Here is a 72089-nt window from a genome sequence, read left to right on the forward strand (position 1 = left end):
GTTGTTCCTGGTTGAGTGCCATGTTACCTGGTTGGCTAGGTTTAGCCTTTTTGGGAATTTTTTCTGCTGTATTTTTTCCCACCCCTCATGTTCGACACTGCTTTGGGAATTCCGAATGGTCAAGAAGATTCTGGAGCTGTGTCCGTCAATGAACGAAAGGGAAAATTGGATTTTTGTCTTACCGTAAAATCATTTTCTCTGATGTTCAATGACGGACACAGCACCCACCCCTCTATTGAAAGATAGGATTGAATGCGCAGTCAGGTAGCAGTTATCTGAGCGCATATAAATGTAATTAAGTGCCACATCCCAAATGAATAAGAAAAAAAATTGGTTGGAGAAGCATGGACTTTGAAGGCACTAAATAATTAAAATAACAATTTTATTGAATCACAACTAAAATTCCATCAGAATGTGAACATTGCCCCTCAAAAAAGGCGTTTTAGTGAATGTAACCACTGTTGGACTCCACCCCCGCTGACGAAGTCCCGATTGGACGATACGCGTATGGGAGATGGAGCTACCTCTCACCCGTTGCTATCCTCAGTTTTGCTGAAGCCGGAAGCCGCAGCAAGTGTGTCTGCACCGCTCCGATGTATATCTACATGCCTGAAATCATCATTTATATGTGAGTGTTACTCTATGCATTGTGTAATAAAGATTTTAACAGTGAGCACTTAGATCCTGCCCCTGTTTTTTCATGTTTAATGGTTATTGCCAGAGTGTATATCCTATTGGGAGATCCCTTGTCAAGCTGTCTGGACTTTTGCTGCAGGAGATCTTACTGTGAGGAGTTTCCTGGATAAGGAGTGTGGGAGTCTATCTGGTATCTGGATACCTTCAACCCAGGCGCTTTTTTGATTGATATAAGGTGAGCGAGGTGGATATCACACTCCACCACAGGAGGGTTCCTGTTTGATTTCCATTCCCACGTGCACTTCTCGGATCTCTTGGGACTCTTTGGACTTTTACATTATTTTTACCATTGCGCTGCACTTTTGCATTTTATAGTTACTTTGGATAATAGTGATTTATCTGTAGTGTTCAGCCTGCAATTGTTTGTTCCTACTTCAATTTCTTGTCTGTTTGCTCTGATTGTTTTATTGCTATCGGGGTTTTAACCCTACCTTACTCTATACAAAAAAAAAAAACTATAGTTCTTCTTTAATTTACGGACTTAATGACCTGTCTTCTTTCTTTAATACAGAACATTGAACTTTCATATGCACTATAGAAGAGTCTGATGTTGCTTGTACTCCATTAAAGGGAGCATCTAGAAACATTAACCTAAAAAATGTACCTTTTAGTTTGGAATTCTTTCTGAAAAAATATGGTATGTAAATATGCTTGGGAAATGCTTTCTCTGCCTCTGCATCATAGCTGTAAATCTTCAGTGTGAGTTCTAAGGCATTGTCACTCTAGCCCCTAAGTAATTTCTCCATTTTGGTGCTCACTCTTTATCTTGCTAAATGCACGAATATGAGGAAGCAAAGCTCTGCTTCAAACAAGATGGCTGCCTCCTATAGAGACACACTGCAGAAAAAGACATAAGTCAGTAAAGGGGAAATGACCAGTCTTTTTATATTAATGGCACAAAAAAACATGGACACCCAGTCTCATTTATCAAAATGTCCAAGGGAAACACTATGGTTGATTTACTAAAACTAGAGAGTGCAAAATGTGGTGCAGCTCTGCATAGAAACCAATTAAGCTTTTGTCGAATCCTAATTGAACAAGCTAAAGTTAGAAGCGGATTGGCTGAACATGCACAGCTGAACCAGATTTTGCACTCTCCAATTTTAGTGAAGGAACCCCATTGTCTGTCTGTTGCGCTTCAAAATTACAATCCTTCATAGTTAGTACATTGGGATAATAGAGAAAAGGACTGATTGCTGCCTGTCCAAGGCTGTATTCCCAGTACTTTCCTCTGACACCGATTTAAGAACCACTGGTAGCAAGAATACACAAACAAAATTGTTTAGCTTTAAGACAATAGTTTATTGCTTTCTAATTTAATTGGTTATAAAAATACATATTTAAAGTTTAGCAAAAATGTAAATATAGGAAAATAACTATTTTTGGAAACAGCTCAGCACCTTACACTAAACACCAGCCCTACCTTCTGGAAAAGTGATTCTTGCTACAGCCACACAAAATACATTTTATTTACAATATCCACATACAGCATCCTATATGCTGCAATAATGTCACACACACACACAGTACCCTAAAGCATTTTGCCCTATCCTAAAAACCCAAACCATTATTTTGCTGAACTTATCCTCCCAGATTTCATGGAGGAGGAAGGATGACTTTTCTTATTTTCCTGCTCTTCTCACTGAGTATTTGCCTTTCTGTAGCTGAGATACATAGATCTTTGTCTTGCTGCTGTCTCCTCGCCTCAGCCAAACTTCTCCTGTGCTTACTGCAGTGATCACAGCCCTACAAAAGATCAATAAATAATTAAACAAAATAAAATGTTAATCCCTGCAGAGCCTAGGTAAAAAAATTCAATGGTTGGCACTTGGCTTGGGGACAGTCTGGCCCGAGTGGTCTATAGTGAATGTTAATGGTAACAGACTTAGGCTCGGTTCACACTGCCGCGACCTGAAAATCATGCGAAGCTTGAAGCTTGACTAAAATAGGATTTTCCATGTCACGCGAATTGGGGTCTCACAAGTCGAATCCCAAGTCGCGGCAGTGTGAACCGAGCCGAAGGATGTTTGCACATTTGCCTGCTTTTGAATTGCTTTCCTTCTTCATATTAGTCAATGTGAATGCAAAATTAGCTTAAAGCAGGCCATAAGTTATGAAATTTTCCTTCCTTCCACCACGGGTGAAAGGAAAGAAAATTGCTTGATTCCCCCATCAACATTGACTGTTGATGGGGGAACCCCTCCTGCAGCGCTACTGTGTTCTGCCGGTGGGGAGACTTCTATGCTGGCAGAACACACTGATTAGTGTTGCCAGCTATAATCGTCCAGAAGAAAAAAAAAAAAAAGATAGGCTGGTTGTACACAAGTTGATCGATAAACTGACTTGTGTACAACCAGGCTGCCCATACATAAACTGAAATTCAGCCTGTCCCAACTAAACCAGACAAATTTAGATCCATGTATGGCTGGCTTAACTCCTATGGTCTGACCAGTTTTTATAAACCCTATTCTAATAAAACAGCAAGCCTATTACCCAGATATTAGCATCTATGCTACCCCAAATATTCTCTCTATCTATTCTATCTATGCTGTCCTCCAAATATTTTCACTGCCGGCCCTTTACTGATGTAAAGGACCAGAAGTGAAAATATTTCACAAACATTTCTGTTCCCTCAAGCTAGACCAAGCTTGGTCACAAATGCTGACTGCGGGGGAAGATTGTTACTCCAAGGCTCATCTTATGAATACCCATTAACTATCGACTGGACTAAATATGCACTGGAACAGAAAAAAAACAAAACAAAGAAAAAGTGACCGAAGGTAACAATATTCTTACTGCGATGGTGGTTCATCCTTTATGTCAAGAATAATGGCTTCCCCTTTGGTAAAGCTCTCTCCTTCATAATATAGGCATCCATCTTCACAACGAGCACTAAAATGCTGCTTCTCAACCTTCACACCTAAAGGCATGAGACAAACACCAAGAAGAAAATGGTAAATATGATTTAAATACAGTAAAGCAGGGAGTAAGTATGACAGTAGGAAAGTGGCTCAACAGCATCAACAATATCATTATTGAAAGGGCCTGTGTTGACAGACTTGGGGATTGTGTCATTGGCATCAGTTTGAGAAGCTCCTGAGGTACAGTATTCAGAATTCATTGACAGATGAATATGACCTGAAGTTGACTTCCTTCTGAAGTACATTTAACCTGCTTCAAGCAGCATAGAATTGTATGGGAGTTCAAAACATGCTTGAAGCAAAGCCCATTGACCCAGGCCCTAAAATACAAGGTACAACTAATACAAGTCAAAGCAATTTTCCTACGGACTCACTGTCTGATTTCCTCTTCTGGGGAGAAACTGCTGCTTTAGCCTGTAATAATCCAAAATGATAAAAAAGCAAGATATTTCAGAATTACCATCATAAGTTTTAGTATAATGCAAGTACATGGGCAGCAAGTTTAGGAGAGCATCTTAAGACTCCCCTTTTCCGGCACACAGGTTGCTATTAATAGGCGATTGCAAAGCACAACCATGACAACGGTTAGATATGATCCCTAAAGTAGGTTCTCAGCCCTCCCAAGGACCTCACATGCAAAACACAAAAACTTTTGATTACATGGGGGTTGATTTACTAAATCTGGAGAGTGCAAAATCTGGTGCAGTTCTGCATAGAACCAATCAGCTTCCAAGATTTATTGTCAAGCTTAATTGAACAACCTGAAGTTAGAAGCTGATTGGCTATAATGCACAGCTGCACCAAATTTTGCACTCCCTAGTTTTAGTACATCAATCCCATGCAATTCTAAATCCATTTCTATGCAGAGAGTAACATTATGACAATTTAAAAAATAAATAAATAAATAAAGGACAACTTCAAAATCCTACTTAGTATCATACTGAGTGGCCAATAAAAGATGGACAATGACAACCCCATTATATTAAAAGCGGAAATATCTTGTCTGACAGTTTTACCTCATCAATTTTACTCATATTTAACATAGTTTGCCATACAAAAATAATGTAAAATTAAATCTATTTTGTGGGCATATTTTCACCAATTAGCAAAGACTTTGAATCCTTTTTCAACAAAAAATTCACATGCAATTTAAGCCATGTAAAGTTTGGCGCCATGAAAAAAAAAACTTTTTTGCCAAGCTTTACAAATATGTCCTTATACAAAACCAGCTTAAATTTTCCCTATAATCTAGTTTATTTAATAAAAAATGTTCAGTATGTTTTTCTGAAACAAAGCTGAACTCCCCTTTGTTACATTTTACATAGTTCGTTTTTTCCCTCACTAACATGTGAGATCGCTGGATGGGCTGTATAAAGGATGAGGCTGGGCTGTATAAACTGTATGTAGCTGAGGATACATATAGCACTGTGTTTCGAGTAAGAGCCAAGACCTTCCAGTCTCATATACTGAAACACAAATGAGTCTATCTGAGCAGTGCTCAGCCATTCATAGAAAGCAATGTATTCTACCAATGAATACAAAGCTTCCTCTGATTGGCTGAGTCAGAGAGACAGGCTGATGATGTCACAACCTGTGAGTGCACACCTTTGGGGGATCCGACAGAGCTGTTCACATTTTTCATAGTTTTTACAGTAGTGGATTTATCACTTTCAATCACAGAGGTTTTGTTCATTATACTGCATAATCAAACACTCACTAATTATTTATCACGTTTTTTTTGTTTATTGGTGTTTGCGTATAATTATGTCTTTGCTATCTTGATTTACAAATTTTTTGTTTAGTGCAGCATCTTATATCTTGACAAATTATAGCTATGTCTTGACTGCATAATATTTCAGAAATGTCCTGTTCTTTTACCCCTTGTCAATCAGCACCATTAATAAACAGTGACTGGTAGACAGGGATTTCAAACATACCCCCATGTTTACATTTGCAGAGCATGCGATGGGCTTTCTTTGGGAAGATATTCCACTTCCACAGCCCTCCAAAAGGTACCCCCCCTCGACAAAACTGCCCCTCCATATACTCTGGGCTCCACTGTCCCACCTGCAGACTCCGGACCGGCATGGCGGATGTCAAAGGGTGAATCGAGGAGTGGGCAGCAAACACCTATTCACCGATTTTCCCTCCGGCAAATGAACAAGGAAGCAACGTGTATTATGTCACTTATGCGTTCAGTTATCACTCTCGCTGGCTGTTGTGGCCTGGGAAGAAACTGATGGAGAACAATATGTGTCCCAGTAGCTTCAGTGGAAGGCAGGGGAGACATCAGGGGTCCAATAGACCCCTGAGGTCTCAACAAAGAGAACCTGACACAGAAAATTCTATTTGCCTGCAATAAAGTTATATGTAAAAAAAAAAGTAACATATAAAAAAATAAAACCCCTCCCCAAAAATCTGTAAGGTCCCTGCCCCCAAAGGTACACGCACATAAGAACATTAACACATGAAATGGGTGCACCTACATATGAAAACAACAATTGAGCTTACATATTGGCATTAGAGTTAGAGCAATAATTTGGCATTAGAGTTAGAGCAATAGTTCTAGTAGCGTCATTTATGGTTAACTTTAAACTGATAACCCCTAAAGGCTTTTAAAAGCAATGCCCTAAGACATTTTTTGGGTATCAGAGTCTGTTGCCATTTCGTATTTATGCGCAACTTTAAGTCCCCGTTCACATTAGGTCGCTCCAACTTAGGGGGCAACCTGTGAAGTCGCGTGCAGCGTGACTTCGGCGCGACTTGCACGGACTTCACATAATGGAAGTCACTGCAAGTCGCCTCCAGGTCGCCCCGAAGTAGTACAGGACCCTTTTTCTAAGTCGGAGTGACTTGTGTCGCTCCTATTAGAACGGCTACTGTACTACACAGTGGGAGCGACGGTGCACGACTTGTCAGGCTGACTAAGTCGCCTGACAAGTCGTACCAGTTGTTACCTCATCTTTTATATTTGACAAAAAATTGGGGTAATATAAATATTTTATGAATGACAGTTTCTAGTAAGCACTCACTTTTGTTGGTACTTTATTAAACTATTTAAACTATTCCCAACACATTTACCACTTGTCTACCAGCACCATTTTTTCAGTTTTTGCGCACGTTAACCACTTGCCGACTGCGCACAGTATATTTACTGCGGCAGTCGGCCCCGGCCAGGCAGAGTGACGTAGGTCTACGTCGCTCGCCTGTCACTCCTTCTAGAGCCAATAGCGGGCGAGCGCCTCGTTCACGGAGGAGTGCGGGAGTGTGACTGGCGGACCCGATGTCCGCCGGTCACACTACGATCGCCGGTAGAACGGGAGAAAGACAGAGCGGCTTATGTAAACAAGCCGCCTGTCAGTTCTCCCTGTGTAAAAATGAAGATCAGACGGTTCTACTATGTAGAACCGTTGATCTTTTTTTTTACACCAATAGGAATGTCCCACTACAGTTAGAAGCACGCCCCTAGGACACACTTAACCCCTCCCTGTCCAATACAGTTAACCCCTTCCCTGCCAGTGTCATTTTTGCAGTAACAGTGCATATATATAGCACTGATTACTGCAGTAATGTCACTGGTACCCCCAAAAGTGTCAAAAATGTCAGTCAAGGGTCCGATCTGTCCGCCGCAATGTCGCAGTACCGCAAAAAAAAAAAAAAAAATCGCAGATCGCCGCCATTACTCGTTAAAAAAAAAAACACCAAAAATGACAAAAATCTTTCCCTTTGTTAGTAAACGCGATAACTTTTGCGCAAACCAATCAAAATACGCTTTTTGCGATTTTTTTTACCAAACATAGGTAGCGTAAAACAAATTGGCCGAAAATGTTAAAAAATTTTGATTTTTACATTTTTTGGGGGGGGGGGGGGGAATTTCATATAAAAAAAAGTGAAAAATATTGTTATTTTTGCAAAAATTACGCTCTTTTTTTGTTTATAGCGCGTGATCAAAAAATCGCACAGGTGATCAAATACCACCAAAAGAAAGCTCTGTTTGTGGGAAAAAAAGGACGTGAAATTCGTTTAGGTACAGCGTCGTACGACCGCGCAATTGTCCGTTAAAGTCACGCAGTAAAAAAATCGCAAAAAACCCCCTGGTCTTTTAGCAGGAAAATCCTCCGGTGGTAAAGTGGTTAAAATGCACATTTTAGGCCTAAAGATTAGTTAATATCCCAAACAGTATGCACCAATGATGGCAGTTCCAGTTTCGTATGTCACGTGATATTAGTGCACATGTTTATCAAAGTAGATTTTTTGTAAAAAAAATCCATTATTGTTAATTTTAGCAAAACCCTATAAATAAATATATATATATATATTTATTTATAATTTTTTTTTTTGTTAAAAGTATAAATGTGAACTAGAATAACCCCCCCCCCCCCTTTTTTTTCTGGAGGCAAAACTTCCTCGAGAGAGAGAAAAAAAAAAGTTTTGCAGAAGAAGAAATTCAACATTTCAAATACCTTTTTGATAGCAGTCCAATCCTCTAGGATATCCAAGTCCCGTAACATATAAACAATATATGGACCTATGCGTTTTGTCAAGGAGAACTTAGAAAAGTTTATTAAAGGGTTAGTTCACTTTTACCTCTTCATGACGGAGGGTAAAATAAATCCTGAACCCAGTTTTCCATCTTTGTCATGTTAGTAAAACTAAGGATATAATTGCAACTGTTTAGTGTATTCAGGTGAATTATACCTTGTTTATTTTCATGACAACTTGAGCCTTCATTTGGTGTTAAATAATAATAGATATCTCCTAATATTTTATTATCAAAAGAAAACTTCTCAGAAATAGTAAAAAAAATATATTTTTTGATAAATATTTCTTGTAATTACCATGGCCTACCAAGAACAACCCAAAACAAATACACCAACTCCTGACAACTGCAGTGGTACCACGTATGTGTATGGTATTTGTGGTTTGTACCTGTAGTAGGGCCAAGAAACAATTGGGTGCATTTTGCTTTTTATACTACCTAAACATTCGACACGGATACCAAGTAAAAAAAAAAAAAAAAAGCTGTATCTTAATCCTAAATAAAATACACTCACTCTGACCTTTCACCCTGATTCTGACCTTTGCCCCTAACCATGACCTAGATCAAACCATAGTCTATCTATTTTACCCTAATTTTATTTATTTTTTTCCCAATTTTTTTGTTTTGTTTACAAACTTCTCCAGGGGGCAGGCTGTGCAGTTAATGGTCACAGTGATAGCCAATCACAGGCTTTTACAGCGATCACGTGATCGAGAGCTACTCCTCCCGGTCGTTAATACGAGATCTGGAGCGGTCACTGACAGCTCAGACTCTGTGCTAGCAGTGCGCTCCTGACATACATACGCACATATGCAAGATCTACTTCCATGAGGCCACATATATGTACGCTCCCTGGAAGGGGTACTGACAATTTTTTTAAAAATTTCATATGAATTACAGCTTTGAGTGTACAATAATGGCGCTTTTCCACTGCATGGAACCGAACGGTTCGGCTCGCTTTTGTGCTTTTCCACTGCTGGTACCGCATGGTACGGTGTAGGAACGGTACGGTACGGCGGCGCTTTTCCACTGCATGGAACTGAACGGTACGGCTCTCAAAAACAGTACCACCTCCATTGTGGTTCCAAGAGGTACCATACCCGGTACCATATCCCACAATCCTTTGCATGCAGTCACTACTAGCCACTGATTGGTCAGAGAATCGTTGTTATCCCACCCACTTAACTTTAGTACTACTTTAGTGGAAAAGCAAACCATACCATACCGTACCGAACCGTTCCAACACCGTACCAGCACAGGGCCGAGTAGAGCCGAGCCGGTACTTGCAGTGGAAAAGTGCCATTAGATGGTGTCTATTTTAAAGAGGAACTATACTCTCTTAGGCAACAAACTAGTTTTAATCCGTATGCTGCTAGCAATAGCAGTTAGCAAATAGATTGGAAGGTACTTCTGCTTTTTTTTAACTTTTTTTTTTTATATTCTTTCAGTCGCATCCTGGTTTCTGGCCTAGACCAAAACTATGTCATATATCCCAGGAGACTTTATTATTATTATTTTTTTTCATCTGAAGAAGGGAAGGAGGGGTTTTCTCAGCTAAGCACACCAATTTAAATACCGACTACCTGCATGCCTGAGCTAAGGGCAGACAGATTCCAGGAAGTAAATGCTACATTAATCATCTGCTATTACTCATGTTTGCCATGGCAAGAAATGTTTAAAAAATGATCCTTACTTTGGGAGGTGCTTCTACTCCCTCCTGAAGTTGGATGTGCAACCCCAAACACAAAAGCTTGGCTTGCCTGACAATGCATGTGCAGTTCACTCTCTCTCTTGCAGCAGCTGAGCTCAGTTCTGAGAGAGAGAGAGAGAGAGAGAGAGAGAGAGAGAGAGAGCGCGCTAACTGTGCATGCATAGCTCTGCAAGCCAAGTGCTTGATTGTGAGTAGCTGAAATCAAGAATCCGAAGGCAAACGGTTAAAGCTAACCTGTGGCCAGGTGATGACGTTTTTTAGAATTTTTATAATCTAAACAAGCAGTGAATAAGCTTTAAGGCCTTTTGCACATGACACTCCTGTTTAAGCATCTACTTTTTCAGACGTTTATCTTTTGTATGTATTTACGCGCATTTTCACGTATATGCATTCACACATTTTTGCTCAGATACGCAAAAACCTATGCTTGTGTTCTTGTTCTGCACAATATGTAAATGGGGTTTTGCGCACATTTGTTCACATTCGCGCATATTGGTGTGCATGGGGTGTAAATAGCTGACCAAAAAAAGCAGATGTTTCTATTTTTCTTTACTAAAGAATGCAAGGCGCTTGTTTACGCGCCTGTGTGCATAGGCACATTACAATGAATAGGCTGTATTTAAAAAAAAAAAAAAAGCTGTACTGAGCTTTTTCATGCTGCAGTGTGCCCTTAAACTGGTCATCAATAGCCCCTTCCAGCTGCAGGCACTGTGAATTTATTCATCCTCAAATTTTGCAGCAGAAGTGCTAAAGCTGATTAAGTACTTCTCTCAGGCAGCTCAACCCACCCTGTAACCATTTCTAAAGCTCTTGATTTGCATTTACATTAGATCTTAGAAGGCTGGAAGGCTTCCAAATTACTACTGGTAAGGGTGAGGGGAACTGCAAAAGGGGACAACTTGAAATGCTTCAGTACTTCTGTAAACGTTAGGCATGAACAGCTCCACTCTGCCTGCAGCCACACAGGTGAGTGTCAGAGCTTGTTTCAAAGCTAATTTTCTGCTTGTTAAGAATATGTATATACTCGAATGCCCATAGTCAGGCCACAGGTTCACTATAAGTCAGAGGATTACATCCACCTTAATCACTACAGCAAATACAGTTTGTGACATAAAATAGCAAGTTCCATCTCATACAGAAAGGAAGCTCTAAAAGCAACAATACAAGCTTGACAGAAAGGGACATGTATCCAATTAGAATCATTTTCAATGATTGTTCACCAAAGTACTTTCCACTCATTTATTCCTATACAGTCATTTTAAGAAGAACTCCATTGACTATTTGAAATTAGAAGTTGACTATGTAGCCATTCTAGAGTCTCAAAACATGCACTTCTTGTTCCATTTAGAGCCGGTTCACATAGGCGCGACCCGACTTTGCCGGGCGACCTGTGAAGTCGCGGTGCGCAGCTCACACCGCGACCTCGGAGCGGCTGGCACGGACTTCATATCATTGAAGTCAATGCAGGTCGCTCCAGGTCACCCCAAAGAAGCTCCGGACCCTTTTTCTAAGTCGGAGCGACTTGTGTCGCTCCTATTAGAACGGGTCCTGTGCTACTCTATGGTAGGCGACCCACGGCGACTTGTCAGGCGACCAGGTCGCCTTACAAGTCGCCCCAGTGTGAACGGGGTCTCAACCTCCTACTTCAACCTCAGTTTTAAAAGTTTTTATAGACTTTCTACTGATATACAAGTAATAGAAATATAGTAAAGTGATGGCAGAAAAAAGAGAGGTCTGTAGAGCCTGCCCCATTTTTTTATTTTATTTATATATGATTTTTTGGGAAAGGTTTATTTTTTTTCTTTTTTGGCTTATTAGAGATCTATGCTTGTCCCGAGCATGCCTGAATTCACTGTTGAATCTACTGTTGACTGACTCAATTCTTTCTTCCAGACTGTACTAGAAATAGAGGTAATGTGAGAAACAAAAGGGCCTAAAGTTGCTTACTTTTTCACGCATTATTTTTTCTGAATTCAAAGTATAAGGCCTCAGCCTAGGACACAGAGTTCTTCCCGGGGCAAAAAGGAACTGATCTGAAGACACGTGCAGGCACTACAAGATGCCTGCATTTTACCAGTTATTTTTTTTGGTGGATGTGACTTTAGCAAGCTACACCTAGTGGCCTTTTTACACATTATACTTTTGCTTTTAGAAGTGAAGTTGTGAAATTATTAGAAGTTTAGTAATCCTAAAGTGGAACTAAAGCTGCCAATACTTGCCTTTCCTTCAGCCATGTGATCTTCACAAGCTCTCTTGCTGTTGCCGATACCCTTGCCCATCATGCCCATTGGGGTGGGATGGCTGAACTCTCATGCATGCCACCAAGGCACGTCAAATGCACAGCGCAGTATACATTCAAAAGACATTTCCAAACAGGCAGGTAAGAATATTTTATTGCAGACAAGACATAGAGTCTTCTGCGATTAAGAAAGCCTGCCTGCTTGCAAATTCTTAGGGTGAAGGTGTAAAGTTTAGCTTTAAAGTGGAACTTCAAACAAACCACTAAATACACAGCTGAAATATGTATATGCAGATTTACCTGCTGAAGGAATTTTTAAATTCTCATTCATAAATATGTGACATATTGCAGGGCCAGGAATGGAATTTCGCTTTATTGTTTACTGGATTAGCTTTACAGCTTCCGGAGTCTAGTTCCTTTAGAGGACAGAGGTGTGGCTACTGATTTCCACTTTTCTACAGGAGATAGAGAGGTAGCCTAGAAATCTGCAATGCAGAATCAGAAACTTTACCTGTCACCTTTTTGTAATGCAGGGGGCTGGAGGAGTGTGAATCAGAGCACCGGCTGAAATGAATTACAAATCTTTTGGCAGGCAAAGGAGCACATACTGTAGATATGTATTTCAAATGTGTTTTTAGCAGTTTGCCTTCACCTTGAACTTAGCCCTTTAGAGCTTGAATTGGTAACTAGAAGCACGTTTGCACCAACAAATAACATATAGAAATAAGACATAGGGGTTGATTTACTAAAACTGGAGAATGCAAATTCTTGTGCAGCTCTGCAAAGAAACCAAATAGTTTGCAGTTTTTTTTTTTTTTTTGTCAAAGCTTATTTGAATAAGCTAAAATTAGGGTCCTTTCACACGAACGATCCGATCAGATCCGCCTGTCAGTTTTTTAGGCGGATCTGATCGGATCCTCCATGCATCCCTATGGGGGAGCGGATGTCAGCGGAGACATGTCCGCTGCCATCCGCATCCAATCCTGTCCGTGAAATCCGGACGGATGGAAACCCTTTTTTCCATCCGTCCAGGGGATTGGATCGGATGGGATCAAGTGAGAGCGGACAGGCGGTCCGCTCTCATCCGATTCCCCATAGAGAGCAGCGGGGCTTTGACACCTCCCTCTCCACACACAGAGCGGAGTGGGAGCTGTCACCTACCTGCTCAGCGGGGATCAGTGTATCAATCCCCCGCTGAGCAGCACGGAGTCCGCCAACGGAGGCGGACCATGTGAAAGGAGCCTTAGGAGTCGATTGGCTACCATGCACAGCTGCACCAGATTTTGCACTCTACAGTGTTAATAAATCAACCCCACAGAAGGAAATAACCTAATGATTAAATCAACCCTCAACAGCCTCCCTCTGAAATGATAATGAACCCTGCTCTGCTTCTTTGCATCCAAATAATTATATTTGAATGTAATATAATTAGGATTGAAACCAAGGATCAGAAAGCTTCTAATGCTATCCAGAAAATCCTACAGCTGCAATCGGCTCACCATGTAATTTTAGTGCAATATCCCAGGTAGCTCACTAAGGTGTCAATTCACTAATGTTTACCGCATGCGATAACATGGTCATATGACTCATTTGCATTAATGATCGCATGCAGTAAAAAAAAAAATCCAATTCACAAAAAAAAAAAAAAACACGATTATGCTGTATTTACTGCAAAATTAAAAATGTGCTGGTAAATATGGTCAAAAAACCATGCGGCACACCATGCGTTTTGCTTGTGGTATCACATGCGATATTTGTCAGAAACAGGCTGGTTGCTAAGGAGCGGGCTGGGAAGCCGGTTGCCGCGTCCTTAACAACGGATGACTCATCAGTTGTCACTGGGTTTCCCACTGAAAGCTGAATGTTAAAAACATGCTGGCAATTAAAAATTACACAAAAAATAAATAAATTACGAAAAAAAAAAAAACAGGATGGGGTTCCCCCAATGCATACAAGGCCCTTTCGGGAACGGCCCAAAATCCATTCTAGACTCTTTCCTGACCTGCCGGGATGCATGCTCGAGTAAAGGGGGGATGGAGGGACGAGCGACTGACCCTCCCACTCGTCCTGAACCATACCAGGCCAAATGCCCTCAACACAACCAGGGGGTTGCTTTGGGGTGGACTCTGCCCCCCACCCCAAAGCACCTTGTCCCCATGTTGATTGGGACAAGGGCCTCTTCCCCAAAACCCTGGGCTATGGTTGTGGAGGTCTGCAAGTGGGGGGGGGGGGGGGTTATGCAGGGTACCCAGATCCTGCCCCCCCCCCCCCCCCATGTGAATGAGTACATAGTACCCCTACCCATTCACTAAAAAAGGGTAAAAGTGAATAAAGATAGTACAAGAGTTTTTGACAATTCCTTTATTAATAAATAAAAGAAACATGTCCTCTGATGTAGATCCATCATCAATCACGATGCCTGCCGCACCGCCAGACCCAAAAAAGGAAAAAAGCCCTGCTTGCAACAAACACTCCAGTGTTCTGCCTGCTCAACAGGGCGTTGCCAGATGACCCCCCCCTGCTGCATGGGGACAGGGTGCTTTGGGGTGGGGCCCCTAAGCACTCCCCCTCCCCCATGTTGAGGGCATGTGGCCTTGTATGGTTCAGGAGCAAGGGGGGTGCTCGCTCATTTCCCCCCCCCCCCCTCCTTTCCAGACCTGCCGGGCTGCATGCTCAGGAAAGGGTATGGTAGGTTTTTTTTTTGGGGGGGGGGGGTTTGGCGTAGATTTTTTGTTCATAAGTTTTAATTGCTGGCATGCTTTTTTACAATCAGCTATCAGCAGGGATCTCACTGACAGCTGATGAGTCATCCGTTGTTAAGGACGCGGCGTCCGGTTTTCCGGCCCGCTCCTTAGCAACTAGCTCAATGCGATAAATTACCGCATGAAAAAATGCATTAATTACCACTCACTCAATCGAACAAACACTGCACTTGTTATTTAACGCCAAAAAATCTTAGTGAATTGCACTTTCAAAACGAATTTAAAGCAAAGAGCTATTTTACCGTATTTTATTTGCCGTTATTTAACTCTTACTGAACTGACCCCTAAGAGTGTTCTTCCTAAAGCATGTGTTGTAAGGCCACCTCACACTCCACTTACGGTATCACCAATAAAAAACTTCCAAGGCATGACTGAACCAGGTGAAAGGTTGAAAAACAATTCTTACATCAATCTTTTTATGCAAATTACAGCAGTAAAGTGGTGTTTGAGACTCTCTCTCTCAAAAATCACAAGCAGGGGTATTTTGATCACCAGACTGCTGATAAAAGGCCCAGAGGTAGACTGGTGCACAACAGCAATGTCTGGATGAAACTTTGTAGTAGTGAGCAGTCGGGGATGCATTCCCCATATGCCTGTCAAAGTTTACTTTTCAGCCCCCGTTCACATGCAGGCGACGCTACTTCGCACCGCGACCTTGGACTTCATAACATTGAAGTCTATGGCGGTCGCCTCCTGGTCGCCCCAAAGAAGCTCCGGACCCTTTTTCTAGGTCGGAGCGACTTGTGTCGCTCCTATTAGAACGGGTCCACAGCTTCCCTATGGGAGGCGACCTGTGAGGCGACCAGGTCGCCTCACAGGTCGCCCTAGTGTGAACCGAGCCTTCGTGTTAACTGCAGTGCACCTGTAAACCTGAAACTGCAAGTGTACTTCCTGATACATATTTTCTTGTTTGCAGGAGGAATGTAGCTATGGTAAATTTTCTACATGCCTTTAGCGCCCATTCAGACTGGCGCGACACGACTTGCAGGGGCGACCTGTGAAGTTGCGGTGCACAGTGTGCACCGCAACCTCGGCGCGACTTGCAGGGACTTCATATAATTGAAGTCAATGCAAGTCGCCTCCAGGTCCCCCCAAAGTAGTACAGGACCCTTTTTCTAAGTCGGAGTGACTTGTGTCGCTCCTATTAGAACGGCTCCTGTACTATTCAATGGCGAGCGACCGACCGCGACTTGTCAGGTGACCAAATCGCCTGACAAGTCGCGCTAGTGTGAATGGACCCTTACAGGCAGCAGACTGCTATTATCAACACAGTAATTGTAGTTTGGATACATTCTTTGAGCAGAAAAAAAAAGTGGAAAATTAGACAGTTTTTATAGAATCATAATGTATTTTCTTTTTAATGCAGATGATAATAACATTTTAGTTCTCGGGCCGAAAATCACATGGTAAGACAGTAAGATATGTTACAGTACTTTGGCACACAAAGTCTGTCTTTAACAAAAGGATACCAGAAACCAATGGAACTCTCCGCTTCTTCTCTGAACGAAATGGATCCCATTTTTTTCGACTCCGTTTAGATCTCAATTCTTCATCCCACCATTCTGATGAAAGAAAAAGAAAGAATAAGGAAGCTAGCCAAGAGAAAGAAAGAAAGGAGAAAACGAAAAAGGTACCAGCAGGTGCCCAATGGTCTTGCTAAGAAGGGTTAGTTTAAAGCTACATACATTCACACATCTACTTTTCAATCTGGTGCATTTCCATAAAAAAACACATTGTTTTATTGCAATAAGTGGTGATGAATGTAAAACACGAGCAAACGTCCATCGTAAACCGGTACTTTATATTCAGTGCTAAGTAAGTGATTTACATTCTTGGCGTCTGTCTGTAAAAAATGTTATAATGGCCTGCTAACATTGGGGCAATAAAGTATCTGTAAACCTCTAACCCTTTAAAACAACCAATTCAGTTTAAAATATAAATGCAAGGCAAAACGTGTGGTGTGTGTAACTTTTTCTTTTTTTAATTAAGTGATCTCATAATCTCTGTTTTTAGCTGCTAAAAGAGGTGGGGTGGTGACTACAGGGGTGTGTGTCAGCAAGAGGCAGAAACACAGAAATACAGTAAAACCTTGGATTGAGAGCATTTTGCAAGACAAGCAAACATTTTTTATTAACTTTGACTTGATAAACGATGTCTTGATATACAAGTAGCCTCACGTCACAACAGAGTATAAAAGAGAAGAGGGCGCCTCTAAGTGTAGCAATATGGATACATTTAATAAAGGTACAACATTTACCAACTCACATGGCTGATGATTAAAACAGGCCAATCTAACTATGCAGGCATCTGGGGTAAAGAGGTCCACATAGACCATCCTCCACACTGCCATCAACCTCATCCCTTCCATGCTGCACTCCACAAGCGATTCAAGCCTCGCTTTCAGATCGCTCTACTGCAGGTTAGTGTTCCCAGTCATGACTGCAGACTGATGGCGATGCAGAGGATAGTCTATGTGGACAGCTTTACCCCAGATGCCAGCATACTTAGATGAGCCTATTTTAATCATCAACCATGTGAGTTGCTAAATGTTGAACCTTCATTAAATGTAACCATATTGCTACACTTCGAGGCGTCTCTCTTCTCTTTTATACTCTATAGCTCAGGCTGTATTTTGCTTCTAATCACCTTGTGGAGGTTGCCATTTGTGGATGAACATTTTATGGTTACACAACCTATCGCACTGCTATAATCTTTTTATATGGCCTATAAACTGAAGGATTTATGAAAAAATGGTTGTGGAACGCATCTTTTGAGTTTCCATTATTTCTTATGGGGAAATTTGCTTTGATTTAAGAGTGCTTTGGATTGGATTACAAGCATGTTTCCGGAACGATTTAAGCTCGCAATTCCAGGTTTTACTGTACACTGATCCTCCCAGTGAAGAGCTCTGCAGGGGTGGGGGGTATCAGCCCATATTGGCCGATAGAGGACATACTGGCTGTGTTCCCAGCACAGCTAGAAAACTGACCACACTGGGAAGGAATTACTTCTATGCCTAACGTTGTCATTTTGAAAGAGCAAAGCAGAAGGAAGCAATACAAGAACAGGACACTTTTCACTGCAAGTACATGGTACAATAGGCACTTATCAGAAATATGTAACAAACACTTTAACATTTAAAATCCTAACTCGCCTTTCTCCAAAACTTCCATAGATATACTAAGTTCTATTGTACTAGAATGAATTTGCAGAAGGCGTTCGGGACCTGTAGGACCAGGTGTTCTGTTATTTCTGACAATGTGGAGGTCAGAATATGCCAGATGATTTGAACTGCATCCAGGTAATTTCTATTGGGTATACCTTAGATACTGCCATACTAAAAGGGTACTGGTTCCTTACTGGCTCATTCACACCAGTTTTTTTCACACCAGGATTGTGCTGGGCACCCTTGCCCAGTGCAGTCCCAGCACAAGACAAAGCAAAAAGCCTTTTTTTCTTTTGGAATAGTTAACACCACAGCATTGCAATGGCGTGCATGGAAAAAAATACTGCATGCAGTCCTTTTTTCAGTGCAGCAGTTTCCAACACAAACTACCACATTACAATGGCAATGTGTGAAAAGAATTTCATGAAATGTCACTTCATTTCAATAACGTTCGGACAAAAAAAAAAGAGGCAAACAGTCCAGTGCACTGGGATCAGTGTGGTTGATCATAAGTTGTTAGGTACCTGCAAGTTGCAGAAAAAGGTGCAGGTTCCTTAGTTTTTATGGAGAAGTAATTTCTTCACACTCATTCTTACATCTGCTCAATAATGGCTAGCCTAGGGCTACCTATAGATATGCAGATGTCCCACTTAGAATAACAGCAGAGAGAAAAATTTAAATTGACATTTGAATCAAAAGCTGAAGGTCAACCAGTTAATTATTAGGCTACGTTCACATGTAGGCGTTTTGGGGGCGTTTTTCTGCTCTAGGATCAGCTCTCAAAATGCCCAACAAGACAAATCCTATTCATTTCAATGGCCCCTGTTCACATCTGAGCGTTTTGACGCCGTGAGCAAAACGCCCAACGCTCAAAAAAGTACATGAGCTTCTTTTTGGGCAGATTACAGGCGTTTTCCATTGGTCTCTAGTCAATCTAAAAACGCCTGCAGAAAAAACGCCTGTAAAACACCTGCAAAAATGCCCATAAAAACGCCTGAAAAAACGCCTGAAATAGCAACGCCAAGATGTGAACGTAGCCTTAGGGACAAATGTTTACCGCATGTTTCCTGGATACCTGAGGAGATATCTATGCTTTGACGATCTTCCTCAAGTCGTTGGATTCGCTCCAATAGTTCACATTGCATGTTGTCAAATAAAAGAACCTTCTCACTCTGTAAACAAGAAAACCAGAGTAAAACTTTTAAGTGTATGACAAGGCAAAACATAAAAAACTGCAGTACATCTCTGCAATACATGCACATGTCCCCTTGATTTATTCCTTTAACCACTTGCCGTCTGCTCACTCGAGCTCTACTGCGGCAAAGTGGTTCGTTATCGTCTGGCGACGTAGACTTACGTCACCAGACACTTCCCTTTCTCGGCGGCACGCTCGCGCCGCCGGAGGATCGCTCCTGCTGTATTCAGTCACAGCGGGAGTCGGGCCAGGGGAGGAGCAGCGACGATCGCCGCTGCTCTTCCCCGATCGTCGGGGAATCGAGTGTGGAGATCCGCCCGCTTGTGTAAACACAAGCGAGCAGATCTCCTAAGTGACAGGCAGGGTCAAATTGCAGGGTTCAGCATAGCTGAACATGCGATCTGTCCCTGTGTCACTCAGTCACCTTCCCCCACACGTTAGTAAGCACCAGGCATACATTAACCCCTCCCTCTCCAATAAAATTAACCCCTTCCCTGCCAGTGTCATTTTTACAGTAACAGTGCATATTTATAGAACTGATTACTGTAGTAATGTCACTGGTACCAACAAAAGTGTCAAAAATGTCAGTCAAGGGTCCGATCTGTCCGCCACAATGTCGCAGTCCCGCAAAAAAAAAAAAACGCAGATCGCTGCTATTACTCATAGAGAAAAAAAAAAAAAAGACAGAAATCTTTCCCTTTAACTTTTGCGCAAACCAATCAAAATACGCTTATTGTGATTTTTTTTTTTACCAAACATAGGTAGCAGAAAACAAATTGGCCAAAAATTTTAAAAAATTTAGATTTTTACATTTTTTTGGGGGGGAATTTCATATATAAAAATGTGAAAAATATTATTATTTTTTCAAAATTTACGCTCTTTTTTTGTTTATAGCGCAAAAAGTAAAAAACACACAGGTGATCAAATGCCACCAAAAGAAAGCTCTCTTTGTGGGAAAAAAAGGACGTAAATTTCGTTTGGGTACGGCTTCCCACGACCGCGCAATTGTCAGTTAAAGTCGCACATTGCCGAATCGCAAAAAGTGGCCCAGACGTAAGACAGCAAAATCCTCCGGTGGTAAAGTGGTTAAAGACTCTGCAAATACAGAGAAAACCTTGATGTGGTAGAAATGCATGCAGCTATTAAAGAGGTTGTAAACTCGTTAAAAAAAAATTTTTTTCTTTTACAACCTGCAAGAGAAAGACATAATGAGCTAGTATGCATCGCATACTAGCTCATTATGAAATACTTACCTTAGAACGAGCCCCCGCCGTGCCGCTCTCTTACCTGTATGACGAGCGACATGTTCAGTCGCCCGTCTTCCGGGATCGCGGCATCCGGCCATCGGATTGGCCGGAGCCGCGGTGACGTCACTCCTGCGCACGCGCGCAGGAGCTGACGGTCACGGCACGGGGCTCTGAAGGAACGGCACGATCAGCCGTTCCTTCAGAGCGCATGCGCCAGTGACGTCACTGGCTGCATTAAAGGTAAATATCTCCTAAACGGTACATGTTTAGGAGATATTTACAGTACCTATAGGTAAGCCTTATCATAGGCTTACCTATAGGTACAACTTCCTGAGGAGGGTTTACTTCCTCTTTAAGTCATGTTGTGGACTGACTACACAGAATTTTATGTGGACAAAGTGTTTGTCAGCCCTGCCCAGTCTTTTGCTAAACTACTCAACCGCTCCCACTCTCTGGTCTCTACAACATATAATGCTAGGTGCACACTGTGCACCTATCATCTGGTTCAACAGGAACTGGCCAAATTTCGGTCAGTGTGTTTAGCAGTCCGTCTGACAGAGATCAGTCTAATGACCGGATTTTGTCAAAGAGACGTGCTGGAAAACCAGCCATTGATCAGTATTTGCAGCCAATGTCTGTGAGCACTGATCACTGTATTTTGGGGGGGTGGTGGCATCCCCCTGTCAGAGCACAATAGCAAGCAGGGGAGATCACAGCACCAACATCGCTTGTATTGGTATGGCGATCTGTCAGTTTTGTTTTTACAGGTTGAATCGAAAAAAAAAAAAACAACTTAGTGTGTACCGGGCTTTAGCTAATCACTCTGTAGACCAAGACAACTAGGAGGGCTAAACAGACTCTTTGAAATAATACAGATTGTATGCTGAGGACACAGGAAAACTCTGACAAAGTCAACAGGTTTTCTGCACCTATCCAACAGATATAATGAAATGCTTCCAATGGCATAGTTACAAGACCAAAAAGGCGCAAATGACAAGACTTCTTTGTTAGTGTCCATTCACACTTGTGCGACTTAAAAACTGTGCAATGTACATTGCAACTTTACCGTGCGACTTAATGCGACTTTGGATTAGTGTGACTTTGACCAATGTGATTATTTTTTTTTTGTGCTCCATGAAGTCGCTAGACATGTGCAGAATGGAAAAATGTGTTGTGACTTTGACCAATGTGATTATTTTGTTTGTGCTTTATGAAGTCGCTAGACATGTGCAAAATGGAAAAATGCATTTAGTTGGTTTCTTCATTTTCTAATGAATCCCAAATTCGAATTGGATGAAAATTGATCAACCGATCCAAATTCTGTGTTAAGAATAGCTGGTTGTTTACCACTTGCCAACCGTATAACTTCCATATATGGCAGCAAATTGGCACTGCTGCGCCAGATCACGTACCAAGTACACTCCTGCGTCTGGGGCGCGTACGCGTGACGCCGGCAGCCTGCTCCCTCAGTGATTGCACACAGCAGGAGCGGATCAGTGGGTACCATTGACTTGATGTCCGTCGCCACCTGCCAACCCTTCAGTACAGAGGGAGAATGGCAGCCTGCCTATGTAAACAAGGCAGATCGCAGTTCTGTCAGTAGGGAAGGCATGGATTCTGTGTTACTTCCTTCGCAGGGGGCTTCCAGATTCCGTTAAGCCCTGCGCCAACAGACTCCCACAACTACCGGCCAGGGTTGTGTGGAAGAAGCCGTTGTCCCCATCAACATTGGGACAAAGTGCTTTGGGGGGGTGGCAACAAGCCCCCTGCCCCACAGCACCCTCCATGTTGAGGGAAAGTGACCTGGTACAGTTGGCGGGGGGAGCTAGATACAGTGAACACCTACTGAATGCATCATGACTGACTTAAAGCTCAGGTTTTTCACACTGGAAGGCTCTTATGATCAATCTGTGAGGAAAAGGGAATACATGTCCCTTCATAGTTATTCAAACTGGTGTATATTGCACTGAATTACACACATATTTTCACATAAATTTTTTTTTCTAATTATTCAAATAAGGATTGGGGGTGACCTGGGTTTGACATTTGATATATGAAAATCGCATAGTTGGGTAGCGGTGGTTGACGGAGTACTCGGAGCTCTGATGTCTGGGTTGTGAGGAGGGAATGACGTGGACACCCTGGAGGCGGAAGTGACGCATGTTATGATGATGTCGCTCTCTTGGAACGCACGGCCGCTCCGGGAGCGGCGGCGTGCAGCTCACTCCCTGCAAGCGGAACTGACGTCACCCAGTTGGAACGCACGGTCCTTCCGTGGTCGGATGGCGTGCGTTCCACTCCTCTCCCCACAGCAAGCGAGATGTGGGACACCGGGCACCCCGAATCTCTAGCCATTATAAGGTGAATTTATTGTGACTATATATGAGCACTCTTCACTGATTAACAACCAACGATGTCCCCAATTATACATACCCATGATCCTAATAAATCAGCGGTCAACCACCCAACTCAGGTTTGTGTTATGATGACACAAGCCCTGTTAGTAATCTATGGAAGACTACACCTAAAAAATTTCTGGTTATAAGCAAATCCTTTCATTCCTCCCCCCCCCCCCCCACTTTTGAAATGCATGCTCTGTTCTAATTGCTTTGTGGTTAGGATCTGTGAATATAAATGCATGCAATGAAAATTGGTTGTGTATTACAGTTGGTAATAGTCTGTGTGAAACTTACGTATGCCTGTAGCTACCATCCATTAAGGTTTTATGTGCATATTGATTTATGTTATGAGCTATTGATTCATTGTATTGCTATTGTTTTTTGTATACTGACAACCTAGTGTGCATCAGGCTTTAGTTAAGGACATCTGTGTGGCCACACCCATAGGGGAGGAATTCCCCCCCCCCTTTAAGATCACTTTGAAACACTTTTGGTATATATACCATGGGTCCAGTTATGGCCCCTAGGCTCTGATTAAGAGGTACAGCCTTGAAACGCGTCAGGCGATTTCCTTGACTAAGACAACAGACTTCAACACAATGGACGTTGTCAGTCGGATATGATATGCTGGTTTACATCACTTGTTTGTGAGTAGACATTTTTAATAATTTAGTAATAAAAGCCTACTGAGGATAATGCGCTAGGCTGGTGCGCCCTCTTTTTTTATGTTTACTGAATTCGCGGTGCCTGTCCTATTATATGCTATTACACAGACATTGTTTTGAGGACAGACGGGTCTCATATAATATCTTCCTGTCAGCACCAGCCAAACAAAATGACATCATAAAGATCAATTGGTAGATGTAATTTCTAGCTAAGAAAGATAACACCAAGCATTTAAATAAATAAACAAATAAACAGTAAAAGTCAAACTCTGCAAAAAAGGAAACATAGAAAACATTATAGCATACAATTAAAGCCACTTGCCTCTAAATGCTGCTTGGCTCCCTGAAGCTCACATTCATAGCGGTGTTTTATAACATCCAGGCAAAATCCCTTATAAATTCCTACAAGGAAAAAATTGTATCTTTACATTTCTGTAATGCTAGAAAATAGGATTCTTGTTTTCAATGTGAAATCTGTTTGAGATGTAGGAAGTTTTTCACCTTCATAACATCCAAAAATTGTCCTATTGAGGGAAGGGCAACAGCAAACAAATGCTAACAGGCTAACAGAAAACAAAAAGGAAACTGGATACTGCCTACAGCTCAAAGAGCTGTTTAAAGGACCTTATGAAGTTATTGACAGAAGACTGGATGGCAGCCTTCCAAATCTGGGAAATAGTTGCTTAATGCCAAAAAACCTCAAGAAGCATTCACAAATGTAGTAGAGTTCACCTTGACATGAAAGGGTGGGGCCTGATCCTTGAGACCAAAAGTGGATGATGGTCCGTCTGAGCCAACTTGCAGTGACCGAGAGAAAGACTCCTAAGTCGGCCATAGACGGTTTGAACAATCTATGGGCAGGCTGAATGTACCAAGTTGATTGATCAAGCAACCTGGATACAACTAGCCTGGCGGATATTACATGCAAAAATTGCTAGCGGCTCCCCTGCAGGGAGAACACAATGGCTCCACAGGAGGGATTCCCCCATCAACACGTACTTGCAGGAAAGAAAAGCGCACCATCTATGGCCCGCTTTACTCTTTGAAACAAATTCAGACAATGAAGGGACACCCATTAGATTGTAAGCTCTTCTGAGCAGGGCCCTCTTAATCCTCTTGTATTTTATTGTATTGTATATGTACTGTCTCCCTCTAATATTGTAAAGCGCTGCGTAAACTGCTGGCGCTAAAGAAATCCTTAATAATAAGAATTTCCTTCTGGTGAGATGGAGCCTTACAGAAAGATGAAAAAACAATTTACTGGTTGACGTAAAAGGCAGAATATACCTTAGTTAAGAGGAAAGTTCTGAGTCTGAAGGGGAATGTGTCTAATGGACTCAAATGATGGATTGCGAAGCACAGAGTGAACCAGATTCAGATCCCACTGAGTCACAGGAGAGAAAACAGGGGGAGCTACTTGGGAGACTCCATGTACAAAGGCCTTATTCAAGGAATTAGAGGCGAAAGGTCTCTGAAACAATATCGAAAGGGCAGAAACCTGATCTTTGATAGTGTAAAGCACCTAATTCTGGTCCAGACCCAGCTGTATAATGGAAATAATTTATCCCAAGAAAAAATTCCTTGAGAAGACTTTGTTATCTGTTCCTTAGGCTTCTTTTGCTGAGGAGATGGGGACTCTTGTCACTAGTGGTGTCCCTGATCATTGCATCAAGAGTAAATCTGAAGAGACATTGACTCCCAAAAGGTCTAAAGACTGCAGCGACTTAGAAACAGTCTTGAGGGCTAATGGCTCAGATATCATAAATAGATCAGATACAGAATCTGTGGAAGAAGGTGCAGGAGCACCAGTGTGTCCTCTTGGATAACAGTCATTAAATAACTTGGTGATATGGGCCAAAAAGTCTTGCATGACCAGTAAAAACCTTAACCGAAGGGGCAGAGGAACCAGCTACACCTGACAGAGCAAAGAAGTGGTAGGAAGATGGAAAGACTCTGAGATTCTGTTGCCCTGTAGTCCTAAACTGCAAATATTGACTGCACCGATAGGCCTACTTCAGCATCCCCAAAGGCGTTAGTAGAATGTGAGCTGGGAGAATCTGGTGCAGCGGAAACAGGCGGAAAAAGAGGATTATTTAAGACACCTACTAACTTACAATACTGTGCAAAAGGCAGGTGTGAAAGAATGCAGTAAATTGAGAATGATTTTAGAAATAATGGGATGTTTGTACTTACCGTAAAATCCATTTCTCTGAGTTCATAGACAGACACAGCGCTCCATAAATCATAACTAGTGGGTTATATTGTTTCCTCCAGGAGTAGGACTAGGCAGAACAAAAACACTTGGCTATGCCTATAGGCCGTCCTCAGTTGGTATATAACCCCCCTCTCTGCCCTAGGTAATCAGTTTAGTAGCAAGCAGTATTAGAAGTATCAGAGAACTCCATAGAGGGGAGGTGCTGTGTCAGTCGATGAACTCAGAGAAATGGATTTTACAGTAAGTACAAAAATCTCATTTTCTCTTTCGTTCATCGATGGACACATCGCTCCATAAATCATAACTAGTGGAACATCCAAAAGCAGTGCCAAAAGGAAAATGTGGGGTGGGGAAAATAACCCAAGGCTAAACATAAGAGCCCTTAACTAAGACACAGGAGCCTTAACCGGATCACAGGAGCCTCATCTGAAAAATAAAAGTTTAAAGAAAAACACTGCTTAAGAGGGAACAGCCCTTCTTAAACAGCAGCCTGCAAAACTTTGCGACTTAAAGAAGCATCCGCAGATGCCAAAGTATCTACCTTATAGAATTTTGTGAAGGTATGCACGGACGACCGAGTGGCCGCCTTGTAAACTTGCTATTTGAAGCCTGATGATGGAAGGCCCAAGAAGCACTCAGTGCCCAAGTAGAATGCTCCGTGACAGGGAAAGGTGGAAGCTGACCTTTAATGGAATAGGCCTGAGTCACCGTTTGTCTAAACCATCTCGAGATGGTAGCCGAAGAAGTGGCCAGCCCTTTTCTTGGTCTGTCCATAACCCAAATAGCGAGTCTGACCTCCGAAAAGACTCAGTAGCTGCCAGATACCCCAAATCACACGAACCACATCCAAGGTATGCAAAGCAAATTCCTTGGGATGAGCCGGCTTGGGACACAAGGAAGGCAACACAATGTCCTCATTCAAATGGAAGTCAGAGACAACTTTGGGCAGGAATGGTAGACAGAGACAAAGAACCACTTTATCCCTATGGACCACTAAATAGGGACTGCGACAGGATAATGCCACCAATTCCAATACCCTGCTGGCAGAGGTAATAGCCACCAAGAATGTCACTTTCTGGGATAACGTAGGCAAGCGAATCTCCCAAATATTCTCAAATGGAGGTTTCTGGAGAACCGAAAGTACTAAATTTAAATCCTGTGGCGGCAAAAGTGACCGCACAGGTGGAGCCATATGTCGAACCCCATGAATGAAGGTCCGAACTAAAGAGGCTAGGGGTCGCTGAAAGAAGATTGCCAGGGCAGACACCTGGTCCTTGATGGTACTCAAGGCCAACTTCTGATCAATGCCCTGTTAAAGAAAGGTTAAAATCTGAGCCACAGAAAAGGATCGAGGATGAGCGCCAATCGACTCACACCAAGAAATGTACGCTTTCCACCTACAATGGTATATCTTGCTGGAAGACGACTTCCTCGCCTTCACTATAGTAGGGACCACTGATCCAGATAGACCTCTATCCCTCAGTACCTGGTTTCAAAAGCTAATCAATTAAAACCAGTGACTGTAAAGCAAGATGGTAGATCAGCCCTTGGGACATTGGTCTTCTCTGAGATCAGTGGACCCCGTGACCTCGTCACGAACTTTGGTATCCTTCTGTGGAGCCGAACCTGCTAAAGGAGCGGCACGAAAGACTGTGCAAACAGAACTGTCTTGAAGGTAGATACCACCAGACTCAGAACCTGAATGCAAAATGGTAGAGAGAACTATCTGTGTGACAGCAGCCGGTGAATCACGGCCTGTGGTCCCTGAAGTTTGTGCAGAGGAAGGACCACCCTGGTCAGAAATAGAATCAGACCTAGGTAAAACAATTCCATGGACAGGGATAGGGGGAGCCTTAGGTAGTTCAGACATCACCTGAACCTTTGCAGGAATTAAATCCACACAAGGAGACTCAGGACCTAAAAAACCTGAAAAGGACAAGCTTTGTCCCCTTTCTGGGTACCCCCCAAAGAAGACCATGGGGCTGGAATCCAGCAAAGATGTCCCCCCACCCCAATAATGGATGAGGGCAGACCATAATGCTTAAGGAGTCTTGTCCACTGGTCCCGTAAAGCTAGCTCTAGGCTTACCAGACCAAGATTGCTTGGAACCGGGGAAGATTTAAAAGATCTATTTCTCTTATTTGCCATCCCAGAAGCACAAAATAATTTTCTATGGGCTGAGAAGGAGGGCCCCTGTCTGCGGTGAGGCTCCTTCCCTTTCCTTGACTGTGGCAGGAAGGTACTCTTCCCACCCGTGATACCCTTAATGATGTCATCCAGGGTAGCCCCAAACAAGCAATCGCCTTGAAAATGGAGATCAATGAGAGCTTTCTTAGAGGCTTGGTCTGCGGACCAATTCTTAAGCCACAGCACGCGCCTAATAACCACCACTGAAACAGAAAGTTTGGACAGCACAGGAGCTGTATCCAAAGCTACATCACAAATAAACTGCAGTCCATGGACTAACTGGTCTGCTAAATCGACATAAGCAGCGGGGACCTGCTCACCCCTCAGGCCCTGGTGCAAAGTCTTGGCCCATTCAGTTATAGTCTGAGACACTAGGGCTGAGGCAAAGACTGGCCGCAATGCCGAACCAGCCATAGTAAACATGCTGCATCCCACAGCCTCCGCTTTCTTGTCAGCCAAGTCCTCAAAGGACAGGTATTTCATCTAACGGGATCATGGTTGCCGTATTTATTCTGGAAACAGGACGGTCCACCACTGGTGGACTACCCACTTTTTTAAAAGTGACTCCCCAAAAGGGACGCTATCCCTGTTCATATGTCCCAGGCACAGGAAGTGGAAACTAAGGAGGAAGAGGGAGAGGAGGCATCCCCACGAGGCTTCAGTTGTCTCCAGCTTTTCCCAGACTAAGGGAAAATGGCCCGTGACATCATCCGGTTACACAAATATGGCTGTCAACCAGAGACCAGTCAGAAAGGGAAAATGGCCCCCGTGACACCATCAGACTACACAAACATGACCCCCAACCGGAGACCAGCCAGACTAAGGGAAAATGGTAACCATCAGCTACAAACACTGAGGCATGCTGCCAGGATATTTCCTGCACCCTCTGCAAGGGGACCCCCCTTAAGGGGAGACTCTGCTGTGCACTATGCACCGTTCTCTACGCTGGGACCCCCCTGCACTGTACCCACACTGCAAACAGCAGGGTATGCACCTAGGGGTCTCCTACACTGGGACCCTTCCAGACTACCAGGGCAGGACACACACTATCCCAGGACCCTTACAGAGTGGGGAGAGCGGGGGGAGACCCCAGGGGTCTCTGCTGCATTTTATGCCCTGGGACCCCCACCTGACTCTAGGTCCAGAAAGGGGGGAATGGGAGAGGGGGAAGCCCAGCTCAGTGAGGGATTTAAGGATGGGAGGAGGGAACCTGCAGGCAGGTTCGACAGTTCCTGGAGGTTACCCGCATCCACCCCAAAGAAAACCACCAAAAGGGGAGAGGGGGGACTGTACTTACCCTTTCATGGTGCGGGTAATGCTCCAGATAGAACTCCTCGCCGCCACCGAAGTAGGGGAGCTGTCAGCCAAGGCACCACTGCGACTCAAACCCAAACCCGGTCGTATGCGACCCTGCGAGACGTTAAATTCGCGGACGAGCCTCTGTCCCTAAGACTATGTCACAGCAGACCTAATGTCTGGCTGTGGTCTGCACGCACTCACTGGCTGGGCTGGGGGGACCACTGGATCTAGATTATCCAGCCCATCGCCCAGCCCGGCAGTTGATTGTAGATCTCCCAAAAGAAAAAACAAAAAAGATGTAAGGAAGGTGAAAATTGCTAGGACCAGAGATCCCAGCCAGGAGCCTAGGTCCTTACTCCTGACTAGACAGATTAAAAATAATTACCTAGAGCAGAGAGGGGGGTTATATACCAGCTGAGGACGGCCCATGGGCGTAGCCTGGCGTTTTTTGTTCTGCCTAGTCCTACTCCTGGAGGAGGCAATATAGCCCAATAGTTACGATTAATGGAGCGCTGTATCTGTCGATGAACGAAAGAGAAAGAAGTGTTAACAGTTTAACTTTATCAAAAAATAAAATGGAAAGTAAATGAACAGAAGAAAAATTCAAATCAAATCAATATTTGGTGTGCCCATGCCTTGCCTTCAAAACAGTATAAATTCTTCTAGTTATACTCGCACACAGTTTTTGAAAGAGATCTGCAGGTAGGTTGTTCCAAACATCTTGGAGAACTAACCACAGATCTTCTGTGGATGTAGGCTGCCTCAAATCCTTCTGTTTCTTCATGTAACACCAAACAGACTTCATGATGTTGAGACCAGGACTCCTTGTTGTTCTTAACGCTGAAGATAGTTCTTAATGACATTTTCTGTATGTTTTCGGGGGGGGGGGGGGGGGGTTGTCCTGCTGAGGAGAAAATTTGGGGCCAATCACATTCCTCCCTGATGGCCTGACATGATGGATAACTATCTGGCCGTATTTCACTGCACTGAGGACAACCTTGATCCTGACCAATTCACCAACTCCATTTGCAGAAATGCAGCCAGAAACAAGCAAGGAACCTCCACCATGCTTCACTGTTGCCCGCAGACACTCAATTATCTTACCACTCTCCAGCCCTTCAGAAACAAACTGCATTTTGCTACAGCCAAATATTTCAAATTTGGCTCATCAGTCCAGAGCGCCTGCTACCATTTTTCTGAATCCCAGTTCCTTAGTTTTCGCTCATAGTTGAGTTACTTAGCCTTGTTTCCATGTCCTATGTACGATAATTCAGGAACTGGGGGTACAGAAAATTTCAGCAGGTGCTCTGGACTGATGAGTCAGAATTTAAATTATCAGGCTGTAGCGTAAGCAGTTTGTTTGCAAAAATTTAATTCGGATTTCTCTTCTTTTCATTTACTTTCTATTTTGTTAATTTATAAAAATAAACTATTAACACTTCTATTTCTGAAAGCATTCCAAATTTACAGCAATTTTCACACCTGCCTAAAACTTTTGCACAGCATTGTATGTTCTTAAAGTGTAACTCCACTTTTGTTGAGAAAAAAAAAAAAACATTCCCCTCTGGGTGATCTATGTACATTACAAGGATTGTAACAAACTTTGTTGCAGATTCCTACCTTTTGTTATTGTCAGGGCACCAATAGCAGGAGGATTCTAGGGCCCAGCATCTCCGCCAGTACTTCACCTGGGCCTTTATAAGGGAGCCAGTCCTTGTCTAAAGTGCTGCTTGATCTTCAGCTGCTACCAACGTTCCCGGGTTTCCTGGGATTCCTGGTTACCGACTCGGCTTGTACCAGATCTGTCTCTGGCTCGCTCCCTGACTTTGACCTCGGCTTGTTTAACGGATCTCCTCTGCCTGCTAACTGTCCTGACTTCGGCTTTCACTTGACCTCGTCTCTTCTGCTACCCATCTGGCACCGAACCTTGGCTTAAATCGTCTACCCTCTGTCTCAGCAACCCTAGTTAGTTTCCTGACTGGCCCACTCACTAAGTGAGTCTTCAGAGCAAGTTCTGAGGCAATGCCAAGAAAGCATTGCGCAGCTAACTTTTTACCATAGCAGAGTCTGGAAAGCACCCTACGTGGAACTCAGAGCTTGAAGGTCATTTGAAAGCTATCCCTGCAATGTCTAGTAAGGTCTAGGCACGGCACTCCAAAAGCCATGCTGAGGACGGCTGCAATCAGAAAGGCAAGCTCTAGCAGCAGTTTCAGGGAAGGTGGAGAAGTCACGTGACCAGCGATGCAACGCTGGGCAGAGCCATGCAATGTTGGGCAGAGCCAGTGACATCACTTCCGGGTGTTGGAAAAACCGGAAGTGGGGTGAGATACTTCATTTTGGAAGTAGGAGCACTGTTCTATATGTTTTTTTCATTCTGTGAGTGCAATATTTGCCAATAAAAACTGTTTTATTAATCACTATGAAATTCTATGAAATTGGGCCTATGAAATGGGACCATATACAAAGTGGCCATTAAAGAGGTTGTAAACCCTTTTTTTTTTTTTCTTCTTCTTCTTTTTCACCCTGAAAGACAAACACATAATGAGCTAGTATGCATTGCATACTAGCTCATTATGAAATACTTACCTTAGAACGAGCCCCCGCCGTTCCGCCCGCTTACCTGTATGACAGGCGACATTTCCAGTCTCCCGTCTTCCGGGATCGCGGCATCCGGCCATCACGCGCGCGGGAGCCGACGGTCACGGCACGGAGTTCTGAAGGAACGGCACCAGCGGCCGTTCCTTCAGAGTGCATGCGCCAGTGACGTCACTGGATGCATCTAAGGTAAATATCTCCTAAACGGTACATGTTTAGGAGATATTTACAGTACCTATAGGTAAGCCTTATCATAGGCTTACCTATAGGTACAACTTGCAGAGGAGGGTTTACTTCCTCTTTAACAGACGGAGGTGGACCTGCATTGAATAATTGCTAAAGTGACCTATTATATGAGGTGAGCAGGCATTGAACACAATGGTGGATTGATGGCTTCAGGCACAGCGCATGTGAATACGATTATTCTTATGAAAGATTGTTTGGCGTGGAATATATCTGTTGTTCATGTTTTTAGAGCACACAAAAGGCAAACATTTTTTTCTGGACACTTAATTTTGATTGAAAGAACTCTTATTTAGACTGGGTTCACACTGATGCGAATTGGATGTGAGTTTCTCCGCATCCAATTCACATGTCAGGAGACTGTGACCGGCTCTCAATGGGGCCAGTTCACACAGCTCTGGGATGGCTGCAGAGTGGTTTAGGGAAGGGTCCTGTGTGTCTTCTGGTCGGTTTCAGGTCTGAATTCAGCCTAAAATTCGAACCAAATTCAGACCTGAAATTGTGAACAGGGACGCACTGGACCCCTGCTGCGTGCCACTCTGCACACAGTGTGAACCCAGCCTCAATGTTACCTATGTAACTTTGATTATATGTATATCTCACAATCTTTTACTGGAAAAAGTATGGGTCATACAATTTTGTAGTTTCAACATTTTTATATATTATTGGTGTATTTTCACAGGCTGATTGATTTCCTTAAAGAGGCAGTGCACCATTTACTTATTTTTCGTTTAATATAACCCAAAAGACTTCCTGTGTACCTCAATGGACTAGTAAGAAATAATGTTTTGTAGTTAGACTCTGACATGGTACAAAATGAACAAGCCTGATAGTAACCTCTACTGGTGGCTGTAATTTCCATGGCATTAGAGCTTTTGACTGATTTTTAAGATGGATTCCCTGCATTTATATAAATTTTGTGGGGGATAATATTGCACTCCTTGTGTTAACATGGCATTTTACCAATACAAATGACCTATTCTAGTACAATAAACACTTCTAATAAACTCAACCAGATAAAACAGACATAATTGTGTTAATCTACAAACAGAGTGTCCATACAGGGTCTGATTTTAGCAAGTTATGGTATACCAATATTGCTTACAATAACTGGGCTGCATACAGATTGATATTAGAGAGATAATGAGCACTTCTCAGTGCAGGAGGAAATGCTCCAACCAATAGGATGAGGAGCACCAACTGCTCCTCTCTGTGGAGAAAAGGGAAAAAATCCTTCCTAATGCATGTGCTGAGACAGGAAGATCTTAGGGATGCAAGAATGGGATCAGGGATGAGCAGTTCACAGGTTCATAAGAAAGCTCTTACATTTCTAAAGCTAAAGAGAGGCATTGATTAAGAATGGACTTGCTAAGAATTGGGGCCCAGCTTTTAGAAGTGAAAGGTCTTAGATTTCTCTGGTTTGGAGTCAAAAGGAACAAGTAAAAAGGGCATAAGGAGGAAAGGGACCCATATTCCAAAAGCTTTGGCTAAAAGGTATGGTGCCATTTTCTAATATAATCACAGCCAGACACTGGAAGCACAGAGCTTTTTAAAAAGAGGAATGGCAAAATGCAAACATGATGTGCAAAGTGCAGTTACCTATACAAACTAAATTTACCCCTTAGAGTTAAATTATTTAATAAGTACAAGATATAAACATAAGTATTAGAGTACGAATAGGCTGGAGGACTGGGACCAGAGATTTTGTGAGCACATAACTCTGCAAAAACCCCACCAAACATATGAAAATACACATTTTAAAACCCTCAGGTCCTACGTGAAACAATAACTAATTTTGTGAAAGAAAAGCTACAATTTAAAGGATTTACCTGCAACTTCAATGCGGATTTTCATGTTTTTCTGTAGGTCAGCTAAAGGGTTAATATACTCCATAGCTCTACCAGAAGTCACCTCTTCCAACTTGGCTTTAAGCTGGTTCAGTCTTTCCTTGAATAACCTACATTGCATGCACAGAGACAATAAGTCCAATTCAATAAAACGGATAACTTTTTTTAACTCCATGTTTTCCAAGTATAACAGGCATGTAATTGCCATTGTTAATGTGTAAGAGGGGAATTTAACTTTTTTTTCTCAGACGACATGACATGCATAATGCTCTGCAAAATATTTCCATGATGAGTAAATAGGAGGAAAATCAAAAAAGAAGTCTACTTACCAGCAAATTCCTCCAATACATCAAAAGGGCAAGTGTAAATGACCTGGAAATACTAGATATAGGCTGATGTGGTGACTGTGACACTTACTTTTCTTTCAACTCTGAGAACTGCTTTTCTAATTGACACATCTCATCAATACACTCGTTTCTGCGTCGTTCACAATCCATATCATCCATGTCTGCCAAAAAATGTATAGATTATCATTTACTTCAATATTTTGCCTCTTTAAAATTACTGCCATTGTTAAAAAATAACTGATGATCCTGACAAAAATCTGAGAGTTTTTAATTTCCTGTTTAAACTGATAGCACAGTGCCTCTGTTGCACTAAAATCCTAGGCAGCACTGTCAGCTTTGCCCGAGTTCTTTCCTGCTAGACTACAGAAAACCTCCCCCTCTCATCTACATGACTTATAGGGAATATGCTCTGAGATCCAGATGCTAGGCATTTCAGTGTAGCAGAGGCAACGTTGTCAGCTCAGTCAGGAAGGTAATAGCTCTCTGGATCTTCCACTCTGGTCCGAGGACATATATACAGTATACATGTACAGCAGACAGGAAGCAGTTAGAGAGACATTGGAGGTGATTTACCAAAGGCAAATAGACTGTGCGCTTTGCAAGCGCAGTTGCACTCATTTTTCCCAGAGCTTGTGGTGAAGCTCTGCTGATTTCCATCATCCAATAAATTGCAAGCAAAAGTTCTGTTTTTTTTTCACTTGCACCTGATTGGGTATTCTTTACAAAGAGTTTTGCCACCTTCACTAAGTTTTGGGGGAAAATGAGTGCAACTGCACTTGCAAAGTGCATAGTCTATTTACCTTTAGTAAATGATCCCCTCTGTCTACCCCAAAAAAAAAACAGCAGACAAATTTACCATTCTTGAATTTTCATGCATCGCATGTAGCGCAAACCATTCATTTCAATGGGCTGCCATACACACAGGCCACTGGGGGTGCTCCCCTCAAAGCCTACCCCACTCTAAGTTTTGTAACAAGCAATGCAGAATAAAAAGGGTGGCCTGTGTCCTGTACTTCAAGATATGTAATTTACAGATGAGTCAAAATTCCTTGGTATAGGACAGGACACAAGCAAATTATTCATACATCATGGAACATCCCAAAGCAATGAATACAAGAGTGGGTTACAACTGAGCAACAGTACTGTGCCAAAAGGTCTGAAAAAAAAAAAAAAAAGGGGGTTAAAAACCTAGGTTCAGAGTTATGCTGCAAGAACCTTGTGGCAGAAAGTTGCATCAGTAGAAGATTGAACAAGCACCCGGAAGCACTTTTAAAAAGTATGAACAGAAGACCAGATGGCAACCTTACAGAATTGGGTGGCAGAGGCTTGGTGCCTAAAAGCCCAGGATGCTCCAACAGATCTGGTGGAGTATGCACATAATAGCGCAAGAGTAGGCATTTGTTTGAAAGCACAATATAATCAAATTCTTATCCACCTAGCAATGGTGGCTTTTGAAGTGGGGTGCCCCTTGAAAAGGACCTGAGGAAAAGACAAACAGGTAATCTGTCTAATGGAAGCAATAGATTTTAGGTATATTCTTATGGTTCTGACAATGTTTAGGCAATGAAGAGAGACATTCTTTGGATGCTTAGGAGCAGGGCATAAGGATGGCAGAAAAACGTCCTCACTGAGATGGAACACTGAAACCACCTTTGGAAGGAAATATGCTCTAGGGTGTAATACAGCTTTGTCATTTTGAAGTATGTAGAAGGGCTTACAGCAAGGTCCGCAACCAGTAGATCACAGACAGGTGACTGTTTCTTCAGTCTGGGCTTGCTGACCCGCCATCCCAGAGAATCAAACATAGTGCAATACAGAGGGACTACTTGTAAAGTTGGAGCTGTAGTAGGAAGCAAGAGCCACCTAAGCCGATGCCTCCTCTGTAGTGCTGGCTCCTGTCCCATGCGGAGTAATACCAACTGCACTCCATCTCTTATCCCGGCTAGTGGTCTCCAGAGTGGTGCCAGCAGCAGGAAAGAGGAGATCTTCAGGTCAGTGTGAAGCAATACACTGGGCATAATAGTACAGGACTGCTTTCACACTGATGTGCTGCGGTTTACCCAAACCACGGGGGCAGTGCAGTGTACCTGCAGCTTTCCTGGGGGTTTGCTGCTCTTAGCCATAGACTTCTATTATATCCTGCTGGTTTGGTGCATTTTCTGAATGCAGGAGTTTTGGTGCACTTTAAGAAAGTGAACCAAACCTGCAGGATATAATAGAAGTCTATGGCAAAGCGCAGCTAACCCAGGAAAGTTGTAGATGCATTGCCCTGCACCTGCGGTGCAAATAAACCGCAGCACATCAGTGTGAAAGAAGCCTTATAGGGGGTTCAGAATAGTAAAAGTTATTTTACAATTGCAGTTCAGGGGGTGGTAAAACGTCATAGTTATCACCCCCGCCCCAACCGCACCCCCTTTAGCTGTAGTGGCCAGGGGTGTACACATGTTGCAGTTATACACCGTGTCATGGTTGGCGGGTATAACACCTGCCAAGCAGGACCCATTCAATTGAATAGGGCCATTCCGCAAATGCCCTGCAACCTTGTTCAGTACAGCAAACAAGGGGTTAAGACAAGCAGCGTTGTGTTGTTTTCTCACCACCTGCTTTAACCCGGCAAAAGCATGCAGTTGCGAGGCACTTGCAGAGTGGCCACATTTACATGAATGGGTCGTGACTGGCAGACTCCAAAACAAAATACCCCCTTTGTTTATTACATCTTAGTGTAAGCTTTAAAGTGTGTGTATATGGAAAATACCACCCCCAGGATTAGCCTTACCACTCTCTCACTCCAGGGGGCCTATCTCAAGGGTGAGATTGGCCCCCTGGACATCCAATTGTACAAGGCCTACCTTTTACCTAGATTAGTGGATTGGCATATCTCTCATGACCTGAGAGATTGAGTCCTGCTAGAGAGATCCTTCATGTGTGGTGCCATAGAAGCTGTCCCTTGGATTGGGGTAAAAGGGAATTTTAGAGAATTAGAAATGCATCTGCTCATTGGGATGACACTGCGCTGTTTTTGGTCATTATGTACCAAACCATCCAATTCTTCCATCCCTGGCCTGCTCTCATCCTTGTGCTATAACCCGGATTTCCTCCTGGGCTTCCAAACTGACTTCCCTAACGAAGGGGGCTTCAGTGAACTAATGCGAGCCACTCCATAAAGACCTCACTGTGCTGACTTCAGTGCCGCATATCCCGCTCTGGGCCTACCTGCGATTCTGTCACCTTTTGAACCATTCTAATATGAGAAGGAACTTCAGCAGAGTACTCTCCCCTTTTGATAAACTCTGCACTGCTATATCTCCCCAATGTCACTTGATATCTACCATTTACAGTTTATTCTTTAGGGATCTTTTGAAAAGATCTACTAAATTAGCTAAAAAATGGGAAACTGACCTAGAAAATGAACTGTCTGAGGAAGAATGGACTAAGATTTTTCACAGTCATTCACTTAGGCTTCTTAAATGTTAACACTCAGGAACCCAGATGCAAGATGTTTTCGAAATGGTACAGGACCAAACTTTTTCCTACTACATCAGTTTGCTGCTGGAGGTGCGGCACATGCAGAAGGGGATATGATTCACATTTAGTAGACATGACCCGGTTTTCAACAAGATTGGACACAAGTTTATGCAATTATCATTAAGGTTACCAGCTACTCTATAGACTTTTCACCTTTACAATATCTGCTAGATAACCCTTTTTTGAAATCTCTGGTCATGCATATGGTAAATGCAGCACACGTATATGCATCCCTACACATTGGCAGAGTCGACAAGCCCCTACGTTGCAGGAATCTTTCACGAGATTGAAAAAGATAGCAGAATTGGAGGAGTTGAGCTTCAGTATATTTCCCAAGATAGAATCTCCAAATATAGCCCAATTTGGGCATGTTGGTATCAAAAACAGTAAAACATTATGACTTGGAGGTCTTACAAAACTGGGAACATAGTGGGGCATGCGGCTATACAAACAAAATTGGAAGACACCATTAACGAACTATTAGCTACCGGACCATGTCAGCGATTTATATACGCTACTTCCCTAACCTACTTTTCGCTAGACCTGGCAACAGTTCCTACTGCACTCAGCTCTCCTAGATACATCTATTATCTACCTACTCCCACATCCCCCAACTCCCTTTTTTGCCACACTTTTTTTTCCTCATGATTATATAACTCCTTTGCATTCAATTTCTCTGCAGCAGTTCTTGCTGCTACCCCCTCCTGAAAACAACTGAACCACCACCTTTCATTATGTCCCTTGTTGAAACAAGGGCCATTCTGTGTCATTTATGAACAACATGCAGACCTCTGCTTACTATTACTTTTTTATTAGACCCTTGCAAAGGTTTAGTGCCGGTTCACACTAATACGACTTGTCAGGCGACTTGGTCAGCCTGGCAAGTTGCGCACCGTCGCGGTCCATTGAGTAGTACAGGACCGGTTCTAATAGGAGCGACACAAGTCGCTCCGACTTAGAAAAAGGGTCCTGTACTACTTTGGGGCGACCTGGAGCAACTTGCATATACATTCATTTTATGAACTCCGTGCAAGTCGCGCTGCACGCAACTTCACAGGTTGCCCCCTAAGTCGGAGCGACGTAGTGTGAACCGAGCCTACGTGTTAACACCAGGACCCTACCTATTTGGGATGGTCTGTATGATCTCATGTGATTAACTATTCATATTTTGTTCTGCGACTCCTTAGTTATTTACTTTTGTCAAACATGATATTGGTATGATTGTAACTCTGCAATGATACTTTAATTAAAACACTATGGTAAAAAAAGCAGCAATAGAAAGAATTTGAGTGAGGATAATTTTTCCCATCAATTACCTTTATATTTAAACCATTTTAATTAAAGAGGTGTAAACCCATTTTTTTATTTTTTCACCCTGAAAGAGAAACACATAATGAGGTAGTATGCATCGCATACTAGCTCATTATGAAATACTTACCTTAGAACGAGCCCCCACCGTGCCGCCCGCTTACCTCTATGACGGGTGACATGTTCAGTCGCCCGTCTTCCGGGATCGCGGCATCTCTGATTGGACGGAGCCGTGGAGACATCACTCCCGCGCAAGCACCAGCGGCCGTTCCTTCAGAGCGCATTCGCCAGTGACGTCACTGGCTGCATGTAAGGTAAATATCTCCTAAACGGTACAAGTTTAGTAGATATTTACAGTACCTATAGGTAAGCCTTATCATAGGCTTACCTATAGGTACAACTTGCAGAGGAGGGTTTACCTCCTCTTTAAGATAACGCAATAATAAATGTGAGTGGTTTGTTAAATTAACAAGTCCTAATGATCATCACTTAGGGCTAGTTCACACCAGATGCAGTCCAGTGCGTTCTTCATCTGCATCAAAAATGAATGCATATAAAGTATTCCAATGGCCCGAGTTCACACCAGTGCAGTCAACAAAAGTAGAATGTTCTGCATTTTTTTTATATGGAACACATCCAAAAACACAGCAAAATGCAAGAAAAATGCACTGGAGCACTTGTAAACGCACCAGAAATTCACATGTCCTTAAGGATGTAGAAAAAAAAAAGGAGGGGGGGGGAATGCCCCGGAACGCACAAAACAAAGCATCAAAACACATTAGAACTGCATGTAAAGAACGCAGAAATTGTGGTGTGACCTAGCTCTTAGATATTTTGAGGCATATAGTAAACGTATAGGAGATACAAACCAGAACTCTCTTCCTCAGTCTCTGACTGGCTAGCACTATCTTCCCCATCACTGTCAGCTTCTTCCTGACCATTCATTTCTGCAGCTGAATCTGCTTCAGCCTCCATTGTGGAGGATACCTGATTTTAGAAAAGAAAAGAAAAAAAACATTATTTCAAAATTTTTCTTTCATTTCATTATACAAAACTTAAACAGGGCAAGGGCAGTACCAAAAGCAACCTGTATGAATGCACCTCACACTGGTCTGACATCAAATAAGGGATTCTGACTTGTTGCTTTTGGTTTGCTTCTTGCACTTTTAAGAGCCGGTTCACACTGGGGCGGCTTCAAAGCCGCCCAACTCTGAAGCCGCCCCCTGCAGTGCGACTTCAGCATGGCTTGCAAACGACTTCTTTAATAGAAGACAATGCAAGCTGCTCCGAAGTCGCCCCGAGTAGTGCAGGAACTTTTTTCTAAGTCGGAGCGACTTGAGTAGCTCTGATTAAAACGGTTCCATTGCACTGAATGAAGCGCGACTTGTCAGGCGACTAAGTCGCCTGACAAGTCGCCCCAGTATGAACCGGCTCTTAATGGTTTATTACCAATAGGGCAGCTTTTATGAGCCACAGTGTAACAAACAACTATGTAGTTATGAGCCACAATGTAACAAACAACTATCTAGTTGTGAGCCACAATGCAACAACCAACTATGTGGAAAGTTAAAGCGGAGTTCCGGCCTCAAAATCGAAAAAATCTATTTTGGGCCATCCACTTGCTGAGTGTCACCTGAAAAAGAAATGGATGCTCCCAATTTTTTATTTTTTTTTGATCACTTACCTTGTTATAGAAGAAAATATACTCACCTTCCTCCCTCTGCAGCAGCGGCCCGCTTCGTCACCTCCGGCTTGCAATGACTCCTGGAAGCTCCACGTCATCGCTCCCAGGAATCAATGCGCCTGCACCGGCCCCGACGTCAGTTCCGGTGCAGGCACGTCATTTCCTGCTAAACAGCTTCTGGGCATGCCCAGAAGCTGTGCAGGGATGCCGCGCCTGCACCGGAAGTGACGAGGGGGGCCGGTGCAGGGCATTCTGGGACTCCGACGTCACCGAAGAGGACGCAGAAGAGGACGCGCTGGCTTCAGCTGCCCACACCTGAGATGGCAGCGCTGGAGAAGAAATTTTCAAGGTAAGTATTTCTTCTAAAAGGTAAGTGCCACCCGGGACAGTTCAGAGGCTAGCCATTGTGGAATGTACTAGCCCTGACTGTCCCGGGGGTATTTTTATCTAAATTTCACCCCCGAGGCCGGAACTCCGCTTTAAAGTAAAATAGTGTATGAGAAACAATGTTTCATCTTCAGGAGCAAATATTTGTTCCTCCAAGAAATAGCCTGTTGACATTTATTCACACGGAGCTGAAAATTGTATTAAAATAAAATCAATATAATACATTTTTTCCCATTTTGAATTGAGTAAGGTATAATCCCTGTCAGATTTCATTTTTCCGCCGTGTCCCATTGCAGAGATTTATCTTTACTTTCTATCTCATAGCCAAACGGGAAGAGAGAGGAAATCACTGCAGTTTAAGGGAATTCCTTGGGTACCCCAGGATCACCAGAACTAGGGCCCCCCCCCCCCCCCCATTGGAGGATTTCCCCTCTATTTTTTTTCTGGGGACAACCCAAAATTTAGGATTTTCTTTTACTTTCACTTTCATTGATAATAGTAAATAGCACAAATAGAGAGGGTGAATCTCCTTAACCACTTGCCGACCGCCACAGGTACATATACTGCGGCGGTCAGCCCCTCACAGGCAAAGTGACGTACCGGAACGTCACTAGCCTGTGAGGCTCTGGGGAGCGAGCGAGCGCGCGCCGCCGGAGGCGCGCTCCCACACGGTCATGGACCCCCCCGCGTGTGAGCGGATCGTCCGTGACAGCGGGAGAAAGGCAGGCGGCTAGTGTAAACAAGCCGCCTGTCATTCTCCCCTGTGTAGGAACAGTGATCATACAGTTCTGCTATGTAGGACCGTTGATCATTGTTCCTACACCTCAAACCACAGCCAATCACAGTTAGAATCACGCCCCTAGGGACACACACAACCCCTCCCTCTCAAAAAAAGTTAACCCCTTCACTACCAGTGTCATTTTACAGTAACAGTGCATATGTATAGCACTGATTACTGTAGTAATGTCACTGGTAACCCCAAAAGTGTCAAAAATGTCAGTCAAGGGTCTGATCTGTCCGCCCCAATGTCGCAGTCCCACAAAAAAAAAAAAAAAAAAAAAAAAAAAAATCGCAGATCACCGCCATTACGCGTTTAAAAAAAAACAACAAAAATCTTTCCCTTTTGCGCAAACCAATCAAAATACGCTTTTTGCGATTTTTTTTACCAAACATATGTAGCATAAAACAAATTGGCCGAAAATGTTAAAAAAATTTTGATTTTTACATTTTTTTTTTGGGAATTTCGTATAAAAAAAATGTGAAAAATATTGTTATTTTTGCAAAAATCACGCTCTTTTTTTGTTTATAGCGCATGATCAAAAGATCAAATACCACCAAAAGAAAGCTCTGTTTGTGGGAAAAAAAGGACGTCAAATTCGTTTAGGTACAGCGTTGCACGACCGCGCAATTGTCCGTTAAAGTCATGCAGTGCCGAATCGCAAAATACCCCCTGGTCAGGAAGGGGGTAAAATTTTCCGGGGCTTAAGTGGTTAACGGGGGCACAGACAGCATTAAAAATTGACAGGTGTTCTAATTCCTCTCCACTCTATCCAAAACAAAAAAAAGTTTTGCCTTTAATTTAAAAAAAAAAGTCCTTTCTTTTGCTCTCAGTCTCCTGCAAATCTCCAGCATGTATTCCCTTAACCACATGAAGACCAGGCCTACTTCTGACATTTGTTGCTTACAAATTAAAATCATTATTTTTTGCTAGAAAATTACTTAGAACCCCTAAACACATACATAGATATCCCTAGAGACAAAATGGCGGCCGTTGCAATATTTTATGTCACACTGTATTTGCGCAGCGGTCTTTCAAGCACAATTTTTTGTGAAAAAAATACACTTGAATGAATATAACAAAAAAAAACAGTAAAATTAGCCCAATTTTTTGTATACCGTGAAAGATGATGTTACACCGAGTAAATAGATACCCAACATGTCATGCTTTAAAATTGCGCATACTCCTGGAATGACGACAAACTACGGTACTTTTTACATTTTAAGGGTTACCTGTTTAGAGTTTCAGAGGTCTTGTGCTAGAATTACTGCTCTCGCTCTATCGTGGTAATACCTAATATGTGTGGCTTGAACACTGTTTACATTTGCGGGTGCTACGTACATATGCGTTTGCTTTAGCGCGCAAGCACGGAGGGATGGGGCGCTTTAAAAAATGTTTTTTTTTTTTTGTTTTTACACTGTCCATTTAAATAAAATTTCTGATCACTTTTATAGCTGTCACAAGGAATGTAAACATCCCTTGTGACAATAATAGGCAGTGACAGGTACTCTTTAAGGAGAGATTTGAGGGTCTGCACTTGAAAGTATTCAAAACACCAAGATCAACATTTTTGAACACTTTGGATTTTTTTAAACTGGCACCGTTGGCTGCCTAGTAAACCAGAAGGGACATCGCTTCCAGGTTACTACATCGGAGACCCGAACAAAGCCGATTCCGGCTTTGTTTGGGTCTCCCGGTGGGACGGGAGAGCGTGGCGAGCCACGGAAGGTGGCGTGCGCGGATGGGACATCCTCTCCTGCTGCTTGTAATAACAGCCGAGAAGCTGCTTAGCTGTATTGGTTATTACAAGAAAGAAATCATCATCTCTAAAAAACAGTACCGGAGTGATGTCAGTAGCTGCAGGCATTACCCCGGTACAACCACTTGAGCAAAATGACATACAGGTACGCAATTTTCCAGCAAGTGGTAAAATAGAGCCCACATGCAGAGTGGTTTGGGATTTATTTGGTTTGCAACACATTTGCATTTATTTAAAGCCTATGCTTAGCTAAAATCAAAAACATAAAAATCAGCACAAGGAACATAACTTACAGTTAGTACAATGTGTCCCTTGGGCTCATTCTTCTTCTTTTAGGAGAAATCTTCCTCTGCAATCTTCTGATGCAGCAGGGGTTATTTCAATCCAAAGGGCTGTCAGGAGCTCACATCCAAATAGTTTGATTATGTCACCCTTTTCTGCCAGATCCTCCATATATAGTGAATTCATACTATATGTGGTGACAGGCGCTTTACTGCATGGTAAATAAAGCGTGTCATCCCAGGGACACACAGGAAACAATTGTTTCATAGGTGTCCCATTTACACTGCAACACAGTCTATGGCTGCTCTGCAGTATGCTGTACATTGCCATAAATAGGTTTTATACACTTCAAATAAAGTTTGTGCAAAAAAAAAAAAAAATTGAGCCTTGTGATGTACTGAATCGCGCACCACACTGCCCCCTACTGCAGGCGTGAACGAAGAGCTGGCAGAGTGATGAATCGCTCCGGCAGCTCTGCGTTGCAGTGTGAATTCACCCTAAGGCCCCTTTCACACGGGCGTTCTGTAAGTCCGTAAATCACCCCATCCGTTTGCGGATGGTATACGGACATAAAGCATGTCAATGGGATAACGGATGTCAGCGGATGACCATCTGCTGACATCCGATTTGCGTCCTTTCAGTTCTGTTCCGTTTTTTGGAACAGAACAGAACCCTATTTTTCTTCTGTTTAAAAAACGGAAAGGACGCAATCCAATAGACATGCATTATGTCCGTATATCATCCGCAAACGGATGGGATGATATGCGGAAATACGGACCGGATGACAAAAGTGTCATCCGTGTCCGTGAAAAAAAAAAGTGCCGGAGCGGATCGCAATACGGTCCGCTCCATGTGAGGGGCCTTATAGAAGCCGTACTATAGCTTCTATGAATGACACAGGATCTCTAGGGGGAAGGGCAGACAATTGAAAGCTACTATGTAAATACTGTGTATAATTGCTATTTGATACTTCGTTTACAGTTTCTGAGTGCATGTACTAAATAGAAATGTCACTTTCTCTATTCAGTGCATCTGACCTGAGGATCTGCCTGAAAGGCTGAATATATATTCTGAGAGCATTCTCCCAGCACAAAGACCAATCAGTCACTGACAGCTCTGGGTCTCACTAATGATCAGAGCCCAGAGGGACTGTGACCACCGTGATAGTCTGTGACTGGTTATTACAGTGATCAACAGGCCACCCCTGTACTCTCTCCTCTCCTCCATCCTAGAGGAGAAAAATGTAAAAAATATATATAAATTATATATACAGTGCCTTGAAAAAGTATTCATACCCCTTGAAGTTTTCCACATTTTGTCATGTTACAACCAAAAACAAATGTATGTTATTGGGATTTTATGTGATAGACCAACACAAAGTGGCGCATAATTGTGAAGTGGAAGGAAAATGATAAATGGTTTTTAAAATGTTTTACAAATAAATATCTGAAAAATGTGGCGTGCATTTGTATTCAGCCCCCGAGTCAGTACTTTGTAGAACCACCTTTCACTGCAATTACAGCTACAAGTCTTTTTGGGGATATCTATGCCAGCTTTGCACATCTAGAGAGTGAAATTTTTGCCCATTCTGCTTTGCAAAATAACTCAAGCTCTGTTAGATTGGATGAAGAGTGTCTGTGAACAGATATTTTCAAGTCTTCCCACAGATTCTCAATTGGATTTAGGTCTTGACTTTGACTGAGCCATTATAACACATGAATATGCTTTGATCTAAACCAGGGGTCTTCAAACTATGGCCCTCCAGTTGTTCAGGAACTACAATTCCCTGGTCATGTCTGTGAATGTCAGAGTTTTACAATGCTTCATGGGATGTGTAGTTCTGGAACAGCTGGAGGGCCGTAGTTTGAGGATCCCTGATCTACACCATTCTATTGTAATACTGGCTGTATAGGAGTTAAAGTTGTAGTATACTGCTTTTTTCCACTTTTAACTACAGGTAAGCCTATAATAAGGCTTACCTGTAGGTACAATTAATATCTCCTAAACCGGCACGCTGCTGACTTTTAATAAATACACACTCACTTGTCCCACGGTCCAGCGATGTGGCCAGCGGGAGCCTCGGATCTCTCCCTCCTCTTCCCGCGGCGCCGGCATCTCTAGTGTGGGCACCTGGCTGTGACAGCTTGCGGCTTCACAGCCAGATGCGAGCCATGCTGCACGTCCTCACTGGACAGGCAATCTTCTGGGACCTGTGACATGTCCCAGAAGATTGCAGAGAGGGAGGGGGAGAGGAGAACTTCCGCTCTGGCCGCCTTTGATTTGATACCTGTCAAATCTAAGTACCCCCCCCAAAAAAATGACATGCTAAATGTGGCATGTCAGAGGGACAGGAGCGCTTAAAGCTGAAGTTCCACTTTTGGGTGGAACGCCACTTTAATGTGTAAAAAAGTATCTATACCGTATAAATAAAGTGCTCTGGTTGCAAATAAAGTGCAAAAAATCAATGAACAATACGTTTCATGAATATATGACAGGACGTGGTGTAATATAAAGTGCTCTCAGTATAAGCAATGCAAAAACATAATAAGTGAACTATAAATTAATCTCAAAAATAAATAAATCCATATGAAGTGACGAGTGCAAAGACCAGTGCAGGTATATTACAATCTCTAGGGATAAACTGTGAAGAAACACAAAAACGCACAACATATAAATTCATCTCAAAACAATATATTAATTCATAAGTCCATATAAAGTGACAAGGTGCAAAAACCAGTGTAGGCAGATCAGGATCTCTGGTGAAAAGCCATGAAGGTGGGTACACTCGTGTTCCCCGTTCTCTCTGAGGTCCGCACTCACCAGAATATGGAACCCCACAGGTCTCTCTGGCTCCAGGATTCTCAGCAGGAAAGACCTTATCTACGTCTGTCTCAGGTTGGTTGACGCTGGTTGGTTGGTGCCTGTGACCCCTGCAGGGGTTCCATATCCTGGTGAGTGCGGACCTTGGAGAGAAGGGGGAGCACGGGTGTACCCACTTTCACGGCTTTTCATCAGAGATCGTGATCTACCTGCACTGGTTTTTGCCCCTTGTCACTTTATATGGACTTATGAATATATGGTTTTGATAATGATTTATATATTGTGCATTTTTGTAGTATTAGTATTTTGTTTTGATACACCTCAGCTTCTCAGGTAGCGCCACCCATCCCTCCCTTTAACTCCTATTTCATTTCATATCCCTCTATTGGGATATGTGAGGTAGGCTGCAACCTGGTATACATATCCTAGCGTGGAAATCATCTATTCCAAATACTGGCTGTATGTTTAGGGTCGTTGTCCTGCTGGAAAGTGAACCTCCGTCCCAGTCCCAAGTCTTTTGCAGACTCTAAAAAGTTTTCTTCTAAGATTGCCCTGTATTTGGCTCCATCCAACTTCCCATCAACTCTGACCAGCTTCCCTATCCCTGATGAAAATAATTCCCCACAACAATGATGCCACCACCATGTTTCATGGTGGGGATGGTGTGTTCAAGGTGAGGTGCAGTGTTAGTTTTCCGCCACACATAGCATTTTGCTTTTAGGCCCCTTTCACACAGGCGGACCGTTCAGATCCACCTGTCCGTTTTTTTGGCAGATCTGAACGGTCCCCCTGTGCATCTCTATGGGGCATCGGATGTCAGCGGAGACATGTCCGCTGACATCCGATCCGTCAAATCTGGACGGATGGAAACCCTATTTTCCATCCGTCCATCGGATCAGATTGGAAGAGAACGGACCGACGGTCCATTCCCATTCGATTCCCCCATAGAGTTGCATGGGGCTCTGACAGCTGTGTCTCCGCACACAGTGCGGAGAACAGCTGTCATTCTCCTGCTCAGCGGGGGATCGGCGGATCGATCCCCCGCTGAGAAAAACGGAGTCCGTCCAAAGGACAGTGTGTGTGAAAGAGCCCTTAGGCTAAAAAGTTCAATTTTGGTCTCATCTAACCAGAGTACCTTCTTCTACATATTTGCTGTGTTCCCCTCATGGCTTCTCACAAACTGCAAACGGAACTTCTTACGGCTTTCTTTCAACAATGGCTTTCTTCTTGCCACTCTTCCATAAAGGCCAGATTTGTGGAGTGCATGACTAAGGGCTCTTTCACACACTCTGTCCGTTGGACAGAGTCCGTTTTTCTCAGCGGGGGATCGAGCCGCCGATCCCCCGCTGAGCAGCAGGAGGACAGCTGTGTCTCCGCGCTGTGTGCGGAGACACAGCTGACAGTTCCCCATGCATCTCTATGGGGGAAATCGGATGTCAACGGACCGTCAGTCCGTTCTCACCCGATCCCATCCGATCCGATCCGCTGGACGGATGGAAAATAGGGTTTCCATCCGTCCAGATTTGACGGATCGGATCAGGTCGGATGTCAGCGGACATGTCTCTGCTGACATCCGATGCCCCATAGGAATGCATGGGGGGACCGTTCAGATCCGCCAAAAAAATGGACAGGCGGATCTGAACGGTCCGCCTGTGTGAAAGGGGCCTTATAGTTGTCCTGTGGACAGATTCTCCCACCTGAGCTGTTGATCTCTGCAGCTCCTCCAGAGTTACCATGATCCCCTTGGCTGCTTCTCTGATTAATGCTCCCCTTGCCCAGCCTGTCAGTTTAGGTGGACGGCCATGTCTTGGTAGGTTTGCAGTTCTTTCCATTTTCGGATGATGGATTGAACAATGCTCCGTGAGATGTTCAAAGCTGGGGTATTTTTTTATAACCTAACCCTGCTTTAAAACTGCTTTACAACTTTATCCCTGACCTGTCTGATGTTTTCCTTGGCCTTCATGATGTTGTTTGCTCACTAAAGGCCCGTACACACGTACCGATCGTCGGCATACAAACGTCGGTGGACGAAGGATCTGCCGATTGTACGCGTGTTAGTATGGTGCCTCCGACAGATGTCTGCGCACAATCCGCGGACAAAAGTCTTTCGTGCAAACATGAAAATATTTGTATGCCGACACCAGAACGGACGATTGTTCGCCTGTCAGTACACAATTCGGCCGACAGACCGCAGATTTGCAAGACTGGGCATGCTCAGAAAATAGAAAACACAGGGAAAGTTAACCATTACATGACATCACTTCTGCAGTCGGCGGACAAAATTCTTGTGCTGTCCTTGTGCTGTCTTTGCACTTTTCAGCAGACACCGACATCCCGGGGAGAAAAGAGGAACATTTGTAAGCCGACCATCGGTACGTGTGTACGGGGCTTAAGGTTCTCTAATAAACCTCTGAGGGTTTCACAGAACAGCTGTATTTATACTAAGAATAAATTACACACAGGTGGAATTCGGTGAATTCTGAATGCAACTGGTTCCACTATATTTTAGTTAGGGGTATCAGAGTAAAGGGGGCTGATTACAAATGCATGCCACGCTTTTCACATATTTATTTGAAAAAAAAAAAAATTAGTTTTGGTTGTAACATGACAAAATGTGGAAAATGTCAAGGGTTATAAATACTTTTTCAAGGCATTGTATAACACATACTAAAGACCAAATACAGCTGCAAGAGGCATCATTCACATCAGGCAATGCTTCTTGTGAAAAGCAAACCCAGAACTGGTGTGTGTTTTTTATAGGGCGGGGCAGCTGTAACCAACACCTCCAATCTCATCTCATTGATTGGACTCCAGTTGGCTGACATCTCACTCCAATTAGCTCTTGGAGATGTCATTAGTCTAGGGGTTCACATACTTTTTCCATCCTGCACTGTGACTGTTTACATGGTGTGTTCAATAATAACATGGCAACATTTCATTCTTTGTGTGTTATTAGTTTAAGCAGACTGTGATTGTCTATTGCTGCGACTTAGATGATGATCAGATCACATTTTATGACCAATTTGTGCAGAAATCCATATCATTCCAAAGGGTTCACATACTTTTTCTTGCAGCTGTAGCTAGATCAGGGTTAGGGACAAAGTAAGCGTGTTTTAGGTAGGATAAAGTAAAGCAAAGTAAGCACTACTGTTTCTGAGCTCTACTACATATAACAAATAATATGAACATATGGGAAATCACTTTTTCTGTCAGGAGTAGAATTTATTTTGGGTTTTCCTTTAGTGGTAGGTTACAGTAATGGCAAAAACATTGTTATAGAGTTAAATAAAAAAAAATAAAAAAGTGTTTTTTTTTGCATTTTTGGGTCATTTATGATAAAAAATAAATAAATCAGGAGATATCCATTAACCACTTGCCTACTTTCACCCCCTTCCTGCAAAGGCCAATTTTTATTCAGACACAGACTTGGCCCAGCCCCCTCTGTCTCCTCATTAGCTCACTGACTTTGATTGACAGCAGCTTAAGCCAACTGTGCTGTGTCTCTGCCAATCAGGAGGGAGAGTCCCAGACAGCAGAGTCTCTCGAGCAACATCGTTCTCCTCATTGGACAGATTGATAGCAGCGGGAGCCATTGGTTCCCGCTGCTGTCAATCAAAAGCTGTGACATGGGCAAGGGGGGCGGGGCCATTCTTTTGAAGTTTCCAGACCCGTGTTCAGGCATTCAATTGGATATTTACAGATTTAGCTAATAATAACTCTGGGCCAAGTAGGCTTTATGACCCTGCTGGAAAAGTTGTGCATTCCTGAGTTATGTTCTGGGAGGAGGTCACAGGCTGTGAGGTATGGTGGCTCTGGTGTCTCTCGTTCTATAACAAATTGTATTGGCTGATTTATGAATTTCAAAACAACATGGCTTCCCTGTCTTCTCACACCAGTTTTAGGGTGCCCAGTTTGCATTATTACAATTTAGGGGGGTTTTTTTCCCCGTATCTGGGGCGTGCACATCCAATCACAGCAGGAGCCAATCAGTGGGTCCAGTGGACCCGATGTTCGCTGACAGCCTGACACCCAGCAATCGTTACCGAGAGAGGCAGAACGGCAGTCTGCATATGTAAACAAGGAAGATCGCCATTCTGTCAGAGGGGAAGCAAAAACACAGATCTTTGCCTTCCCCCAGTCAAACCATCCCCCACACAGTTAGCCAGCACTCCGAGGAAATATATTTTGCCCTCCGATCGCCCCTGATGTTAACCCCTTCCCTGCTATCATTAGTGCAGTGACAGCGCATTTTTTTATTAGCACTGATCACTGTATTGGGGTCACTGGTCCCCAAAAAGTGTCAGATTAGTCTGCTGCAATGTCGCAGTCCAGCTAAAAATCGCTGATTGCTGCCATTACTAGTAAAAAAATTAAAATTTCCATAAATCTAACCCAAAGTTTGTACAAACCAATCAATATATGCCTATTGGGATTTTTATTTTTACCAATAACATGTAACAGAATACATATTGGCCTAAATTGATGAAGAAATTTTATTTTTTTTGGGTATATTTTATAGCAGAAAGTAAAAAATTGTTTTCAAAACTGTTGGTCTTTTTTTGTTTATAGCTCAAAAATTAAAAAACCACAGAGGTGATCAAATATCACCAAAATAAATCTCTATTTGTGGGGAAAAAAGTACATACATGTTTATTTGGGTACAGCGTCGCAAGACTGTGCCATTGTCAGTTACAATAAGGCAGTGCTGTATCACAAAAAATGGCCTGGTCATGAAAGGGGGGGGGGGGGAGGGGGTAAACCTTCTGGAGCTGAAGTGGTTAATATAAGTAAGGACACTTGTACACGAATCCAGCGATGTTCTCCCCCGATCTGATTCTTCAATCAGCTTCGGGTCCAGGCGCCAACATCTTAGGTAAGGGAGGCTGGTGTTCCATCAGATTACCCGTCAGATCGTGTAACGGAAGTGACGTTCCGAGCAAAAAATACTTGCTGCGCAAGCGTTATGCGTTCCAACATGCATTCCAGGTCGCTATGCATTCCAAACACTTCATGATCTGATGGGTAGTGGTAATCTGATAAAACACCCATGTGGACATCCTACTACACCCAGCTACGTCTTGAATTTCAGAGCAATTTTAGGAAAAAATTTAGCGTATATAAATAAATATAGTGTATTGATATCTTTGACGCTGTTTGGATGTTCAATTTTGAAAGCCTAAAGCCCGTACACATGTAGCGATTGGCGGCCGTAAATATTCGGCCGCCGAACGATCGGCCGATTGTAGGCTTGTTAGTATGATGCTTCCGACAGCGACTTTTCGGCCGAACAGAATCTGTTGTGCAGGCATTAAAATTTTTGTTGGCCAACACCAGAACGGCCGATTGTTCGCCAGTCAGTACAGATTTCGGCCGACAAACAGCCGATTAGCAAGACTGGGCATGCTCAGAAAAGAAAAAAGACAAGGAAAGTTATCCATCACATGACATCACTTCTGCAGTCGGCTGTTGTTGGCTGACAAAATTCATGTGCAGTCTTTTGCAGTTTTCAGCCGACAGGACAGCACCAGACAAAAGACGGCCGACATTCAGGACGTGTGTACGGGGCTTAAGGCCCGTTTCACACAGGCGGACCGTTCAGATCTGCCTGTCAGTTTTTTTGGCAGATATGAACTGTCACCCCATGCATCTCTATGAGGCATCGGATGTCATCGGAGACATGTCCGCTGACATCCGATCCGATCCGTCAAATCTGGACAGATGGAAACCCTATTTTTCATCCGTCTAGTGGATCGGATCAGATTGGATGAGAACGGACAGACGGTCCTTTCCCATCCGATTTCCCCATCGCGAACAGCAGGACCTAACAGCTGTGTCTCCGCACACAGCGCAGAGACACAGCTGCCATCGGCCTGCTCAGCGGGGGAATCGGCGGATCACCCGCTGAGAAAAACTGACTCCCTGTGTGAAAGGGCCTAAAGGTTCAGCGCTGAGCACAGCAGGGTGTACCAACATGGCCTCCGCCACCTTTCTACTGCATTGCTAAAATGACTCTGAAATTCAAGCTGTAGCTGGGTTTAGTAAAATGTCCACCAAGGATGAGCTTGGGTGTGTTCGAGTTCGCATGTGCCTGATGCCGCCAGGAAGTCAGCACTGCATTCCGCTAATCACTGGCAGTGATACATTTCCCCATCCGCAGCTACACAGACCGGGAAATGTCTCACTGCCTGTGATTAGTGGAGTGCAGTGCTGACTTCCTGGCGGGATCGGGCACATACGAATTCGAACACGCCCAAGCTCAGCTCTAATGTCCACATGGGTGTTCTATCAGATTACCGCTACCCATCCGATCGTGAAGTGTTTGGAACGCATAGCGCAGTGAAACGCGTTGGAAAGTATGCGTTGGTCGGAAGTCACTTCCATTACACGGTTAGCGGTAATCTGATAGAACACTGGCGGTGAAGCTGGGTTCCCGCTGCGCTTAGTGAATGATCCTGAAGTCTTATGGAACCTGCAATGTGTCCCAGAAGGCTGAGGGGGAACTTCTGCGCAGATTCCTGCGGCGATCTGACCAGAAGTGGGAGTGGCATACCGGTCAAAACCAGGAACCTGCCCCCCTCCCCCCCAAAAAAAAGTATGTAGGGGGGGTGCAGAGAACCTCCCCTTTTTAGGTAAAGTTCCACTTTAATAAGACTGATAGTGGGTGAGATGTTGTAGTTCCATATAAATGCTCAGACTTTGTGTATGTGCTGCAGCCCAGACACATGGCAGTGCCCAGCATGGCACACACATGGAAGGAGTGTGTACACAGCACAGTGTATGGAGGGTGGCAGTCTTCTCCTCCACAACATACGACACACACTCTCCTCCCCGGCAGCAGGTCTCTCACATACTTCTCCCTTCTTCTCCTCCAATATACCAAAAAGGAAAAAATACTCCAACAAAAGCGCCCTCCGTTCCCCTCACCCCCTTCATTTCACCTTCTCCTTTCTGCCCCCCGCTCACCTAAATCCCCCCTCCAGCCCCCTCTTACTCACCTTCATAACTCTCCAGGCCGCTCCGCACAGAGTCTACAACAAAATGGCAGCCGAGCCTGTCTGTAACTTTGTCCACCGAAAGATGGCGAAAGACAAAGCTGCCCGTCAAGCTAAGCCGACATTTTCTTGAAGACTAATAAAGTTTTTCAGGGACAAAGTCTCAGTGTGCTAGAAAATGCCGAACACCGACGTCTACGGCCGCAAGCTCCGTCCAGTTGTGACGTGAAACTCGAATTGCGCATGTCTTTGTCTTGTGTATATTTTTCGGGGCGGGGCGGTGTGGAGGGAGGCATGGGAGGGGAGGAAAAGAGACGTCAGCAAGAAAATAAAGTGTTGTGTGAGAAGTCAAAGCAGAACTCTAGTATTTAACAACCCCTCACCCCTCATTAAAAACAAATTCACCAGCAGTGAAAGGAGTTTAAAGGCTATGGTAAAATACAACATATGCCTGCCCTGCTCTGTATTAAGAGTGTATAATAGGGCATAGAATGCAGGGGTCAGCAGTGTGTGGTATGGAGAGCACAGGGGCCATGAGTAAGTAATGAACAGGGGTTAGGATTATGTGCGGCACAGAGCACAGGGACCAAGAGTGTGTAAGGTACAGAGTACAGGGGTCAGGAGTGTGTTATTCACAGAGCACAGGGGTCAGGAGTGTGTACAACACAGAGAACAGAGGTCATGAGTGTGTATGGCACAGAGTACAGGGGTCAGGAGTGTGTATGGCACAGAGTACAGGGGTCAGGAGTGTGTTATTCACAGAGCACAGGGGTCAGGAGTGTGTACAACACAGAGAACAGAGGTCATGAGTGTGTATGGCACAGAGTACAGGGGTCAGGAGTATGTATGGCACAGGGGTCAGGAGTGTGTATGGCACAGAGCACGGGGGCCAGGAGTGTGTAAGGCACAGAGTACAGGGGTCAGATGTGTGTATGGCACAGAGTACAGGGGTCAGGAGCATGTATGGCACAGAGTACAGGGGTCAGGAGTGTGTATGGCACAGAGCACAGGGGTCAGGAGTGTGTAAGGTACAGAGTACAGGGGTCAGGAGTGTGTAAGGTACAGAGTACAGGAGTGTGTATGGCACAGAGTACAGGGGCCAGGACTATGTATGGCACAGAGTACAGTGGTCAGGAGTGTGTAAAGCACAGAGTACAGGGGTCAGGAGTGTATAAAGCACAGAGTACAGGGGTCAGGAGTGTGTAAGGCAAAGAGTACAGGGGCCAGGAGTCTGTATGGCACAGAGTACAGGGGTCAGGAGTATGTATAGCACAGAGTACAGGGGTCAGGAGTATGTAAGGCACAGAGTACAGGGGCCAGGAGTCTGTATGGCACAGAGTACAGGGGCCAGGAGTCTGTATGGCACAGAGTACAGGGGTCAGGAGTGTGTAAGGCACAGAGTACAGGGGCCAAGAGTGTGTAAGGCACAGAGTACAGGGGCCAAGAGTGTGTAAGGCACAGAGTACAGGGGTCAGGAGTATGTATGGCACAGAGTACAGGGGCCAGGAGTGTGTAATGCACAGAGTACAGGGGTCAGGAGTCTGTATGGCACAGAGTACAGGGGTCAGGAGTATGTATGGCACAGAGTACAGGGGTCAGGAGTATGTAAGGCACAGAGTACAGGGGCAAGGAGTCTGTATGGCACAGAGTACAGGGGCCAGGAGTCTGTATGGCACAGAGTACAGGGGCCAGGAGTATGTAAGACACAGAGTACAGGAGCCAGGAGTATGTAAGACACAGAGTACAGGGGCCAGGAGTATGTAAGGTACAGAGTACAGGGGCCAAGAGTGTGTAAGGCACAGAGTACAGGGGTCAGGAGTATGTATGGCACAGAGTACAGGGGCCAGGAGTAAGTAAGACACAGAGTACAGGGGCCAGGAGTAAGTAAGACACAGAGTACAGGGGCCAGGAGTATGTAAGGCACAGAGTACAGGGGCCAAGAGTGTGTAAGGCACAGAGTACAGGGGCCAAGAGTGTGTAAGGCACAGAGTACAGGGGTCAGGAGTATGTATGGCACAGAGTACAGGGGCCAGGAGTGTGTAATGCACAGAGTACAGGGGTCAGGAGTCTGTATGGCACAGAGTACAGGGGTCAGGAGTATGTATGGCACAGAGTACAGGGGTCAGGAGTATGTAAGGCACAGAGTACAGGGGCAAGGAGTCTGTATGGCACAGAGTACAGGGGCCAGGAGTCTGTATGGCACAGAGTACAGGGGCCAGGAGTATGTAAGACACAGAGTACAGGAGCCAGGAGTATGTAAGACACAGAGTACAGGGGCCAGGAGTATGTAAGGTACAGAGTACAGGGGCCAAGAGTGTGTAAGGCACAGAGTACAGGGGTCAGGAGTATGTATGGCACAGAGTACAGGGGCCAGGAGTAAGTAAGACACAGAGTACAGGGGCCAGGAGTAAGTAAGACACAGAGTACAGGGGCCAGGAGTATGTAAGGCACAGAGTACAGGGGCCAAGAGTGTGTAAGGCACAGAGTACAGGGGTCAGGAGTATGTATGGCACAGAGTACAGGGGCCAGGAGTGTGTATGGCAAAGAGTACAGGGGTCAGGAGTGTGTAAGGTACAGAGTACAGGGGTCAGGAGTGTGTAAGGTACAGAGTACAGGGGTCAGGAGTGTGTAAGGTACAGAGTACAGGGGTCAGGAGTGTGTAAGGTACAGAGTACAGGGGTCAGGAGTGTGTAAAGCACAGAGTACAGGGGTCAGGAGTGTGTAAGGCAAAGAGTACAGGGGCCAGGAGTCTGTATGGCACAGAGTACAGGGGTCAGGAGTATGTATGGCTCAGAGTACAGGGGTCAGGAGTATGTAAGGCACAGAGTACAGGGGCCAGGAGTCTGTATGGCACAGAGTACAGGGGCCAGGAGTCTGTATGGCACAGAGTACAGGGGTCAGGAGTATGTAAGGCACAGAGTACAGGGGCCAGGAGTATGTAAGACACAGAGTACAGGGGCCAGGAGTATGTAAGGCACAGAAAACAGGGGCCAAGAGTGTGTAAGGCACAGAGTACAGGGGTCAGGAGTATGTATGGCACAGAGTACAGGGGCCAGGAGTAAGTAAGACACAGAGTACAGGGGCCAGGAGTAAGTAAGACACAGAGTACAGGGGCCAGGAGTATGTAAGGCACAGAGTACAGGGGCCAAGAGTGTGTAAGGCACAGAGTACAGGGGTCAGGAGTATGTATGGCACAGAGTACAGGGGCCAGGAGTGTGTAATGCACAGAGTACAGGGGTCAGGAGTGTGTCAGGCACAGAGCACAGGGGCCAGGAGTGTGTAACAAAACAGAGAACAGAGGTCAGGAGTTTGTATGGCACAGAGTACAGGGGCCAAGAGTGTGTAAAGCACAGAGTACAGAGTTCAGGAGTATGTATGGCACTGAGTACAGGGGTCAGGAGTGTGTAAGGCACAGAGTACAGGGGTCAGGAGTGTGTAAGGCACAGAGTACAGGGGCCAAGAGTGTGTAAAGCACAGAGTACAGGAGTATGTATGGCACAGAGTACAGGGGTCAGGAGTGTGTAAGGCACAGAGTACAGGGGTCAGGAGTGTGTATGGCACAGAGTACAGGGGTCAGGAGTGTGTCAGGCACAGAGCACAGGGGCCAGGAGTGTGTACAACACAGAGTACAGAGGTCAGCAGTGTGTATGGCACAGAGTACAGGGGCCAGGAGTGTGTAAAGCACAGAGTACAGGGGTCAGGAGTGTGTCAGGTACAGAGCACAGGGGTCAGGAGCATGTATGGCATAGAGTACAGACGTAGCATACTTTCCAGGGACAACATTGTGCTAAATCCTAATCCCTTGTCCTGGGGCATTCTTCAGAAGCAGCCATGTGGGCTAGTAGTCAAGCAACCAGCAGAGCTGGTAGTATCTACATGTCAGGACTGTATGACGTTCTACTGTATACAGTTTGGGGACTTTGTGCTATTTCACTAAAGGGAACTGAGAGCTCTTAGTTCGTAATGCCACATCCATAAAGACTTGGATTTATCCTGGAGGAAGTACAGTCCAGGATCTTCATTTTTGTGTACATAGAGAAGGAAGCTTGTCCTCATCTGTTCTTCAAGTCAAATTGGGCATCATATAATCTCTATACCCTATCCAAGTTGTTTTCCCAAATAAAACAACAAAAACAAGCCCATGCGCTAATTTCTTATGACTGAATGCAAGTTGGAAGTACGTGTTGCCTGGCTGTGCAGGAATAGGAGGAATCAGTAACCAGTGGCTCCTGTGGGGGTAGCGCTACACAGAAAGAATTGTGTGACTTTACAGCTGCCCAAATCTATTCCACATAAGGAAGAAAAGCCAACAGTTACATTTTAGTTACATTTTATAGCTACGTGGGCTTTAGTAATATGAACTTGTTTTACCTGTGATTGCCAAGACACAATACACATTAGTGGAATTCAATAAAGCATTTAAGACTATTCTATGGCTGTACTTTCCTTTAGAACTACAGTTTTGTTAGCCTTGATAAGACAGGCAACAAATGGAGGTCATTCTAACTACCACCTCTTTATGAAACACTCACTATGGCAGCAAGAGATTCTTAACCTCCTCCCACCCGGCCAAGGTACATATACGGACGGGTGGGAGTTTCCTCCTTCTGAGTGGACTTTCAGGAACGTCCTTCAGAAGAAGGGAGATCGCACAGCCGCGTGCACGTGCAGCATTGTGGATGAATATACATTGGGGTGTTTGCATTCCAAAATGGGGTCATTTTGTGGGTAATTCCATTGTGTTGTTGCTCCAGGGCCTTCAAAAATGTGATAAGTACTCTCACACATGTGGTATCACCATACTCAGGAGGAGTAGCAGAATATATTTTGGGGTGTAATTGGAAGTTTATCTGTGTAAGAAATAACTTGCTAAAATGACAATTTTGTGAAAAATAAATAAATCTTCATTACCCAAACTATTGTGGGCAAAAAAATTGCAACTTCAAAAAACTCACTATGCCTCTTACTAAATACCTTGGACTGTAATCTTTACAAAAATGGGTCATTTGGGGGGTATTTGTACTATCCTGACATTTTAGGGCCTCAAGAAATGAGATAGGTAGTCAGTACATCAGGATTGATCAATTTCCAATGATACATAGCCTAGCTTGTAGGCTCTATAACTTTCACACAAACCTGATATCATACACTTATCAGGAATTTTCTTTTACCATAGACATGTAGCAGATCACATTCCGGCCTAAAGTTATGATGAAATTAAATTTTATTGGATTTCTTTTGAAATAGAAAAAATAAATTTTCGCTATTTTTTTACTTATATCGCAAAAAATAAAAAATAAACAGTGGTGAATAAATACCACCAAAGGAAAGCTCTATTTGTATGAACAAAATGATAAAAATGTCATTTGGGTACAGTGTAGCATGACTGAGTAATTGTCATTCAAAGTGCAAGAGCACTGAAAGCTGAAAATTGGTCTGGGAAGGAAGGGGGTGAAAGTGCCCAGTATTGACGTGGTTAATGAATTACCACCAGGAACATTTCTATGATGGGATGCAGTCATGAATGTGACAACTTTACACACAGGGCTTTATTCCCATGCCCCATTCCACTGGCAGCCGAGAGATTCCTTGGTCCAAAACTGAATGTAAACAAATGGGTCAGGAATATTGCTGGATGCAATTACCCAAATATGACAATTACTATTATTTGGGAAGCAGAGGCGTAACTAGAACCTTCAGGGCCCCGATGCAAGAAACCATGAAGGGCCCCCCAGACCCCTGGCCGGGGCCCTTCCCTTCAAGCCCGGGGCTCTTCCCACTAATCCTGGGGCTCTTTACTCTCATTGCATGGCCTTTTATTATGGTCCCGCATCAGGATCCTTTCACAAGTTCTGCAGTGGGCCCCCTTCCTGCAATCTTGGGGCCTCCCCACAGTGGTGAAATGCCAGGGCCCGGTCGCAAGTGTGACCTTTGAGATCCTAGAGGTTCACCCACTGTTTTGCTACCGGGCCCCCTGGAGCATGGGGCCCGGTAGCGATTGCAACCCCTGCAACCCCTGTAGTTACGCCCCTGTTGGGAAGTGACTTTAGACTCAGAGAAGGTGGACCTCATGGCAGGGGAGGACTGGGCCAGGGGGCAGGGGGGCAATTGCCCCCCGGGCCGCTCTGATGCTCTGTAAAAAGGCTGCACCACTTCTGCCACAGAAATGCCCTAAGGATTCCTGGTGAAGAGAAGTAAAAAGTCCCCACCGCTGACCTACTGCGTCCGGGAAGAAGACAAGGACAGAGCGCAGACCTCCCCCCCCAGCATGGATGGTGTAAACTGTGTCTAAGCAGAGGCCAGTTCCATGTCCCACTGGAGACTCTCCTCCCTTAGGCAGTCCCAACCGAGCTGTCCCAGCTCCCCCCCAACTGCCTCCTGCTGACCAGGTTGGGAACCCGGATTAAGCCCGTGAGTAGAGAGTAGCTGGAGCGGAGCTTCAGCCTGGAATGGGGGTCAGGAGGATGCCAGGAAGAGGGAGAGTGGGAGGGGGCCAAGTCACTGTACCATGGGCTTCTGGTTTGTTCTTGCCCCCTGGGCCGAAAGTTGCCAGTCAGCCCCTGCCTGATGGGGAACTAGTCCCCACATCTGCAGCGCTTGTTGGTTGGGCAAAGCCTGGTGGGGAACTGAGAGACTAGTACTCCATAAGGTCCATCTTATTTTTGATTGAGAGACGGTGGAAGTAGGTGGATTTAAAGGCTACTATTGGACTGAATAGTGGCTATGGATCTGCCCACTACTGTACACTTTTAATCAACAGCAAAATGGACCTGATGGGGTACTAGTCTTTTAGTTTCTATCATGCTCCCCCCACTGCAGTACAAAACTCCCAGGCCATGCTCCTGTCTGTGTGGTGGACGCCTCCAACAGATTTGAGCACTGAAAATTTCTAAGCAGTGATCCCTCGGAATTGTAAAGGGAGCCTATGACACCATTTATGAATTCCTTTGATTAATTGTGTCCTTTTATATGCAACATAAAGAATAAAGATGATAAAATGAACACATTTCTCACTTCTCAACAAATCGGTTGTCATTACAAGACAGCTGACTGTCGGCTATGGACGACATCCAGGCATCACTCCGGTACAAGCACTTTCCGAAATATCGGCAATATCGGTAACCTCCGGGGCAGATTCCGAAATATCAGGGAAAGTGCATATCGGCCCTCGATATATCGGCTTTGCCGATAATCGGTGGATCCCTACCACACACACAGCTTGCCTGATATTATTTTGTATATATACTCACAATTCGATTATTTGTTACTTTATTGTTAAAGTTTATGTCCAACCAAAACTTTTTTTCTTATAGATATAGAGTGGGAAAAGATGAAACTCTCTCTTGGGTTTTTATTGCTAATCAGAGTTTCGTCAGAGGGATGTACACCTACTTCTTGTCTTGTTGACAATGGGGAACGCTGTAACCAGTAGCATAGACAGAAATAAAAATGTAGGGGAGGGGTAGAAACTCTGTTAGATTTCTGCCCCTGTTCCTGGTACAAATTTTCTCTCACTCTTTCTCTAGTAAAACCGTTGTCAGCAAAACAGGAAGTGATTAAAGATCTAACAGAGCTCAGAATAGAAGTAAAAAGACAGGAGTTCTAATCCTTCCTCACTCTATGCAAAACTAAGAAAACTACTTTAACCCCTGGCCGACCGCCCATTGCAGTTTTACTGCGGCACGCTGGCTCAGTTGCGCAAAACTACGTGGTACTACGTAGGTCGCGTGCATGGTGCTGAGGGGCGAGCGAGCGCTGTGGACAGCGCTCCCGCCCCCACTGGGCCGCCGGCCACCTGGGATCGCTCCCCGCTGAGAGGGAAGAACGGTCAGCTGTTGTAAACACAGCTGACTGTTCTTCTCTCTGAAATGATCACAGAGCGCCTGTGATCCTTCTATATAGGATCACAGGTTTCTATGGTCATTTCACAAGCCCATCCCCCACAGTTAGTAAACACTCCCCTAGGCTCACATTTAACCCTTTTATCACCAACTAGGTTAACCCCTTCCCTGCCAATGTCATTTTTACAGTAACAGTGCATATTTTTAGCACTGATTAATGTAGTAATGTCCCTAGTCCCCCCCCCCCAAAAGTGTCAAAAGGTCAGTTAGGGGTCCAATCTGTCTGCCGCAATGTCGCAGTCCCGCTAAAAATCGCTGATCACCACCATTACTAGTAAAGAAAAAAAAAACTAAAAATGACATAAATCTTTCCCCTAGTTTTTAGACACGATAACTTTTGCGCAAACCAATCAAAATACGCTTTTTACCAAAAATATGTAGCAGACTACAAAATGGCCTAAAAGGATGAAAAAAATTTGATTTTTTAATTATTTTTTTGGGAATGTTCTATAGCAGAATGTGAAATATGTTGTTTTTTTTTTTCAGAATTGTCACTTTTTTTTTGTTTATAGCGCAAAAAATAAAAATCGCAGAAGTAATCAAAAACCACCAAAAGAAAGCTCTATTTGTGTGAAAAAAGGGCATGAATTTTATTTCGGTACAGTGTTGCACGACCACGCAATTTTCCGTTATAATAAGAAAGTGCCGAATCGCAAAAAATGGCCTCTTCATTAAGGGGGAAAATCCTTCCGGTCCAGAACTGGTTAACCACCTTATTACCACTCTATAGCAAAAAAAGACAGCTACAGGGTGGCTCTGTAGTTCTGGGAGGGCATTAATGGACGTCCTCCCAGAGTCATGCCCCCCCCCACGCACCCCTTTGGGGCACGCATCGGGCGTGCTATGTGACTAAAGGGCCAATTACAGTGGCCCTTTACCTGGTAATCAGCTGTGTCCAATCACAGCTGATCACATGTAAATAGCTGTCTCTGTGTGAGAAAAGGAAAGCCATAGCGGAAAGCTGTCAGCACATCGTTTACACTGGTATTCGGGGCACTGATCATAAGTGCCCTAAATATTAGTGCAGCCCCATCAGTGCCCATTAATGCAGCTTATCAGTACTCATTAGTGCTGCCTATCAGTGCCGCCTCATCAGTGCCGCCTCATCAGTGCCCCCTATCAGTGCAACCATAACAGCGTACATCAGTAAAAAAAAGAAAAAATTACTTATTGGCAAAATTTTGTAACAGAAACAGAGAAAAACATTTTTTTCCCCAAACTTTTTGGTCTTTTTGCATTTATTTAGCAAACAAAATTAAAAAAACCCAGTGGTGATTAAATGTCACCAAAAGACAGCTCTATCTGTCTCAAATAAAAAAAATTAATAAAATTGTTATATGGGTATAGTGTAGAATGACCGCGCACTTGACATTTAAAGGGCAACAGCACTGAAAGCTGAAAACTGAACTGGGCAGAAAGGGGGTGAAAGTGCTCAGTATTGAAGTGGTTAAAGTAGAAGACAAGTCAAAACCTAACCAAGCTTAAATCTACTCCCACCCCCATTCCAAGAGTATTTTATCTACCCTGTAAAAGGAAAGATATGGATACTTACTTATTCTGAAGTCGCTCTAGCTTCAATGTAATAGAGGGACAGCTGACAATGAATGCCCCACAGTAAGTCTATAGGTGACATTATCGCCCAGACTCTACAGCCGTTCTCCGCCATCTCTCTTCTACACCAAAGCTGGCGCTGGAGTGAGCATGTGAATGGACCAGATGGCCTTCAGAACAGGTAAGTATAGACATCTTTCCCTTTACAGAGTAGATAGAATAGTCTTAGAATGGGGGTGGGTGTAGGTTTAGGCTTAGTTAGGTTTTGATTTGCGGTAACAAATAAAACACTTTTTTTTTGCATAGTTCTTCTAATACAGAAGAAAAATATTAACTTTCCAATTTTACAGTCATGTGTGCTGGCTTTTGGGATGAAGTGAAAAGATAATTTCTCTAGCAGTGTTTAGTTGAGCAGCAACGAGTTTCAGATAATATGTCTGTCAATCAGAAAATCTCCCACACAAGCTGTCAAGTAAAAGTTAAAAAAAAATACATTGTTACTGCCGGTTTTCCAAATAATCTAACAAAGTGGGTTAACTCATGGATACACCTTTCTTATGCCAAGAAATAATAACTACTGTACATTAAAAGTTGACCAATCCTCAGGCCCGTCTTTAACATTGATTGGACCCTGGGCAAGCAATTTATTGGGTCCAACCCACCCCCGCCCCCCTCCAAGCTCCCACCATGCCACCATGCAATTTTGCTCTCCACCTGCTCTGAGAGATATAATAAATAGCAGCCAAACTCAAAATCAGTTTTCTGCAGCAGATAAGACAGCGATTGCGATTGGTTGTCAAAGGTTACAGCATATCATAGCTTACTGCACATCATTACTGCTAACTGATTGGTTGCTAGAGCTTACTGCATATCATTACCTCTCACCCATTGGTTGCTAGAAGTTACTGCACATCATTACTGCTAACCCATTGGTTGTTATATGTTACTGCACATCCTTACTGCTCACTGAATGGTTGCTACAGGTTACTGCACATTATTATTGCTTACTGAATGGTTGCTAGAGAATACTGCACATTTTTTCCACTCACTGACTGGTTGCTAGAGGTTACTGCACATCATTACCGTTCACCCATTGGTTGCTAGAGGTTACTGCACATCATTACCGCTCACCCATTGGTTGCTAGAGGTTACTGCACATCATTACCGCTCACCTATTGGTTGCTAGAGGTTACTGCACATCATTACTGCTCACCCATTGGTTGCCTGAAGTTACTACACATCATTACTGCTCACTGATTGGTTGCTAGTGGTCACTTCACATCATTACTGCAAACTGATTGGCTGCTAGAGATTACTGCATATTATTACCACTCACTGATTGGTTGCTAGAAGTTGCTGCATAATATTACTGCTGATTGGTTGCTAGAGGTTACTGTACATCATTACTGCTCACTGGTTGCTAGCGTTACTGCACATTATTACTGTGAACTGATTGGCTGCTAGAGATTACTGCATATTATTACCACTCACTGATTGGTTGCTAGAAGTTGCTGCATAATATTACTGCTGATTGGTTGCTAGAGGTTACTGTACATCATTACTGCTCACTGGTTGCTAGCGTTACTGCACATTATTACTGTGAACTGATTGGCTGCTAGAGATTACTGCATATTATTACCACTAACTGATTGGTTGCTAGAGGTTACTACATATCAGTACTGCTGATTGGTGGCTAGAAGTTACTGTACGTCATTACTGCTAATTGGTTGCTAGATAGAATATGCTACAAACACACAATAGCACCCTTGCCAGAGTAGAAGTTTTCCCTTGCAGCAGAATGTATTATGTGGCAGAAAAGAGGGGGTTAATGAAGCCGACCAGGAAAACATTTAAAACAGTACTGTCAATGAGCATAGGAAGCAGAGAGGCAGATAAGTGATAATTTGGTGGCTAAAGCAGTGAATGTTCAATACAGCAGGGCAAACTAGCTCATTCGGATTGGTAATCACAAAACATGCCATCTGTCCGCTCATCCGTGCCGGCCCACTGATCGGTGTTATGTATGTGTACATGCGGGGCTGGTAATGTTAACAGCAAGCAGAGGGGCAGAGAAAGGTCATGAAAAGCCAAGCACACATTCTCATTCAGATGTAACTCCAGCCGCCCACAGACTTTCTGCTCATCCATGCTGCCTATGTCATTGCCTCCTCATAGCGATCATCTCTCCTCTGGCTGATTCCACTGCTTGTCAGTATGTCTCTCCACTGGGCCAGCTCCCGCTGTCAGCCAAGGACACTGCCGCTTACTAATTCCCTTTCCCTGCAGCTGCACTATGTAACAGGGATGGATTGTTCGGATGTTGGGCCCCTCAACATTAACAGGACCTTGGGCAGGTGCCCCTTTTGCCCTGCCTTAAAGACGGCCCGGCCAATCCTTTATTTTTTTGCTACAGAAACAGCCATGTTAATCCCAAAAACAAAAATGTAATATATTGCAGCATTGTTAGATGTGGTGGCTGCATTCGTTTTTTAGGCTTTTCCCCCTCTTTTTTCACTTTGTGATCTGGCCAGTAACACACCTCCTGTGTTAGAGAGACACCACATTGTCAGTTTGGGGGGAGGGGAGTGTTAGGTGTACTAGCAGATGTAGATACACTAACAAGTTGAAGCTTAACTTGAACTAATACTTCATAATCAGTTTATTCCTTTTGAGATAAAGGTTTGACCTCAATGAAAACAAAAGCTGATCATTGTAAGCACCCTTGCTAGTCTTAAATGGTTTGTCTCAACTCTGTAACTGATACATTTTGCTGAAAATGTGTTCTTTTAAAAAAACTACAGACTTACTGGCTGGATCACAAGATGAAAATAGAGGGAAGAAAGACTAAAAAAAGAAAATGAATGCAGCCACCACATTTAGGAAATTATTGCTCCTAGGTTTAATACTGCTTTAATTTTGCAGGCTTATCTTTAAGGGTACCGCACATAGAAGTATTTAGACATTAAAGTGGTTGTAAACCCACTTTGATGACTTTTACCTATAGGTAAGCCTAAAACAGGGCTTGACAAATTTTCCTGAAATCTAGGAGCCAGCTAAAAAAGTTAGGAGCCAGTTTTTTTTTTTTTTTTTTAACTAACAACCAAGCTTTATTTAATAAAACGGATACTAAATTTACACATAAATACGACTAGAACCCCACTCTCCTCTAGCGCAATTGGATGAAAACAGACTGTCTGTCTCTTTCCATCCGATGCCATCTGATCCGATCCACAGGATGGATAGAAAATAGAACCACCATCCGTCTGCTTTTGGCGGACAGGATCAGATGGCGGCAGATTACTGCTCCATAGAGGAGAATGAAGGGTCCGATCAGGTCTGCCTGAAAAACTGACAGGCGGACCTGATCAGACAGCCCGTGTGAAAGGGGCCTTCGGCTGTGGCATGGCGATGAGGAAAAAAAAAAAAAAGATTATATATATATATATATATATATATATATATATATATATATATATATATTATATATATATATTTTTTTTTTTATAATAATAATTGGAAAAAAGATATATTTTTTTTAATAATTAAAAAAAAAAAGAAAAAAATATTATTTAGTTTTTACATTAAAAAAATTAATTAAATTAATAATAAATAACCACACTCCCTGTCAAAGGTAACTAACTGGACAGGGAGATGGTAATGCATTGTGAACAAACAGTGGAAACAGTAATTACAACAGTCATTACTCCCGGCCACCACAAGAGGGCGCCAGTTCCCCATTGGAAGCCTCATCTCAAGTAGGCAGAAAAGCCGGGGCCTCAATTTTCGGACGGCCCGGAAGTCCGTGCACTCCGTGCGCGGAAGTCCGTACAAAAATGACAGGACACCCTCTGCAGGGCACCCCAGGCGCCAGGTCGCTAATTCTAGTCGCAAATGCGACCTGGCGCCAGGGTTTTGTCGAGGCCTGGCCTATAATAAGGCTTACCTATAGGTGCTGTAACTATCTCCTAAACTTGCATTGTTTAGGAGATATTTACATTGCATGCAGCCGATGATGTCATCAGCGCATGCGCTGTGAAGAAACGGCCGCCCGTGCCGTTTCTTAAGAGCCCTGTGCTTATGTGCGGATGCCCTGGAGAGACGTCACGTGGCTCCGACCAGTAATACAGCCGGAGTCCGCAGACACAGAGGGAAGACGGGTGAAGATCGATGCGGCTGCCAGCGGGGACAACGCGGGCTTCGTTGCAGGTAAGTGTCACAATGTGCTAGTATGTGATGCATACTAGCACATTATGCATTTACTTTGCAGGGGGGGAAAAAAAGGAAGAGTTTACTTCCTCTTTAAAGGGTTTGTTCACCTTTAACAAAAAAACCTGCCTATGCAAGTAATGGGTGCCTATGTAGATAAAAACAAACCGTGCATCTTTGACAAAAGTTGAATAATGGCCTTGCATAGGTGTAGGCTATTTATGTACCTCCAGAAGCCTGACTGCAAAACTCCTAGAGATCGCACTGTCCCATCCTGCCTCGTTGTTAGGCCGTTGCTTAGAGACTCCTGTAACTGTTCACCTCCCCCATCACAGGAGTGAGCTCTTTCTCTGATTCAAACCCATTCACATGCGCTCTCTCTCATCTGATGTAGTAGTTTTGTGCTCAGTGTTTCTGAGCTCATTCCTGTGATGGCGGAGGTGAACAGTAAGAGCTTTGAGTCTCTTAGCAACATCCTAGCAACAAGGCAGGATGATACCATGCGATCTTATGAAGTTTTGATCTACACCAATAGCGAGGACATTACCTTTCATCAAAGTTGCACAGTTTGTTTTTATCTACAGGTGCCCTGTACCTGCATAGGCATTTATTTACAGTAAAACCTTGGTTTGAGAGTAACTTGGTTTGAGAGCGCTTTGCAAGACAAGCAAATTTTTAAAATAAATTTTGACTTGATATACAAGCGATGTCTTACATAGTTACATAGTTACATAGTAGGTGAGGTTGAATAAAGACAATAGTCCATCTAGTTCAACCTGTGTAGGCATGTGTGGCTGTAATCATCTCCCATACCCCTGAATGTTCTGATCCTTGAGATGTAAGTCTAAGAGTCTTTTGAAAGCCACCATACTACCCGCAGAAACCACCTCTTGTGGTAGAGAATTCCACAATCTTGTTGCCCTAACAGTAAAGAACCCCCCGCGTTGCCTGAGGTTAAAACGCTTCTCCTCTAATCGCATTGTATGCCCTCGAGTCCTCATGCAATCCCTTCGAATGAACAGCTTTTTTTCTAAGCTGGGATCCCCATTAAGATATTTATAAATTGCTATCATGTCCCCCCTCAGACGTCTCTTCTCCAGGGAGAATAAATCGAGCGATTGCAGACGCTCTTCATAGTCAAGGTCCTCCAATCCCCTAATTAGTTTAGTTGCCCTTCTCTGGACTCTCTCCAGCTCCAACACATCCCTCCTGAGGACTGGCGACCAGAACTGGACGGAATACTCCAGATGCGGTCGGACCAGAGTTTTATAAAGTGGAAGGATTATAGTCTTATCTCTGGAATGCATCCCTTTCTTTATGCATGCTAATATTCTGTTGGCTTTGGAAGCTGCCGCTTGACATTGCATGCTGTTTCCTAATCTATCATCAACCAATACTCCCAGATCCTTCTCCATTTTTGATTCCCCCAAGGGCTCCCCTCCTAACGTGTATTGTGATTTTATGTTTTTAGTCCCCAAGTGCAAAACCTTACACTTCTCCACGTTAAACCTCATTTGCCATGTCGTTGCCCACTCTGTTATTTTGTCCAGGTCATTCTGCAGGATATCTGCTTCATGTTGTGAAGTTATTGCCCTGCCCAATTTTGTGTCATCTGCAAAAACTGATATCGAACTACTGATCCCGACCTCAATGTTGTTTATGAATAAATTGAACAAGGTTGGTCCCAGGACTGAGCCTTGGGGGACCCCGCTTACCACCTCAGACCAGTCTGAGTATGCGCTGTTTATTACTACCCTTTGGACCCGCCTTTTTAGCCAGTTCCGTATCCAAGAGCAAACCCTGCTATCGATACCTGCAGACCTTATTTTATAAATTAAGCGCTTGTGGGGAACTGTATCAAACGCCTTAGCGAAATCCAAGTACACCACATCCACTGGTCTCCCCCTATCTAGCTCACAGCTCACCTCCTCGTAGAATGTAAGGAGATTGGTTTGACAAGAACGCCCATTTGTAAACCCGTGCTGATTACTGCTGATGATGTTGTTGTCCTTAGCAAACTCTACAATATAGTCCCTTATCATCCCCTCCAGAAGTTTACATACTACTGATGTCAAACTGACAGGCCTATAATTTCCCGGGATATGCCTCTGGCCCTTTTTGAATATTGGAATCACGTTAGCTTTCTTCCAATCCCCTGGTACATCTCCTGTCCTAATACTGTCAGCAAAGATCAGGAACAGTGGTCTCGATATAACTTTACTGAGTTCCTTGAGTACTCTCGGATGTATGCCATCCGGTCCTGGCGATTTGTTTGTGTTAAGTTTATCCAGCCTTTCCCTGATTTCCCCCTCTGTTAGCCATGGTGGCAAGTCCTGTTTATTACTACTAACCATACAGTCATGGTCAGTGTACCCCTCCTTTTCCTGTGTAAAGACTGACAAGAAAAAAGCATTTAGCACGGTTGCTTTTTCAGTGTCCTCTGTAACCGTCTTGATATACAAGTAGCGTCATGTATAAAAAAGAAGAGAGGAGCCTCTAAAGTGTAGCAATATTTTTACATTTAATGAAGGTTCAATATTTAGCAACTCACATGGTTGATGATTAAAACAGGCACATCTCAGTATGCAGGCATCTGGGGTAAAGCTGTCCACATAGACCATCCTCCGCACTGCCATCGAACGTCATCCCTTCCCCGCTGCACTCCACGAGTGCTTCAAAGCCTCACTTTCAGATCACTCTACTGCAGGCTATTCTTCCCGGTCACGATTGCAGACTGACAGTGGTGAGAGTCGGTGGTTCAGAAGATGGTCTATGTGGGCAGCTTTACCCCGAATGCCTGCATACTTAGATGTGCCTATTTTAATCATCAACCATGTGAGTTTCTAAATGTTGAACCATCATTAAATTTAACCATATTGCTACACTTAGAGGCGCCTCTCATCTCTCTTATATTCTGTAGCTCTGCTAGATTTTGCTTCTAATCCCCTTGGGAAGGCTGCATATTGTGGATGGACATTTTATGGTTACACAACCTATCACATTGCTATAATCTTTGTATATAGACTATAAACTGAAGGACTTGTGGAACAAATCATCTGAGTTTCTATTATTTCTTATGGGGATATAAGAGTGCTTTGGATTACAAGCATGTTTCCGGAACGAATTATGCTCGCAATCCAAGGTTTTACTGTATTTATTTTTGGTAAAGGTGAACTATGCCTTTAAATCAAAGGAATTTTGATTCATGTGGGGTGGTCTCCTGAGTGCCACATCCCAAATAGGAATACAAGAACAGTGGAGTTCCCCTTGGGGCGGGACTTTTAAGGCACTATATAGTATCAAGATGCACAATTTATTTGAAAATTTTATTGAAAAAGTAAATATATACAAAACAAGAAAAATATATAAAAATGCTGGCAAGTTATACAGACATAATGTACAACAGTGAAATGCACCACAAATGAACCGCGGGTATTGACCCGACGCGTTTCGGAGAGGAACCCCGAACTCCTTCTTCAGGGGTGCCCGCAGGAAGTGGTATAAAAATAATTAGTATGTAAGTCACGTGTCACTTAGACAAAAAATATATACATTATAGTATTTTGACAAAATTTTCCAAAACACTTACATGTTCACTGTAAAGAATGAAGAAAACTTGCCCGCCTATAAATGCTAAAACCAAGAGATCAGACTGCCGCAAGGTGCCAAACTAGGATGCCGTGTGAAAATGCTCGATGTTGGACCCAACATAAACCTTCTCTGTGTGTCACAGGTGGTTGAAGAACTGCTTGCAACCCCAATTCCCCAAAAGGGAAAGAGGGGGTAGGAATAGCTGGAACCCCCAGAAGACAATCCTGCTGAGAGAGGCCAAATGATTAGAGAAATCCCCAAATTTAGCTACAAAAGCACAGTAGTGATAGTAATTGCTTTTTTTTGGAAAAAATCCCAAAAATAAAGCCAAAAAACAAAAATCAAAATTCAAAAAATATTGAATAGAAAATGTTGTTTTGGTTTCTTTTGTTTGAGGGGAAAGGCCATCGTCTATTGCTTAGGTAGTAAGTGACAACATAGATAAATTATGAGTGGAAAAATTGCACTTCAGGGTTTGTAAGTCCCAAAAGCTATGGTTAAAGATATCAGAGGAAAGACATAGTGAATATCCTCTTATAAAAGGTATGAATTCAAAAAAAGAAAAAGAAAGAGAAAAAGATCAAAACTTGCCATCGCCATTGAAGTACATCGGCAGGCAATTTAACAGAAATACTCAAAAAATAAATACCTTAGAGTCACTTTTAACGGGCAGACAAATCCAGCTTGGCAAAAAAGATGTTATCTCATGCACGGCAGCGGAACGAATGAGTCCAATGTCGGGCATGTGAGATATATGAGGAGCTTTGTCAATCAGCTGAGACTAGTCTCAGCCGAGAGACAATTACAATCAGCTGGTTGTCAATAGGGTTCCCCGGGTCACATACGCCGGGCCTGCCCCCTGCCGGAAACATCCGGCGGAAGCTGGGCCGGCCTGTGCGTCCCACCGACACGGTAAAGGACTTCCGCCTACGTGAAACGCAAGGCGGAGTCCACTGGGCATGCGCCTAATAGCTCAGCCAGAGCTAGATGGATTAGGCTGTTGCCGCTATTGCGGGCGCCATCTAGTGGCG

General features: G+C 43.7%; 1 protein-coding gene across 1 annotated transcript; it reads right to left on the reverse strand.

Moving 5' to 3' along the window:
- Window positions 1-1980: 1980 nt before the first annotated feature.
- On the reverse strand, window positions 1981-53955 carry BRMS1 (BRMS1 transcriptional repressor and anoikis regulator). The gene is made up of 11 exons (XM_082270694.1): window positions 53813-53955; window positions 39977-40094; window positions 34345-34435; window positions 33910-34037; window positions 23864-23943; window positions 19111-19207; window positions 16339-16431; window positions 8081-8145; window positions 3992-4031; window positions 3493-3616; window positions 1981-2442 (listed from the first exon to the last, which is right to left on the reverse strand). Exons 1-11 carry the CDS (start codon window positions 53816-53818, stop codon window positions 2319-2321), a joined length of 966 nt encoding a protein of 321 aa, XP_082126820.1. The 5' UTR covers window positions 53819-53955; the 3' UTR covers window positions 1981-2318.
- Window positions 53956-72089: the final 18134 nt, after the last annotated feature.

The sequence above is a fragment of the Pelophylax lessonae genome (genome assembly GCF_965119305.1).
Source record: "Pelophylax lessonae genome assembly, chromosome: 10".
NCBI lineage: Eukaryota > Metazoa > Chordata > Amphibia > Anura > Ranidae > Pelophylax > Pelophylax lessonae.

Excerpts from the sequence above, each read along its gene's own strand:
- BRMS1 (XM_082270694.1), bottom strand. Across the intron at positions 34,436-39,976 it reads GACTGAGGAAGAGAGTTCTG|ACATGGATGATATGGATTGT; the intron begins GTTTGTATCTCC and ends ATTTTTTGGCAG. Across the intron at positions 19,208-23,863 it reads GAGCCAAGCAGCATTTAGAG|AGTGAGAAGGTTCTTTTATT; the intron begins GCAAGTGGCTTT and ends TCTTGTTTACAG.